The 72,089-nt window shown below is 41.0% G+C and overlaps 3 protein-coding genes across 4 annotated transcripts in view; 1 reads left to right on the top strand and 2 right to left on the bottom strand.

The window, feature by feature from the left end:
• spata2 (spermatogenesis associated 2) overlaps nucleotides 1-698 on the top strand; it is a 9,685-nt gene extending 8,987 nt beyond the window's left edge. For both annotated transcript variants that reach the window (XM_071512137.1, XM_071512144.1), the window contains exon 3: nucleotides 1-698. This exon is cut by the window's left edge and continues 4,579 nt beyond it. The gene's annotated coding sequence lies outside the window, so the exon portion shown is untranslated.
• Nucleotides 699-24,369: 23,671 nt separating this feature from the next.
• Nucleotides 24,370-26,364, bottom strand: LOC139638138 (putative uncharacterized protein DDB_G0271606). Its single transcript, XM_071512178.1, has 3 exons — nucleotides 25,606-26,364; nucleotides 25,396-25,575; nucleotides 24,370-25,347 (listed from the first exon to the last, which is right to left on the bottom strand). Exons 1-3 carry the CDS (start codon nucleotides 26,362-26,364, stop codon nucleotides 24,370-24,372), a joined length of 1,917 nt encoding a protein of 638 aa, XP_071368279.1.
• A 24,153-nt stretch (nucleotides 26,365-50,517) lies between these two features.
• Nucleotides 50,518-62,245, bottom strand: LOC139638127 (opsin-5-like). The gene is made up of 5 exons (XM_071512168.1): nucleotides 62,158-62,245; nucleotides 61,884-62,046; nucleotides 61,132-61,259; nucleotides 51,489-51,823; nucleotides 50,518-51,018 (listed from the first exon to the last, which is right to left on the bottom strand). Exons 1-5 carry the CDS (start codon nucleotides 62,243-62,245, stop codon nucleotides 50,518-50,520), a joined length of 1,215 nt encoding a protein of 404 aa, XP_071368269.1.
• Nucleotides 62,246-72,089: the final 9,844 nt, after the last annotated feature.

Genomic DNA, 72,089 nt, shown 5'->3' with positions numbered 1-72,089 from the left:
ACATCATGGGACATTGATTTAACTCAGTACAATGTCTGTTATACTCATTGTATTTCAATGGACTGACTATTTGTGTGTGTAGGCCACTACAAAGGGCTAAACAGTCTTCAGGGCTGCTGCTAAGTTGGTGGACACTGTTTATCTTTTAATGAACAACTGACTTGTCATGGGAAACGATGATCAATATATATCTGATATGGAGGTCACTTTACATTCATCAGCGGATATGAATTACTGATGGACAAAGAGCTATTTTTATTTTGTGTCATGGAATACATTGAGCCATTTGAACATGATCTGTTTTTCTCACACTAAACACACTCAAGTCATTGTGGAAGTCATTACTCCCTTTCTTTACCTCTTCGTGTGGTTATCTTACCGGTATTAACAGTGGTGGTGTAGTATGTATTTCCCTTCCCCCCCAAGCCATCCCTTATTCCCCTACCCCTTCCTTGGCATGCTCTGTACTAGGCCCAAACCCATACCTCATCTCCCCCCAAACCTAGGTTTACCCTTACCTACTGTTGCCCCTCCCTCCTCCCCCCCTCCACCTTGGCACTGAGGATCATTGCACAATGTCTATGTGAAGGGGTATAGACCTCACTATGAATATGTGGGCATACAGGGGGAGGAAAGGGAAAATAGCCAAAATTGTTAATCGGTGAAAAAATATAAATATATATATATATTGAAACGTAAATGAGATTTTATAAAATAATTTCAAGAATAAAATTCTGAAAAAAATGTGTCCTTTTCTGTGTTGATTTTGTTGATGATGAATGAAATGAAATGAAACTTTGAGTTCAGTATATTCCTTGTGTTTGGCTGTTTTTTAGGCTACATGTCTAGAGTCCGCTTTTGAACTTTTCATTAAAGGTTAGAGTGTAAGCAGCTGAAGGGCAAAGGCCTGAACCAAAGGAAGCATTTAATTTTTTAACCCAAACAAGGCATCTGTTTTTTAACCCTCTTTATCGGGTGAGTTGACTATGAACATATTTTACTTAAAGCCATCGCCTGTTGAAATAGAGAGGTTTACACACATAGCTGGAAGCTGCCCAGTACTACCGCAGTTTTGTATTTTTACCCACCAAACGGCTCCAGAGGAGTGAATTGCTGAGGTAGGGGAGCACCTTACCTATTCACTTCCCCTACCCAGAAGCTCCCAGCTAGTCCAAGGTTTGAATTCACTGTCCTTCTGTTACAAGCCCGCCTCCCTAACCTTCAGTGCCTAATCTCACCAGAACTTGTCTGATAACACCTTTTGAGTGTACAGACTGCCCAGCCCTACATGGACTACCTTTTTCCTTTATGACCAGCAGATGGTGATAACTACCCATATAGAGAGAGACTGAGGCTACATAAAGCAGATCATTGATTTTGAAACCTATAACTTTTTTAACTTAATGGATATGAATCAAATTAGAATTTCACTGAACTAAATGTTCCAGTTGGGTCTACATCAATCTATCCTGTGGTGCTGTATGGGTATGTTGCAAACTAGTGTGTTCTAAAAAAAAAATCAGCTGAACAGCTTTACAGCTCAAACCTCATTTAGCTGTTACTTCAAATCAACATGATAGGCCCCTTACCAATTCCCGGAGGATCATTTCGGAATGGACACCTGCTTACAATAACCTCCCAAATAATAGTTTTGGCTCGGACTCCCTGCGCAAATGAGAACTGGAGCCTGGCAGCTGTCAATAGACTAAATACAAAGCTCCCAAAATCAGATATAATGGTCTGCTTCTGGACCAGCGCCTGGCTTCACAAAAACAGCTGTCAGGTATGGGATAGCTGTAGCTGGGATCATCCACAAGGGGGAGTGGCAGAGATGGACATCAGCAAGGCCTGTGCTGCAGTGAGTGAAATGTTGAGTGTGTGTGTGTGTGTGAGTGCCAGCCTGGCTGCCCAGCGCCCGGCATCATCCTCTCCTGTGGGAGATGTCAGAACTGTGCTGACAAACAGCTTTTACCAGCCTTGAGGGAGCCCGAGACACACTGGGTAAAGAACATTAGCGTTCAGCGGGAGAGGCAGTTAATGACTGACTACACAGTGCTTAGCCTTTTAGTAAATCCAGCATCAGCAGCAGCAGCAGTATCGTCATCTCGGTTAATGGCCCCATTGACGCGGGGCTGCCAGAGAGGCTAATTACAGTCAGTGCAACACACACATGTAGATAACTATCATGCAAGATGTGTATTTTCACAGTACAAAATACATAAAACAATGAAATACCTTTGACACATGTATTCTGTAATTTACTTTGATGCATTAATTACAGCAAATGTATGTTATGCTTTGATGTATCTTGGCCTGTATCTGCCTCCACTTTGCTGGCATTCTTCTCCCAAGTATCACTGCAGAGGAAATGGATGAATGATGGGGAAAATTGCATCTCCAGATTCCAGCAATAGGACTTCTCTGAACCCCGGTCATTTCATTAGCTGGTGGAAGTGAGGACAGGAGGAAGGGGAAGATGAAGAATCACCCCCATCTTATCGGCAACACACGTTTAATGGAATGCATGCATCTGGAGGCATGTCACTCTTATTAGGGCAAAGAACAGGATATATGTTTTGTACTCTGTCACCTTGGTGATTCAACTTCCCACCCACCCGCGCACGCCCACGATCTTATCTAACCCTGCACCTACACTCAATTTTATTCATGTACAGATGCATACACACCTCTCAAGACACAGATCTTACCTAACTATTGTGTGGGTGAGGTGAGCAGTACCTGGCTGGAGGATCAATTAATGGTATAGAAGGAAGCCAAGGACAGTGTGTGTGTGTGTGTGTGTGTGTGTGTGTGTGTGTGTGTGTGTGTGTGTGTGTGTGTGTGTGTGTGTGTGTGTGTTAGAGATGGAATTTAGACCAGGGTAGTGGCTCTCATTATTGGTTAATTACATCTCTAAAGAGGAGCCTGACATTCACTCTCCTTGCCTGTTAACTGAAGGGCTAATCTCTCTCTCGCTCTCTCTCTCTCTCTCTCTCTCTCTCTCTCTCTCTCTCTCCATCTCTCTCTCTCTCTCTCTCTTACTCTCTCTCTCTCTGGTATTGAATTCCTGTACACATAATTAGTTATGTTGGCGTTTGGTCAGCAATTGTGCATTCATTAAATGCATACTGAACATTTCATCCATTTAGTTATTCATTAAGTTAAATGTCACTCATGCTTTGATGGGTTGAGTGCACGAGGGCTGAGCCACTGAATTTATCCTGTGACACACACCTTACTGTATGTCTGGGTCTCAATTGCGTTTAGCAGAAAGCTTCTCCATCTACGTTCTACCTCATGCCCTGCCTTAGTACATGTTAATGTCACAGTGTGTTACATGACTTAAGGTTAACAAGTACGTGAGTGTGCACACATTATTTTCATTCATGTCAAACAGAATATTGGCTATTTCTTTAATTTCCTGAGCTGCAAACGGAAACGGAGTTATGTAACAAGTAATTTAACATATTTTTGTATTTGGTGTCTTGTAATCCTATAAGGGATGGGTCAATTTGACAAGACACAAAAATAAACATTCATTCATACATACATGCAGTCCTCTGCACTCAACTCTCACCCAATTATCTCTTCCTATTCTAGTCCTTTAAAGGCAAATGACAGTGTTTTTTAGGGGCCGGGCAGCCCCTGCTGCCGATCCCTCTTGTATTTGCCAATCTTCTTCTTCTTCTTCTTCTTCTTCTTCTTCTTCTTCTTCTTCTTCTTCTTCTTCTTCCAAGGAAATCTAACTTCCCATGCATGAAAATAAACAAAACTTTGCACATAGGTCCAGTCCCATGCCAAACTTTCTCAACTGGAATTGGGGGCCAATAGTCCTGATGGTGGCGCTACAGCAACCGTCTAAAGTTCTAAACTTTGAAAATTCATTAAAAATCAGCCGTATGTGCTATGGCTTTGCAACTTCAACCTCAATGTAGGCCCGAGTGTGAAACTTTTGTAAACTTCAACCTAGTGCAAATTATGAAGTCCATCACTCTGTTTTTATCAAAAACTGTAAAACTAGCTCCTCCCACATTTTTTGCTCAATTGACACCAAACTTGCTACACTGCATCTTCAGACTGTCCTACACAAACAATCCAGCCAGATTTTTGAATTATCAAAAATTGAGCCCACAGTGCATCAAAATGTTTTACTGTAAACAGCTACTGCAAATTTTCACTAAATGAACATCCAATGTTCATGAAAATAAATGACAAAATTTTCCAGTCATGGTAGATGAAGTGTATTAAATTTCAGAATTTTAACATTTTAATTTTAACTGAATTTTTGACAGTATTTTAAATTCTGCCCTCATGTAAACTATTGCAGTCAATGGAAACAGAGCATCTTTAAACATCAGTTTTTGGCTTATGGAGCAATCAATCTTTGTTAAAATAACTTACAGACATCTCTATGTTGTCTAGATGAAGTACACAAATTCTCAGAATTTTATCTTGAATACTGAATTTTTGACACTAGTTTGAAATCTGCCTTTACATGCATGGACAGCTGTTATCATGCACCCTGGTGGTTGGCTAAGCCATAGGGTGAAGCCACCTCATATTTGCCTGCTTCTCAGGTAGCTCAACTTGATAGGGACTTAGAGACGCATGATTTCAAAGATATTTTAATGATAATTATGGGCCGGACTGTTCTGCTGACAGACTCTCATGTATTTGTCATTTGTCTACCTCCTCCTCTTCTTCCCATTCCTCCTCTTCTTCTTCCTCTTCCTCCTCAAAATGCCCGGCCCCGACTCGCAGCAGCTATAATTTTTTTTTGGTTTTTGCTCATCTTTATCCAATTTCTGCTACTTCCTACATGATTGCCTGAGGCTAAGGTGTGTTGTTAGATTTGTAATTAAAAGTCTCATTACCTTCTGCAGCTCATATGGTCCCATTTATTTTTGAAAGTCCGTCAAGTTGCCTGCTGGTATCCTTGCCAATATAAAGCCATAATCCATCATGGGTAAGTGAGCAGTTTTATACTGTTGGTGGGAAAGAGTTTCCATCTTCTTTTTTTAGGCATTAAGTTTGATAAAGCAGCAGCTTTAATGCATGTAGCAGGAATATTTCTGAACTGATAAACTGTAAAATTGTTGCATGTCCAGTATCAGTACATATTGTTCTGCTAATCAGTGTTCAATGGTGTTGATGCAGCCTTTTACCTAACAGGTTACAACCTGACCTTTGACAAGCAAACCACAAGCTAAACAATGTGATTTGCAAAGAGCTTGCCTCAGATTATATAAAAAGCTATATGTGAGCTATGTGAAATGTCTAATTGATAAATGAATTAATGTGTGATCAAGTAAATGAGCCAAAAACTGAACAGCAAAGATATTTTCCTTCAACCAACTTACCTCTTCTTAGAGAGTTTCATTTGAATAGTGAGACATTTTAACAATTCATTCTCCTTCATTTCTCTCTTGCCTCCCACACACAACCTTGGCACCCTCCTACTGGCAGCATCAATCCACTCTGCTCTTTCCCCCCCGTACAGTGCCTCTTCACTTTCACACCCCTCCCTAAGGTCTTAAGAAGGTCTGACTGCGTGATGATCAGTCCTCTCAAACTCAGCCTTGATATTCCTCTCATCAGCACCTTCCACTACTCCACCCTGTCTTTTTACTTTGTACCCTCACTTTTGTCAGACAGCCTTGGCCATGGCAACAACACAAAAGGTCTATCATGTCACAAGTTGAGTATTGAGAATTAATTTTCTAAAAGAACTTCCGTCTTGTGGTGATGTGATCAACAGCAATGAGTTGTCATGCACAAATGCACAAACACACCCACGCATACACCCAGCTAACTAACTACTACTATAACATGCAAAGAGTACAAACACATAGTCATTACTTCCTCCGAGGCGGTAATGTTTTCACCTGCATCTGTCTGCTTGTCTGTCCGTCCGTCTGTTATCAGGATAACTCAAAAAGTTGGGCACAGATTTGCACAAAACTTGGTATGAAGATCGGTTATGGGCCAAGGAAGAACTGATTAACTTTTCATGTCGATTGGCCAAAAGGGGGGCGTGTTGGTAGGTGTGGTATATCACCAAAAGGTGCATAACTTACTTGCAATGTGTTGTCAGACATGGCGGAGGCTCTACTGAGCACATTTCTAGTTTTTAGTGTCACTTTATGCTCAAACCTGCACTTAATCAAGTGAACAAACACATTTTAAATGTCCATGCCCAACATGACAAAACATACCATGTCTATCAAAAGGGACTGGTGCAGTAGCTGTTGAACAATGCCATATCCAAAACATCAGCTTATTATTCAAGCAATGTCCTACTCTCAATGCAAGCGAAGGACATCTCTCTCCAACCATAGCTGGAATAGAGTCAATACTAAAATGTTAACATGAATAAGTCATTTTTTTTAATTTTATATAGCACCATTCATACATAGAATGTAATTCAAAGGGCTTTACATAAAACTGATTCATTAAAACAATAAATGAATTGAAAACAGTGAATGGGTTAAAACCATTACATTGCATTAAAATAACATTAAAACTTTGAAAGGATTTGACTTTGAAAGGCCACAAAGAACATGTCAGATGCTTCTGAATAAAGGATCCTTGTCCTTGCAAACCCACCTAAGGAACAGAAAAAGAACAACTTTGCAACTTTGTGTGTGTGTGAGTGTGTGATTAGTCATCCCAGTGTCCTGCTGTAGAAATCATAACTAAAACTGAAAATGCTAAGATCTTGAGGCCTGCCTTGATTCAACTTTGGGCTTTTTGCCCAGTCCTGGACACTAGTCTAAAACATCAATTTGCAGGCCCAAAAAGCAAGAGGGCATGTTCACTCTGAGACAGACACATGCATGTATATTTGTATTTATTCACAGTGTTATGGAACATTTGTGTTTGGTAGGCCTCCTGGGAGCTCCCTTTATGGCCCCGGCCCCAGGCCTGTTTGCTTATCATTATCATACCAACAGGACTCATATCATCCTCACAGCAATGCCATCGGCTCGTATTTCTGGACCCTGCTACAGTGTCAATATGCATGGTATGTGTGTCTCTGTATGTGTTTAAAGCTTGCTCTATCTATCTATCTATCTGTCTGACTGCCTGTCTATCTATCTATCTATCTATCTATCTATCTATCTATCTATCTATATATCTATATATCTATATATCTATCTATCTGTCTGTCTGTCTGTCTGTCTATCAGTCTGTCTGTCTGTCTGTGTGTGTGTCTGTCTAACAGGACAAAGAGAGAGTAAGTGAAAGAGTGAGACTTTTTGATTATTTTTTGTGAATAGAACGCCACACTGTGCCACTGTTATGTTATGAAAGTATTGTCATGGTAGTGAATTGTGTGAAGTAAAAGGTGCTCAGCAGTGACCCTGAGAAGGAATTAGTTGTCCGTGTCTTGTACTTAGTCCTTCACTAGGACAGAAAGAAATTGTGTGAATAAAGTGTTAGATTGTACTTCTGTGCTTCTGCAGAAAATATTTTCACCTTTTGTTTGATAGTTTGTTTGCCACACCTCGTTTTTCTGCGAAACACTGTGTAAGTGGTGTTAACCTGACAAAAAAAGCTGGGGTGAGGTCTGCTGTGGGATCGCAGATTGAGGACTTTTTCACCTCGATCTCGCCTCCTTCAACCGACAACAAAACTAACCCTCCTTTGACAAGCTGCCTTTGAACTGCATTCTTGAACAAATGGTGAACTTGCATCACCAAGTGCAAGGCTAACTCTTTGTCAGTATTTCTGTACGCCTGTGGAAGTGAAGATGAGATGATAAAAAAATAAAGGGACAGAATATTAACAAAACATTCTTGCTTAATAGAATTGCTATTATTATTCATATTCATATACTGAGTGTGTGACCATATACAAATTTGATTCAGCTCAGTCCTGGGTCCCCCCCTCTTCTCTCTCTACACTAGATAGTTTGACTCATTATCACTTCAAGCTCAACCTTGAACTGAACTTCTTTTCTGGCAAATCCGGCCCTAACCCTCTGCAAGACCTCTCTACAACAATAATAATAATAACTTTATTTATGTAGCACCTTTAAAAACAGAGTTTACAAAGTGCTTTGACAATCAAAATAAAAGCAGAATATTCAAATGACTTTAAAAACCAATGGAACAGTGGTAAACAGGAATTAAAGTATGATAGGAGGACAGAGGTGGAAAAGACAAGTAAATACTTGGATTACGGTAAAATGAAAACCAAAATAAACAATAAGGATAAAATAAAATGAAAGTAAGATCAAATTAAGATAAAAATTAAGATAGAAAGATAAAAACAAAACATCACATATAAGCACATCTACAAAAATGGGTTTTAAGAAGTGATTTGAAAGAAGTCACTGATTCTGCCAGCCTGAGCTCCTCAGGCCCTGATGGCAAAAGCACGGTCACACGGTCTATCATCACTGACAACATGAGGATGATTACTGCCCAGACTGCCAAGAATCTTGGTGTGACTCTAGACCAAATGTTATGCAAAGCCTCAATCCGATCCTGCAGGTTTTCACTTTAAAACATTTTCCAAATTAGACCCTTCCTCAGCAGGGACCCTCTTCAACTCCTTGTTCAAAGTTGAATCGTCTCCAGTCTGGAGTACAGCAGCTCCCTCCTGGCTGGGCTCCCAAGTCCTCTCTTCAGTCCCCATGACTGCATGCTGTATGATTTAATGTTGCAGTCCACCTTGTGTTCAATCCCCCCAATTTTTACCATGTCACCCTTCTCCTCCCTTCCCTTGGCTCTCCCTCCATTGGCTGCCTGTGGCTGCTTGGATTGAATTCAAAACTCTGCTGTGTACAAGGCAGCTTTTGCCCGCTTGGCTCTCTCTACCCGGCGGCAACCGAGTCATCACTCCACCCAACCTTGACTCTTCTCCCTCCTGGCTCCCCAGCGGTGGAATGACCTCCCTCCAGACAGGACTGCAGTGTAATGCCCTATATTCTGTTGAAAGCTGAAAACTCATCAATGTACAAAAAAGCACATCACGTCCCCCTCTCCCACTTTTCCCCTGGATCACATCCTGCTCCCACATATCTTTATCCTAAATACAATTCGTTCTACCTCTCCTCTCACTCTTATTCCTTTTTCTACCACTTCTCTGTCATCTAGTACTTCCCTTGACCTGCCTCGTCTACTTTTATTTCAGTTAGTGATTTCCTATGTTTCCCAGAATAAATATGATGTCTATGATCACGGCCGTGCCCCTTACTCTCACCTTTACCGGCAAAAAACACACCAGTCATTATTTTCCAAATTTATTTTTGAAACACGATCTTCATTCAGCCAATTGAACTCAAAATTGCTTGTCAGAAGACACCATGTCAGCACAAGTTTGTTATAAATCACCTGGAAAAGGATGATTTGGTGGGTAGACAACACTCCTAATCATTGTTTCAGTGGAAAATGGCCCGCTATTATCTTCTGGCGAGCACTGAATTGCCCAAAGCCCAAATCACTGAGAGAAAACACACATTTGCGCCACTGGGCCAATTTAGTTATTGTCAGGCTGGCACTGAGCAGCGGAGGGCAGAGGGATGTTCCATAACAGAAATGAGTTAATCCAGCCAATTCCACAGACCACATAGACACACACACACACACACACACACATACACACATACATACACACACACACACGCCCACACATGGTCTGGCATTGCTCTGCTGTAGAGCAATTTTGATTTCTACCCCTGATTGTCTCTTAGTTCTCAAAAGCCACATGGTGATTTAACGTGCGCCCAGTGCACAACCAGGGTTACAATACTGATTGATAGAGATGAAAAACATGAATCCAAGATCTGATAGCTGTGTTTATTAAAAACACATTTTACATGAACTCAGTGAGATAATCAGGCGATGCATCAGACCCTCAGCTATGCCAGAAATTATCTAGAGATGGGTGCAGGTTTCTTGTATTTTTTCATGCATTTGGACATTCAAAGAGAAAGTAGAGATTTGAGGGATGCTGGGAGATCTTTTTCATTTTTTGCCTGGGGGGGTTGAGATTGTGGTGGTGAGATTGGGCTCTCACAGCAACTTGTTGGTATTATCAAAAGTGCAGAACATGATGATCCACAGCAATATTTAGTTGCACTACATCATGCCTCTCGACTTGAAACACTTGCAAGCCAAATTGACCAAACATAAATAAGCGGTGAGCCTTATTTGGAGCTGTGGGGAAAGAGTGTGAGCACAAGACATGATGTCACTAATGCCTGATTGGTTATGGAGGTTTAATGATGTCAGAAACCAATCCACATCAGCAGATTAGCATGATGCAAATAAATACTTTGTTTACCCACTATTTAATATGGTCAAATATCAAGTGATGTATCTTTTTTTGGTGTCACATTGCAACCTCTTTCTGTAAACACAAGGCTTTGCATTCAAGAGAAATTAACAGCCTGACTGCAATCAAGAAACCCACTCACACACTAATGGAGGAACAGAGGAACTATTGATCTAGAATGGGAACTAGTGATCCTAGTGGGTGTGAGAGAGAATGTGTGTGAGCGTGTGTGTGTGTGTGTGTATGGGGGGGCGTGTGTCTCTGTGTCTATCCTACTGGTCATATGACAAGTTATGCAGCATCCACCAGGGACAGACAGAGGGCTGTGCAGTTGGACAAAAGAATACGAGAGAAATAGACATAACTGGTATGGAGATGGCAAATATAATTTCAAATTCAATCACAATGCACTTCTGTCTTGTTCAAACAGATATCTAACTTTGGTGAGACTTTTGATTTCCAACCATTTTGCACACTAAGTTTATAATTGAGCTCATAACCCTCTGACTGTTACTGATGCATTTACAAACTGAACATTGCACAATAACAACATTATTAGGTTGCAAGAATAACAAGCTTACATTGTAATTTATAATATTTTCCAACCTCAATCACCCCCAATCACTCTATATTCACATTATTTATCACATCCAATTTGTTATCAATAAACCACTGTTAGGATCAACAATATTCTTATACATTACTTTTCTCCTTTTTTTCTCTTCTTTTGTTTTCTTTTGACTTACACTAATACACATTTGGACTCACGGTATGACTCATTTTCAAAGTCACACTTACTGTTTTACTTAGGCAGAGTGAGAAAAAAAATCCTCCTTGGACTTCATGCCTCGTTGGCCTAATTTCTAATTTAGTTTACCCTGCACCTCCCTCGATTAGAATGAAAAAGAATGGAATATTGCCCTGAGGAGAAACATTTTTCGGAGCATCCACAGAGAACAGATCACTAATGCCTCTGTGGGTCCATAATCTACCATCAGGTCTATCAACCACAAAAACTTCACCACATCAAAGGCCATTTAGGCTACATAACTAAAAAAGGGATCTCAAACATCAAAAGGCAAACATCCTAGCAGATCTTCAGCAGATTTAAATCAGGGGCATAAAATGGGAGTCATTAATAAGGGTTTTGAGTGTTAGTAAAGGAGATCAAGCGTTTACCAAAGTATGCTATTCTTGCATTGAAGTGGTCCGCAGATAAGACCAAGAAGAAACCCAAACAGAATGGCAATTAGCTTGCTGAGCAAAATCTTTCCACTGTGCCATACAGGATGCCTTTTGGCACGAATGCAATGGATGCACTGACTTGTTTGGGGTGATCCACTTTGCAAGGGGCTGCTCCAAACCTTGTATTGTCATTCTCCACAGCTTGCGTTGACTCATCACATTGTGAAATACAATCTGTCTCACTCAGACATAAAATGAAAAAATAAATTACATTTAAATTTACACTGAAACTAAGACTAAAACTTTAACAGTGAGCTGTTTTTAAACTAATTGTGTGCTTTATTTTATTTTTAAGCACATAGTGAACAGTAGGAAAAGCCAGTGTTCATTTCCACAGCATTTTACAATTAAAATAGCCATTCAAATTAGTCAGATTTTTATGTCACTTCAACAGTTCAACCTTAGAATAGAAAAAAATAGCCAAATCTAAATACCCAGGAACTTTACCTGCATCAATATACTGTACCTTCAAACATTGAACGATTTTTTGCTAAACACTGATGTGGGAAAAAAGCAGTTCCAAGCACAGATACTGATGAGATAATTCTTCATGGTGTCGCTATACTAGAATGATTGTTGTCACATCTCACATATTTTTGTGACTGAGAAGGATCCCCCCTATTTTGTTTCTTCATAACCTTACACTGACTCATGTTGCTCTTCTAGTCTCATCTTGTTAGAATGTGTTGTACAGAGAGGAGAGGATTCAGGTATCTCCTTTACTCACCTAAGAAACAGGATCACCTCTCAACCAGGGAGGCCAGTTGGCCGGCTAGCAGGCTTAGTAACAGAGGTGTTGTGCTTAATTCAGATGAAAAGGAACAGAGGATCTGACCTCTTACTGCTGCTGCTGCTCCCCTGGCTAATTGTCTGCCTTGCCGAGTGTCCTGCTCCAAGCCAATATCCGATCTGTTTCCTGGGAATAATCACTGGCCTCACATGCTGTTGTCAATAACCTTATTTTCAGCCCGTCCAGTTCCAATTAGTGTGAATCCTATTGAATGCTTATCATCTATATAACTGCAATGGTGGAGCAAAATATTGTAGCAGGGTAAGAACGTTTCTGTAGCATCACTCAACATAAATCAGTCCTTTCTTCTCTTTGATTTTTCAATTTCATACTTATTTTTAATGTGGCCAATTATCCATTGACAGTTGGAGGAGAAAGGAACAGAGACAAAGAGAGGGAGAAAGAGAGAGGGGGAGGAGGGTTGTCACTTAACTGAGATTTACAACTAGGCTATAGTGCAGAAGAGAGAAAGAAAGAGTGATTGGGCGCATGCACACACACACACACACACACACACACACACACACACACACACACACACATAAAAAACATCACAGCAATAAACTGATAAATTATTACCACACCTTTTCATCTTTTCATCAATTCTTCTATTACAGTATTTCTTGCAACTTTTCAGATTTAGTTTGGTTTAATATCATTCACTGACAGTCAAACAAATCTGCAGCTAACAGCAGTGCTATTAGTACATGTCATTAAAAATTCATCAGCTTTTAGGAGCATGAATCAGACACGATCAAATCAACAGCTGACAGTTTCAGTTGGCATTAGTATGTAAATGCTGCACTCAGGCTAAAACCTCTTTTTTTACTTGTCATGCAACATGGATGTAGAGATTTATGTTAAATACAGTGTGTTGTCTTGAGTTGTCTAAATCAAGCTGCCTCTCCCTCTTTATCTGTCATTACCAGTCAACTCTTTTCAGACTGTCATCAGAGAAAATTAGATGGAAACATGCAAAGGGTTTTGATATTTCCATTTGCCTTAATGTCAAAGAAATGTTTTCACTCCGATGTCCTTCTATTACAAAGAGACCACTTGTTAACCAATCATTTTCCTGAAGAAATAAAGGCCTCTGTCAAAGAAACATTAAAGCAGAATTCTACCAAGGCAGAATTCTACCAAGGCATCAATCACGTAGTCTTGAATGCTTCAATCCATATTTCTGAAGCCAACTCAATCATTAAAGCAAGCAAGCAGACAGGTTTGTGATAAAGAGGCATAACCTGGAGCTGCTCCGTTGATACTGAGCTGGCAAATGGCTCACAGGATGTTTTTTCCCCACTGTGCAGCTGAGGGCATCAACAGGCATATTCAGGTCAGGCAGGCAGGCAGGCAGGCAGTCAGTCAGTCATCAACGCTTTGTGAGATGGCCTCTAGAGGGCGTCTTTGGCTGAAAGATGCAGTGTTTCTCATAGGCTCAACTGTGGTGCACCGCCACAATATTGGCATGGTCGCCACAAAATAAAAAGTTGGTTAATGTGTAGAAATTGATCTAAATCAATCTCTAATACTGCGCCTAATTTGCTTATCACGTCATGTTTGTCATTTGGTGATGCACAGACCAGTAGACCAGCAGCACTGCACTCAATCCGACAGGGTCTCCCATTGTGAAAACCACAATGCAACTTAAAATTCCACAATTTGCTCTAAACTCACATATGTTATGGATTTTGTGAACAGTAGCTTGATACTTTTTAATCGGAAATGTATAACACTGCTCAACACTGAGAAAAGTTAACATGAATGCAGTGCAGAGACGTAGTTGCATATTGGCCTGATCACCAGCTGGATTCCACTGGACACACCGCTCCCACTGTAGGTAAGGACAACTAATTAATCCTAAACAACCATCGTCACAATTAAATTGTCAACCTGTGGGAAACACTGTACTCTCGCCTATAGGCTAAATGCCACACTGACTCCCACACTGAGTCCCATTCTCTGCCGTTTACAAATGTCCACATCTTCTTAATTTAGGTAATGCTATTACCTTGTGGTATTTAAATAACGTTAGTGGAATTAGGTAATTTAACTGATAACTGTGTCATGCTAGCTGAGCATCGCACTGAATTCAATGCTGTTAACGCTGTAAACAAATCAATTTACCCATGTCCCTGTAAAATCCCCCCAGGTGCTCTCAGCTCCCACAAAATCGGTTTAAAATTCACTGTCAGTTCAGCACCTCCAGCATTTTTGTGTTCAGGGCATCATCAGGGGAATTGTTCATTCTCACAAATTAAGACTGAACTTTCAAATACCATGGAAATAATTCTGTTCCAGGGTGGATTTCTCCTTTAATAGTGATGGCTAGTTGTACAATTACATAGGTAAAGTTACTGTCTGCTGATACAGTATGTTTAAAGATGTCAGGCTTCTGTATCAATATACCCATTCAGGACACATTCACACAGTGGTCCTGAGACCTGGTGCACTGAAAAAATGCCTTTTTTCTTTTACCTCAATTGATATGAAGTGAATATGTATCTGCTAGTGCATGAATGAAAGAAAAGATATATGTAATTGTACACTTCTATGTATGGTTTTTGCACAAATATGCACATCAGTCTGCATGACTGCACACATGTGTGTCCTTAACACCCTCATATTCTTGTTGATATCACCTAGTGCAACCCTGACTCTGTCACACTTCGTCACACTCAGAGCTGATTTAACAGTCAGAGCGGCCTGTACAGATTAGAGCAGGCAGAACGTACATGTCTCCCTAGTGTTTCTCTCAGTGGGCTGTCTGACAGCCACTCTTCATCTTTCTGCACATACACAAGCATGTGCACTCACACACACAAACACACACAGAGAGAAATGCATAAAATAATTTACACTGTACTGTACAAATCAACGCGCATACAGTGACACGCTAACACAAACACACAGAACATGCACAGACACACACAGATGCAAACACACGCACACACACACACACACACACACACACACACACACACACATGCACATACACACAAACAGGCAGGCAGTCTCAGCCTACTTTCCCTCATCATTAGGACTGACACATTCATCTCCCTGTCCGTGTTTGATGGACTGTCTGATCAACTCATCGGCACTCATTAACTTCAGCACCACAGTGCTCTCTGCCAGCCTCTTAGACATTGGGCTGTGGGAAATAGAGGAAGGGAACACATTTTCTGGATTATATTACAGTGGAGGATTTGGAAATGGGTTTCACGATGTGCCTAGACTTCAAGCTAATGTGAACCTAATTCTGACATTAAGTGGCTAGCTTTAGAGAGGTATATGAGACACATGGTACTGGTATAATTAAAAGTCAATCTGGTTTTGGCAGGGTGGTAGGTGGCACTCTGCTGGCAGTCTGCATGCATTTGCGTGTTTATGTATCGTTTATGTGTGAGAAGACAGAGTGAGAGAGAGATAGAGAGATTTATGTTTCCCATGGCTCTTGTTCCCTTCGCCCCGGTCCTTAGCCTGGTTCAGGGAATGTGCATCCATGTGTTGTGCATAATGTGTAAAGTCTAGGAGTGTAACATGCCATGTGGCTGAGGTTTTACCAGGGAAATGACTGAGCGCACACACTCATTGTGGTACCGGCACACATACACCCATTCAAATGGTCACTCGCTCAAATCACGAGACAGGAGGCATGGACAGGAAAAATGGTTTTGAGAATATGAACATTGCCTCTGATTATGACAACGGACAGATATACATATAAAAAAGGGGTAATGTTTTATAACTGGTTATATAAGATGTGCGTTATGTAAGCGCAGAGGGAGAGTATGCATGCTACATGTTTGTGCTCCCCTCTGAGGGTATGCCAGAGTGGAAAGCCTTGAAGTGTAAAAGGATCAGTGTGTGTGTGTGTGAACATGAGAACAAGTGTGAGTGTGTGTGTGTGCCTGCGTGTATGTGTCTACGAGGCACAGAGAGAGAGAGAGAGTGGCTCTGGGTCGTTTGACGGGTGACGAGCCGCTGGGAGACACGTGCTGATAAAATGAACAGATGAGAAATGATAAGAAAGCCGAAGTGCAGTGATGCAACGGAGAAGAAATGAATTTGAGGACTATGCTGGAAAATGAGACGGAAGGAGGGAAGTGGGAACGAGGGGGAGAGGAAGATCAATGGGAAGAGTAAGCAGAAGAGATAGAAGGGGTTAGTGATTTATAGAAATGGAGTGAGAAATGGACGTGGATGTGTAGACAGAAAGAGAGGCATGGAGTGATAGTGGAAGAGTGGTTCAGAGACAGAAGGAGCTAAGCAGAGTGACAGAGACGGAGGGAAGGAGGGAGGAAGAGTGGTTGAGGTAGAGAGGCAGACAGGGAAGAAAGAGAGACCTTGTGGCTGTGACTCCAGTTATACTATACACACACTATACTACACACAGACACGCACACACACAATACTGGGTGTATGATGTTTCCCTGCTTGCACGATAAACTTATATATAAAATAAAATAAATAAAAGAAAAATATTATAAATAGTATTCAAAATCCCACAGTGGCTGAAATTTCCCTCACAGTCTCTAAGATCCAATTCAGTCCACAGCAACCATCAAGGAGATAAAATGGGCCCAAGTTCAAGATAAAGTATTAAGTGGGATTAAGTTCAGTCCGTCCAGGTGGTTCCACTCCACTTCACCTTGCAGCCCGGCAGGAGACGCTGGGAACAACGACTAGCAAATACCAAATATATGGTCACTGGGAAGTTCACTCAAGCGTGCCAACTGTGCTTTCTAACTCTCCTTCACTGAGCATGATGATTGTAGACCCATCAATATGGAAGCGGTCTGGTGTCTCCCCACATCTTGTCTCCCTCTGGTCTGGTCACGCAGGCACTGGTAGGGCGTCATAGACACACAGGAAACTGCAAAGAACAAGGAATCTTAAGTGCCACAGAGACCAATCAACATCAGCCTACATTCATGCCAAAAGCGTTATTAGTTACTTCCCTTCATCCCAGGGCGAGTGCACCCATCAATCATTCTTCCTACATGGCATTGAGTCAATGGACAGGGGTGTCACTGCTGCTCGGGACAAAATGTTTGGGATGATGTGACTGCAGTTTTAATCGCCAGGTGAATTACATCTGATTTTATAGAGCAGTGGCAATGTGCAATGTCCAACACTAACAACATCCAATCTTTCAAAACCAGTTCATACAAAGTCAAAGTTAAAATATCTTGGTGCACATGACAAATAAACAAAGCATTCAAATTAGGCACAGCAAACAAAATTCATATAAAATTAAAACTGCAAGCAGTGATGAGCGGGCCCTCGCCTCTGTGTGCAAGTCAGGGTGTGCTGCAGCCGCGGCGTCGTTACCGGACACCGCCCGGTAGACGTTTCCCACACCATGAAAATTCCATGTAAATCATGTGGTGATTGTCACGCAAGGCTTACTTCCTGTCGCCAGTAGGTGGCGCAATGCCTATGACTCCCAATTGGCCTGTAGATGTCCTCAGACCTGGACTCTTGTCCAGCATGTGAAATCTGGTGCAGATCGGACAATGTACGCTCAAGTTCACACAACTTCCTGTTGCCAGTAGGTGGCGCTATGACTATAACCGAATATCGGCATGTAGATGTGTTCAGGTCGGGACTCTCATCCAACGTGTGAAGTTTGGGCCAGATTTGACCATGTACAGGCCAGTTACAACCCACTTCCTGTTTCGTGTCCCCAGTAGGTGGCGCAATGCCTATGACTCCTAATTGGCCTGTAGATGTCCTCAGGCCTGGACTCTTGTCCAGCATGTGAAATCTGGTGCAGATCGGACGATGTAAACTCAAGTTAACGCAGCTTCCTGTTTCACGGCGAAACATCGAAATTCGCCGCACCGCCATGGCAACGCCGTTCGACGAAAGCTCCCGATCTTCACCACGAAGCGTCATCAAGGTCCTACGGCTTTTCTGACCACATTTGAGGTGGATCTGGTCAACCCGCTAGGAGCAGTACACCACAGTATAAAACATGGCATTTCCTGTCGCCAGTAGGTGGCGCTATGACTATAACCGAATATCGGCATGTAGATGTGTTCAGGTCGGGACTCTTATCCAACGTGTGAAGTTTGGGCCAGATTTGACCATGTACAGGCCAGTTAAAAGCCACTTCCTGTTTCGTGGCGAAACATGGAAATTTGACGCCATGTCATGCCCACGCCGTGTGACGAAAACTCACAGTTCTCACAACTTTTCATCGTCCAGGTCATTTATACACGCTGACCAAGTTTGACATGGAGCTGATCAACCGTCTAGGAGGAGTTTGTTAAAGTACGACCCCTGCAAATGGCCAAAAATGCCCAAAAATGTCACAATCAATTCAAAATGGCCGACTTCCTGTTGGTTTTAGGCGCATGGTACCACAGACTTTTTTTTAAGTCTGGACATGATACACGTGCCTACCAAGTTTCGTAAGTCTAGGACAAACGTATGGCGAGGGATACTCCGTTGAAATTTTGTAGGGGGCGCTATTGAGCCGTTTTGCCACGCCCATGAGCAAGACCCAGCACGGCTCATAGTGTCCTAGGCAGGCTATAGAGAAGGTCACTTTCATATCACCTCAATTCTACACTTATCCTACTTCCAATCAGCTACACAAACTTTACTTACACAGTGTTCAGTGGTTGTGAAAAGAGGAAAAGCGGGGCTGGGGGTCAGGGGTGGGATGTTTCCATCTTCCCTTGCACTCAAATCACCATATCATGGCTCTTGTTATTGATCATAACAATTGGCATCACATCAATGTTTGAAATGCCCATTGTCTTCAACAGAGAATGCATTGATCCCATTCACGGCTGTGAGAGTCCCATCTGAAATACAGAACATTTGTACCACAGAGCAGAGTGTTTCTCAGTGTTTAAGACGAGCATTTTGCTTCTCTATCCGCCTGGCTGATTCCCAGCCCGACGACTGTGGTATCCTTTGTGGATAAATGCTGGATTTACATCATCTCCCTGTCCTTGACCATATACTGTAATTCCTGTGAAGGAATGCAATATTTTGGAGGTTGGACAGCAGAGACATTGGTGTTGGTGGATAAGCGTATCAGTTCAGTTAGGGCAGAACGCTCTTAAATAGTGCTACAAATGGCCCAGCGGATTATCCAGTGAATAGAGAAATGGCAGAGAGAAAATAACACGGTGCACTAATAGATAAAGGTTGGCAAGAATATCTGAGATATCAGACCATGGAAGAAGCATGGTTGGGTATATTTATGCTTGTTGTCGGGGAAATATGGGATTCTCTACATGTTATATATATATATATATATATATATATATATATATATATATATATATATATATATATATATATATATATATATATATATATATATATATATATATATATATATATATATATATAATATATATATATATATATATATATATATATATATATATATATATATATATATATATATATATATACTCTTGCTCCTTGCAACATATACATATGACACAATTCTCCTGTCTCGTAAAGAATTTGGATATCCTTTGTATGGATATCATTTGTATATCCAAATACATTACAAGTCAGTATTGTAGTGAGCTTAACTTGTGACTGAAATGGTTTTTATGAAAGAATTTGGGATTGGACAGTGTCACCAGTAAATCCAAGGCTGACCTAGGATCAGACTGTCCTTGCATGCATCACCAAGGTGGAAATAGCAGAATGAATCCAATGCCAGTGTGTAGATGCCTTTCTTCTCATTCTAATCGCAGTTTCCATGCACGTATTCTACTTAAGCGTGACAATATCATAGTGACAACAAAGATAACTTAAACAATACATTTTCTGATGGGACTCTGGATGAAACTGATCACCAGCCACTGAAAATGCCAATAATGCCTGTATGAACCATTAACCACAATTCTGATCCCCATAACTCGCCCCTCCCCATGTGTCTCTCACCCATCCCCTCTCTCTTCCCTCACATGTAGTCCACCCATGTCTCATGTGTGGGTGTGAGCGCTAAGATGAAAGTGAGGATGGATGTGTCCAGTCAAGGGTACGGAAAGGTCCAGATAAGCAGTGGCTAGATGAGTGAGTGGAGAGATTAGGGCCAGGAGCCACTTCACCATGAGACTGACTCACCAGCCCCTGGAGGCTGGCTGTATAGCGGCCCGGGGTGGAGACCAATCCCTGGACAGGAGATAAGCTCTGGGCTGTATGACACCCCGAAGCCTTCGCCTTATCACCACACCTTGGCAGGGTAATGGAGGGGTAGTTGTCTCCGGAATGCGAGAAGGAAAGCAGATGGCATCCGTTGAGCTTTGGAGAAACATCCCTCTGGCCTCCTTGATCATGAACAACTGATTTTACAGCATACTAATTTGCCTAATTTGGTATCAGGGAAAGTACTTAAAAGTATATACAGTACATCATCAGGGGACAGAGAGACGAGGAGAGATGTAGGGTGTGGTGATGAATGGAGATGAGGGTACCAGAGGAGATGAAGACAGGAATAGAGAATGGGAAGTTTTGTAGGTTTACTTTAATTATCTTTAACATGCATGTACCGAATGCAAAATGTCCGTCTCAAACAGCTGGGCAAACATTCGCTGAAAACAAAAGACAGGCCCATAGGTGTTATAAAATCAAAAGCAGGTCACTTAGGAATTTAGGAGGACTGGAGGTTATGAAAGAAGATGGGGGGGGGGGAGTGCATGGTGAATGTAGATGGAGAGAAAAAAGAGAAGGACAGAGAAAAACAGACATTGTGTTGTCACGATAAAAGAAGGGATGTGGAAGTAACATGATGTGTAGGAGGACGCAGGGTGAGAAAAGGTCTCCATACACACACACACACACACACAAACACACACACACACACACACACACACACATACACACACATAGGATAGGTTATGTAAAAGTGATTCATTCACGTACGTACACGCTCACTTATAGGTATTAGTTCATTTGTATAAGAGCATCATTTGGCAAAATGGCTGCTGTCTCGTCTCAGCTGCCTGATCAATCTGTGCAACATGATTCTGCATTAACCTCTCATCTGAAGTCTCTGGGTACAGATCCAAAACAAATGGCAACAGACAGAAGAGCTTTCTGTAGATGGTGTGTGAACAGGAAAAAAATAGCCCATAATGCAGCTCAGCTCATCTAGTATCAGAGCTGCAGTTGGAGGGCTGTTATATATCACAAAAACACACACACACACACACACACACACACACACACACACACACACACACACACACACACACACACACACGATAAAGACACAGAGACATTCCAACACACATACCAACATAATACAGACACAAAGACACAGACACACACACACACACATAGAGTAGGGAGGCTCAACTCTTTTATTAAATATTGGTCTTTCATTTATTGTGTCAAACTGCTGTCCAATCTCAGGTTGTTTGCAGGGATGGGGGGCATGTGCTCAGACAAAAAAAGTAATTACACTACTCGTTTTTTTTTGTGTTACACCCTAAAACGAATGCGTTCTGTGCGATGGCGCTTGGAGAGACTGGATGTCATAACAATGGTGGATAGGTGTTTCTAGGCTGGACACATTTTGCATTTCAAAGCAAGATTCTTGTCCTTACGTGCAACAAATTCAAAGTGAGTATGTCCATCCATCAAAAGTTACCGTCCCTTTCTCCTCTGCCATTTTCTCGTCTCTTTCTTGTGTTGTTGTCTCGTCTGTCTTGAATGCATCCTCTGTGCTTTCTCGAACGAAAGAAAGGGACAGGCTAAAAATATTTAGAATATAATAATTCAGATGGAATGGTATGTGAAAAATATCTGTAACAGGTAATGACTTATTTGTTAGATCAGTAACTGTAATGTGATCACTGAAAGTGGAGTGACACAGTGACTCAGTGGTTAGTACTGTTGCCTCACAGCAAGAAGGTCATGGGTTTGAATCTCGCCCTGGGCCTTTCTGTGTGGAGTTTGCATGTTCTCCCCGTGTTTTTCGTGGGTTTCCTCCGTGTGCTCCAGCTTCCTCCCACAGTCCAAAGACATGCAGCTCAGGCATGAGTGTGTTTGTGTAGTATGGTATATGATGTATGCAATCTAGTAAAATGATGTATATGATGTATAGTATGTATGTAACCTATATGACATAGTATAGGATGTATATGTAGTATGTATACATGTATATGATGTAGTTAGTATGTATATGACATGTACTGTATATGATGCTATGTAAAGCCCTTTTGAGACATGCTTGTGATAAAGGGCTATATAAATAAACAAGACTAGACAATAATGGCCTTGCTACAGGAAAAATTAATGTGATTACAGTAACGCGCTCCTTTGTAAGGCGTTAACCCCCAACACTGGTGGTAACCTAGTGTAGGAAGATCAGAAGTATGAATCACAACCTGAATACTAAGAGATGAGAGTCACCTATGGCTAGACACAGTGGTGGAAAAAGTACTCAAATCCTTTACTCAAGTAAAAGTATCAAAAGCATAATGGAAAAATACTCTCGTAAAAGTAGAAGTTCTGCATTCAAAAGTTGACTTCAGTAAAAGTATAGAAGTATTAGCAGTAAAATGTACTTAAGTATGAAAAGTAAAAGTACTCATTCTTTCAGAGTGTTAAATTGATGCGTTAACCTGTAAGAAGTATTTTAATGTTCTAGGTCAAACTGCTCCATATACTGTTGGGGAGTTTAAACTCTAACAATGCAACATATTTTATGAGCTTATTCTATGTTTTGCATGTAAAGTAAGTAGTAACTACAGCTGTCAGATAAATGTAGTGGAGGAAAAAGTACAATATTTCCCTCTGAAATGTCTCATAAAATGGAAAAACTCCTGAAGTACAGTACTTATGGAAATGTATTTAGTTACTTTCCGCCTCTGCCTAATTGTAAATTGCTGAGTGCCTAGAATGTAAAATGTAAGTAATAATAATTTATGATAGGCTATTCAATCTTCGCCTGCAGTGAATTTTCAATTTCATTTTTTGGTAATGAAATCAGACCGCTGATAGTTGATGAAAGTGTATTTCAAGTTCAGCCTTTGTAGTCTATTTTTCTTTTGGATTTGAATAATGATGAATGGACTGAACTGATAGAAAAAGCCTTTGTATGACAATGAACTTCCTGAATACAGTAGCAGGAGAACAACCAATCACAGAAGAGACAGTGGCTCTGCCACGGAACTGGTGGAACGAAAAGTTGGTGAATTGCGGAAGTGAAAAGTTGCATTGCTTTGGCTGCTGCCAGAGAGGAAGAAAAAACTTGGAATGAAGGCTAATGCAAATTAAGCTGACATTTCTATAAGGCAAGAGTATTCATCATCATCACCACCATCTTCTTCTTCTTCTTCTTCCTCCTATTCATGATTACAACGGGCCATTTAATGATACATGATCATTCTGGGATCGCAGGGATATTTTGTAATATTTATTGTGGTTCTGACCCTTTGCCTCAATATTTAGTTGCTTATAATGTTGGCAATTTAAAAATTTAAGTTTCCTCCCTGTTTTTTCTCATTATTTTATATTGGTTGTGATTAAAGGCTGTGTCAGAGTCACGTTTTCAAACTTCACCCCCACTACTGCAAAGTTAATATACCCATCTATATCAAACTTCAGCAATATATTAAGACTTCTTTTAGAGCTACATTATATGAGTAAATTATTTTGGACTAAAATGTCAACTGGAACGTTAAAATTCCAATGTCACAATGTGACTCCAGGTTGAGATAAATGTAGAGTATGTAGAACATGGAAGCTCCACCATTTCTGAGTTTGATCATTTAGGAGAGAGAGAAGAGATGGCTCTGTTTTAACAGCATTTAAATAGCAAAACCACACAAACAAACAACAATAGTCTAGTTACACATACACATTTGACTGTAGTGGAACTTACAAATCTCTACATAAATAAAACTATACAGGCAGCACATTATTTTAGATATCGTTGTTGATATCGTTTACTGAGAAGAAGAAGAATGCAAGACAAAGGGTTTGTGGGAATTTGGGGGATGTAAGGGGGGGTGGAAATGGATGGAGGGGGGTTGGGTGTGTGAGCACAGGTGTTAATGTGCTCACATTGAAGAATTGGAGGATTTGTTAGAGTCTGAGTTGAAAGTTGACTCCATCTTGTCCTCCTTGTTCTTCTTGTTTTTCTCCTTACGCTTTGGAGTAAGGGCATCAGCGATTCTACGCAGCAAGCTACGCTTCTTTTTCTTCTTCTCCAAAAGTTCATTGAGGTCCCTCTCCAGAACAGCAAGCTTATCCACCATGAAGGCTTTTCTCTTTGCCCATCCTCGCTCTTTCTCCTCCAGGGCCTGCTCGTTGTCAATTTTGACCCTGAGGAGACCGGCCCTCTCCTCCTGCTGCTGGAGGAGGCAGCTCTCTAGCTTCTGCTCAGTATGCTTCAGAGCAGCCGTGATTCTTGTGTCAGCCTGGGCCTGTGCCTGAGCCAGTTCCTGGGCCTGGGCCTGGACCTGGACCTGGGCCTTTTCCTGGACCTGTTCTTGGGCCTTTTCCTGGGCCTGGGCCTGGGCCTGGACTTGGGCCTGTTCCTGGGCATGGACCTGGGCCTGGACCTGGACCTGGGCCTTTTCCTTGGCCTTTTCCTGGACCTGGGCCTGGACCTGGGCCTGGGCCTGGACCTGGGCCTGGACCTGTGCCTGTTTCTGGGCCTTTTCCTTGGCCTTTTCGTGGGCCTGTTCCTGGGCCTTTTCCTGGGCCTGTTCCTGGGCCTCGACTTGGGCCTTTTCCTGGGCATGGGCCTGGACCTGTGCCTTTTCCTGGGCCTGTTCCGGAGCCTTTTCCTGGGCCTGTTCCTGGTCCTGGGCCTTTTCCTGGACCTGTTCCTGGGCCTGGACTTGGGCCTGTTCCTGGGCATAGACCTGGGCCTCGACCTGGACCTGGGTCTCGACCTGGACGTGGGCCTTTTCCTGGGCATGGAACTGGACATGGGCCTGGACCTGGACCTGTGCCTTTTCCTGGGGCTGTTTCTGGGCCTTTTCCTTGGCCTTTTCCTGGGCCTGTTTCTGGGCCTTTTCCTTGGCCTTTTCCTGGGCCTGTTCCTGGGCCTGTTCCTGGGCCTGTTCCTGGGCCTCGACTTGGGCCTTTTCCTGGGCCTGTTTCTGGGCCTTTTCCTGGGCCTGGGCCTGGACCTTTTCCATGGCCTGTTCCTGGGCCTTTTGCTGGGCCTTTTCCTGGGCATGGACCTGGGCCGGGACTTGTTCCTGGGCCTCGACTTGGGCCTTTTCCTGGGCCTGGACCTGTTCCTGGGCCTTTTCCTGGGCATGGATCTGGGCCTGGACCTGAACCTGTGCCTTTTCCTGGGCATGGACATGGGCCTGGACCTGGATCTGTTCCTGGGCCTTTTCCTGGGTCTTTTCCTGGGCATAGACCTGGGCCTGGACCTGGAGCTGTTCCTGGGCCTCTACTTGGGCCTTTTCCTGGGCCTGAGCCTGTACTTGGGCCTGCTCGGCCAAGCCCAGGAACATGAACTGGAGCTGGGTCTGGGCAGAAGAGTCCAGGTCCAGAATCTCCTTAAGATATTCATCTGCCTCCCTCATAGTCTGGTATTGCTGGCTGGTCCATTTCCTCTGGGTCTGTTGCTGCTTCTCGGCAGAAGAGTCCAGGCCCAGAGCCAGCTTAAAATATGCTTCCGCCTCTATCATCATCAGATGCTCCTGGCTGCTCCATTTCCTCTGGACCTGTTCCTGGACCTGGACCTGTTCGGCCAGGCCCAGGAACATGAACTGGACCTGGGTGTGGTCAGAAGAGTCAAGGTCCAGAATCTTCCTGACATATTCATCTGCGTCCCTCATCGTCTTATAGTCCTGCCTGCTCAATTTTGTCTGGGTCTGGGTCTGGGTCTGTTCCTCAGTCTGGACAGAAGAGTCCAGGCACAGAACCAGCTTCAACTGTTTTTCTGCCTCTATCAGCTGCAGATGTTCCTCGCTGCTGGAGACTGGGTCCAGGAGCCCAGTCTTCCTCTCCACAGGGAATTCCAGGTAGTTCTGCCGCGCACTGCTGTGGGCGGGGCTTACCTGGGCATCCGTGTTGTGTTGGATTTCCATGTATTTATTTCTCTTGTCTCTCTTTCTCTCTCTTTTTGCCTTGTGTGTCGCCTCCATCGCGCCAAAAAGTGAAATGCCTCTGTGCTCTGTGCACTTGGAATTATAACCTCACACTGCATTCACTGCCCTCGTTGTGACACCACAATGTATGAAGTTAGTAAGATTCCAAGTTCCCCTTCATTGACAGCACTGTCAAAGATTCTGTGTATTTTGATTTGATTTTTTTGTGTCTAGCTTCAGAATAAAAAGTGTATTTTCTGGGTTTAATTACAAGTGTAATGTGATTTAAGATCATTCCAGTTAGTGAGTATTTTTGTTCTTGTTGAGAACCACTCCACTATGTCATCTACACAGAGGTGGTAGAAGTACACAAATTCCTTACTCAAGCAAAAGTGCAAATACTCATCTAACAAGACTAGGTCAAAACCTAGTATATGGCTGGACCGTGTATGAGTGTGCCACGTGCCACGGCCGACCAATGGTGTATCTAACTCCGCTGTAGACTGCTAATACAGAATAATAGTCCATACATCCATACTGATCGTTCCAGCGCATCCCGTCTCTCTCTCCACCACTGTCGTCTCCACCGCTTTCGTCTCCATCGCGCCCACGGCCCGCATTGATCCTGCCGATCCAAGTGCCAGGCGGTGCCGAAAACGCTGTTCGCTGGACACCAGGGGTGCATCGTCGTCGGGACCGAATCTCGGCCGGATCATCGGGAACAAATCGGCGCCCAGCTAGTGGCACTGGCCGGAACTGTGGCCCCGGGAAACTTCGGGAAGGTCGGAAATAAGCCCTCGGCATGATGAAACCTCCATGCTTGTTTGTGTCTCTCTCTCCCCCAACAGAACAGAGGGCTGTCAGGTGGACTGAGCTCACGCATATGCATCGACATAAACGGTGATATGATATAATTGTATAGATTCTACTTTAGCTTCAGCTTACATGCATGATATTGGTCAGCCTGCTTACTGTGTGGGAGAAAGGGGCTCCTGATCTCAGCGGAGAAACTAGACGGCGGAGAAAACAAAACTTAAATTTCTGGCTCTGTGATCCTATGATGTGCCACGTGCCACGGCCGACCAATGGTGTAACTTGATCACTCAGTCAGTCAGTCACTCAGTCAGTGACAGACATTCACTGTTTGGAACAATGAATGAACAGAGATTCTGTGAAATCATCTGACATTTTTTCATAATGATAACAGCAATGTATCATTAATACATTCATTCGTTTTAACACACACTTTACTGTTTAATATTTGTTAATCTGTTTCCCATAGCATCACACTAACTAGCATACAGAACTTTAAGTTGTTGCTGTCATGCTATCCCACATTTACCATACGATACTACTGCAGTTTGCACTTGTGTGTATGTATGTTCGTTTGTATGCATGTGCTTTGCTCTCCAAAAGCTTTTTGAAGGAGCAAAAGAAAAAGTATATTTATTCTGACAAAGTGATTCTGACAAGTTTTTCTGTTCCTTGAGGATTGAAGAGAAACAAAGTCTGAAAACACCAGATCAGCCCCTCAAAAAACAAGACAGACAGGGACTGAATAGGTTCTGTCAGGTGGGATAGTAACTTGTTGGAATAATTTTCTACATTGAAAGTAAGTTTGTACTCCCTGTGTTCAGGCTGTCACAGGCTGTTATATCTTTACCACTATTCACTTCTTTTGATTATAAGACACCAAATATTATGATTACATTATGAGTCGTGGCATACAACAATGCCTTACAAGTAATGATCTCATATATTGTATCATATTGTTATTATTGTAAAGTGACATCAAATTGTTTCTTAACACCATGTTTCAAATTGTTTTCTTAACACCATACAATAGTCATAACACCGAACAATATGCATTTCCATTATGAACTGTAAATGTCTTGTTAGGATGGCATACTTCTTCACAAAGTCATCATATCACTTAAATTAAAGTGACATCAAATATCACAATATGCATCTATTTTTATAATGAGTTTTAAAATAAATAACTGCTTCCATGACAATGTATTGTACAGACAGGATTTTGTATCAGGTTACAAGAGCTCTTTTATTTGCTGTATTCATTCAAATTATACTGTATAAGCCATAGACTGTAAAAAAAAGATGGACGTAGTAAGTGTGATGTCACCCATAGGTTTCTGAAGGGCTGTTTTGAAGCCAAAAGTTGGTGTGTACGAGTGCCGCCATGTTGACATTTTTTGGAGCCGGAGCAGCCAGAGCAAAGCCGGGGGTTTCCCACAGCGCCGCCTGCTATTGGTCCGTAATCCGCGACCTGTCGATCACTGGACAGGCGACCTATCAATCACTCGGAAAACGACCCCGTTTTATAACCGGTATATCCCGTTAATGATGCAATTATTTTGAAAATCACCATATGGACACATATTAGAAGAAGTAAAATTAGCTACTGAGACCATAATCTGTTGTCGAAAAAATTTATTGACTTCATATTTTGAGTGAGAAGTTGGGCTGTGGTCCCATTGACTTGAATGGAGTTGGGCGGGATTTCGAGTCTTTTTGGAGCCGACCCTAGTGGACATTAGAGGAACTGCAGCTTTCAGCCACTTCCTTATTGGCTTCAAAATTCACCCGTGGTTTTGGCCGCTTGGTATAAGCTCAACTGACAGATGAGAACATTTATCCTTCCAATGTTAGCAATTACATGCATATAATGTTGATGGTACCTTGATTTAATATTGGAGGTTTCACACAATCACAATTATTTCCTTTGTTCCCTTGGTGCCTCTATATGGCTAGACAAGGCCTATGGAGGCCACCCACTGCGTATGTGGTCTAGCCTAATAATAACATCGGAAGTGTTATGCTAAAAAAAATGAATTAAATCAAAATCAAATAATACACAAAAAATAAAGCACTACTCTCTGCAAGAGGAAATTAGTATTTAATCAAATTTTCTTTGTAACAGTCCTCTGATTGCCTATATGTGTGTTTGTGAAGATGCGTGTGTGTGGGTGTGACTTTGCGCGTTTGTTATGAATGGAAAGATTATGATGTCTACAGTAACCAAGTTTGAAGAAATATGGGCTCACCTGACGACCTCCTCAATTACCAGCAGTGCATTGTGGGATGTGGATCACCGCAAGGACACCAAAGGGCAATTAGAAAAGCAAACAGAAAATGGACATCCTCTACTCTCATTACGCACTCCATCACTCACTCTTTCATCTTCATTTGACCTTTGGCTCAGTCACTCTCTTGCTCTACTGTTCTCTCCTCTGATTGCCTTTCACTTATTCTGAATAGACAGTAGGCTGGAGAGGAAAACACACACACACACACACACACACACACACACACACATTCATGCAGTGAAAAAATATTTGCAATTCCCTAAAGACAGACTGAATTTGCAGTATCAATAAAACTATCCCTTCTCCCTGGCAGGTCTGTCACAAATAGCCATCCTTGGTTCTCTGTCTTGTCATCCTGTAAAATGGCTGGGGCGTCTCATGAGTAATCTTTTAATTTCAGTGCGCATAGAGGTTAATGACTGGCAGATGTTGTTAAGCTCCTTCGAAAGAGAGTGAGACAGAGAGGGAGAGAGAGAGAGAGAAAGTGAAGAGAATGAGACAGATGCAAGCAGGCAAACAAAAGCAGACAGAGCGAAAGGTTCTGAATGGGTAACATTATGAAGCACAAAGGTCAGTGACCCAACAGATCAGTGTTCATCTCAAGTGTGTGATCTTCTGCCAAGCTTAAAAAGATAGTCAATTTGTACACACTAGCCTCAGTTATTTTTTCTCATGGATCAGTTGCAGCACTTGCCTTGTCTAATCAGAGATGAAAATGTGCTGCCTCTATAAGAGTTTTGTTTATTTGTGTGTTAATGTGTAATGCTTTTTGCAATGCACATTGCTTTGAGGAATTATGGTATGCATTGTTTAGGCCAGGCAGAGTCCCAAGTACCCACGCATTATACCAGGATGTCGCTAAGTGATTTTCTAACTAACTACTAACAGGTGGAGTTTTTAAAGTCAGCGTAGTTTCACTCACTCTCTTGACCATGAATTATTTTACAAGACTGCTGGTCAGTCTAGCTTCTACAGTTTCTTATCCTGTCTGCGTGGCTAACAGCACAGTGTTAGCTAAAAAGTTGTATTTCCTGATTAAATCTCTTGCAGTCTCTACTTTAAATGTAGCATGTCCTTGCGGTGTAACATAAACAATGTAAATTTCTGTGATCATTTCTCAACCTTTATTTCAGTTTAGAATGTAAAATAGTTATGACTTAATTACATGATCCAGAAGTACATGTGTACACTGATTATATTCTAAAGTTTGCATTCAAGAGCAATTTTCCTCTCCCAACAACCAATTTGTCCCCAACAAAATTTCCAAATCAAATTTAGGCCCTTAGTTCAGCCATTCTTTACACCAAGGCACCCATTAAATCCAATAAGCCCAAATTTAAAGCCATCTTGGCTCTGTAAACAAACTCTGCCAATCAGAAGAAAATACAGAAAAGCTGAAGGCAAATGGAAGAAACTTCAAATCCCCAATAAGATCTTAAGACCTAAGATGGCAATACCAAAGGACAGTCAAGGATGTCAGCCCAGTGTTTTTTTTTTGCCAGCCTTATCATAAAGAACTGTCACAGATCAAGACTTCTATTTAAAGTCATAGGGCCTGATTTACTATGATCCCAAATAAAACTGTTTACTGTTTACCACATAGTATGTGTGGTAAATTCTCCCATTGAGGGTGATCAACTAAGAATAATTGCGTGGATGACGACAGGTACAAACACTCATATTTACTCAAGGTTTTTACGTAATTTAAATGCTTTCAATCCTGGAGAGCTTGAATGAAAAATGGAATAATTAAAAGTTATATTTAAATTCCTTTTTAAAATCATTTTCAAATAAGTTTTAATTTTCTTTTGTTTGTTTGTGGTTTTGTGTGTGTGGATACTTGATACTGTGTGAGGACGCTCTCTTCTGTCTTTTGGTGTTCATCACAAAGCCCTTTGAGCCTTCGCTTGCTACCATTTTTTCACAACCCTATAAATTTATAAATGTATAAATTCAGTAATGAAATTAAATTGACACATTTCATGAACATTGTATTACGTTTTTAGTTTTATTAAATGCATCATTTAAATGTTAATTTAATAAATCACTTTATAAAATGTATATATTAATCAATAATAATTAACCACTAAACTAATTTAATAAGGCTGGCACATTAGAGCCTCCATGTTGCATCACTCCTATGGGTGATGGGTCGTGGCTGTAAATCATCCCTTAGTTCTTTCAAGAGCTCTAAAATCCAATTGCTTGAGAGTCGATATGTTTGTATTATTTAGGCTTTTTCCATTTCAAACATATTTACATGGTTGGAAAACTCCACAAATTCTCTGATTTTGCCACAGCTGACGTCTCCTTCTTGCTATCAGAGCTGCCATCTCTGAATGGATGTCTGATTAATACCTGCTCTCCCTGCGTATTATATTACACACACAATTACCCTTCCTGCAATTTCAGTCTTAGTCAATCACATCAGATGTGCAAATTAATCCATTTGCATACTCTCCTCCCAATATTTTTCACACTCTGCTAGAAATGCCCAATGTTACGTATTCATCAAGACAAACCCACAAAAAAGGACAGGGCTTGTTTCTCATTTGAGTGACGCAATCGTCTGATCAGCTTTACTGCTTTTTTGCCAGTAACAGTTTTGTGTGCGTTTTTACACACACAACCCTTTAGTAGATAATGCCCATAGACTTTATTTGTATCTTTCCCTGCCAAAGTGTCAATCACACTCCAGAGAAATGTGAGGAGTTATTGGCATTTTGTTGTTGTTGCTTGTTGGTTGTCATTAGGCTCAGAATTACCTGTTACCACAAGCTGACTCAGCCACAAATCCTGCTGAGTTTAGCTGTTTTGTTCCGACTTCGGTCAAGGTCCTGGTGGAGACCATTTCCCAAATGAGGTCCTCCTCTTGTTCCCGAGACATTATTCTGTCAAGGCTGCTCAAAGAAATCCTTGACAGTGTTGCGCCCAACATTTTATCTGTTATCAATAGTTCACTGACAGCTTCCCTTTCCCCCTCTAAGCTTTGTTAAAAAGGGTGATTAGGTCACTGTTTGACATTTATTTCTGCTGTTCATAGTATTCCTGTTCCATTATTGGCTGATGGACCAACAGGGAAAACCCCTTAAATACTGCAGCCCTCCCTTCAACAGCCCTTTTTTACATCCCACTGCAGAACAGCACATTTTACACACAGTTTGGGGTGTAGTTCAGTTTAGTATTGTGCGAATCATAAACAAAGAAAGTCGTTTTTATCCATCCTGCATTGTTAGTATATGTTTTTGGTTTATTTGTGTTTTTTTCATTGTGTAATTATTTTCTTTAGGTCCCCTTTGTCTCCTCTGTTCTGAAACCATGCCATGCTCAACGGTCTTTCACCTCAGATATATCACCTTCTGTGCCTTTACAACACCCCTAGGTGCCTTTCATCTTCTGATCTGGGGCTCCTGGTCATTCCATGGTCTTTTCGTTTAAACCTCAAGAACTGGACTCTAATGCCATCCATAAATGAACCATATATCCCACAGTGCGCTTAAAGTATTCTGATGGAAAGGCCACCTCACACCCTAAAATCCCTTTGAGTCAAATTAAGATCTAGGTAAGGGACCTGGTCTCAGCTTGGCTTTGACAGCTGGTTAGTGGTAGACTAAACAACACTGCCATGTCCCATCATGCGCACATGAAGACCGGCAGGCAGCAGAGAAAACAAGGAAGTGTGTGAGCAATGGCAAAAAGTATCAAATGGACTATTATAACTGAAATGTGTGATAATTGCTCAAACACAGCTATTTAAAGATGTGTAACTGCAGTGTGAGTGCTGCTGTGCTTCGTTCTTTTAATGTGTTTTAGGTGCTTTTTGGGTTCAACTGTTTGAGTTTCCCTTGGCCCCATTAGAATGTATTGACTCCTTTCTTCTGTACTCAGTGGGTTCCTTGGTACCTTATTTTGCATTTTGAAGAACTGTTCATACACTGCACATACGCCTACTGTTCATTAACCCGGCGTGTAAGAGCAATAGAGAGTCTGGTCAGAACTTATTCATATCCAATCATGCAAAGATTTATTCCAGAGAATTCCACCCAAATAATACAAATGGCAACCACTCTTGATTATCCAAAGATGAGTTCAAGATGTATGTGTGGTTCTAACAGAGAGAAAAAAGCACAATGAGTACATCCATGTAGTTTTGGCACAATGCTGATAAGGCTAATGGCTAGGCTAATGGCTAACTGGCCAAATTTAACTAAATGAACTACATGGCAGCAATGTCAAGGTCAAAAGAGACTAATTGCTAAGGCTAATGCTAACGCTAACATGCTATGCTAATTAGCCTCTACATAATATGTTCACCCAGAGCATATATTCAATATCAAAGGGATAAACAGAACATAACACATTCTTCGAAACATCAACAGTTTTAACTTACATTTAGTTGCACGCACACAACATCAAACTCCATCAAATCACAAGCCAATGGGCATATATCCACTCCTGAAGATGAAGGAGAGCAAAAAATGAGCAACAAATTAACTAAAGTTCAAAGTCCCGAACATTGAGTGCACTGATAGGCCAGAGAAATGGGGTGATGAATGACTGACACTTTCCCAGCAAAAGAGGTTCAACCAATTAAGCGTTAATTAGTTAATTAGTAGGGGGGGCTAGACTGCTGGAAAACAGCTGGCCTTTTGTACACCTACACTGGCTTTATAATGATTACGATAATGATTATTGATGGTACTTAAGACCGTGCTTTCACACATTATAGTTATATTGGATGAATAAAAAGTGATGCTACATCAATTACACAGATTATAATTTTTCACTCATAATTGACTCTGAATCTTTCACAAAATAATAGAAACACATCACCTCTGGCAAGTTTCAGCGCCAAAGTCAACAAAAAAGAAGTTTGCTTTAACTTAATTCCCTTTTCAAAATGCTTTGATGAACCTCCATCCTATTTAATACAAACAACAGATAATCTAAGATTTTAATGCAGTTGGTACCACATAGACAATATATGACTCTTTGACTAGACTGTGACTGGCTTTGCTGTTTGGAGGCGGAACGCAGCCTGTGAGAAAACGTCACAGACATTTGTAAGAGCAAAAAAGTTTAGGGCAATTTACGTAGTATTACTAGTGCTATTATAACACTATAATTTCTAGAACAGACTGAAAAATGTGCTAGCAATTAATTGACCAAATGTAAACAAGACAATATGACAAACATAAAAAAATACATAAATAAATTCACCTGTGTACGATAGTCTTATGGATCTCTTTTTTTTTTTTAGAATGTGTTTATCATGGCAAACACAACTGTGTACACTGAGTTAATGATTAAAGATGAGTTAGCTTCATTAAATTGCACAATGAGTTCTTACAGTGCAGGTTCAAACTCTATATTATAAGATTTAATTACTGACTTCAGCCAAATAATAGACCCTTAAACTTTACTGGATTGTGCCAACTGAAACATACCAGTAAATAAATTTGCTGTTTTAGAACTTTCACCGCAAGTCAGGTTTTTGGTGTTGTAAATTAAGTAATATCCACTTGGCTAGGCAGGAAGGAAAAAGTGTAATTAAATATAATTATATATTTAATTACAATTATTATTTATTATAATCAGTGAAACAGCTCCATGTTTTTGTGCACGAGTCAATGAAGAATTACACAATGAATAATTAATTGAATGAATAATGAATAATTGAATCAATTTAAGTTTCCTAGAAGAAGGCAGGCTAGATAATGATGGAGTTAGGCAGCAGAAAAACAATTTCTGCATGTTTGTGTGTATATGTGAGTGATACCACATTGGCTCAATTGCTCTCCTGCTGGTAAAAAAAACAAAAAAAAACAGTTTAAGAAAATCATTTAGGTAGACTACTTTTTAGTAGTCTACCTAAATGATACTAAAAATGAATTGAAGTATTTTGGTGACAAGGGCAAGCGAGGGAAAGCAGCATGCTTCAGGAGACTTAAACAGATTAAATGAAATGATGCAGAGGACACAAGGGGCTATTTCACAATTCAGAGTTTCATTTTATGCCATATGGAGATGTAAGTCTATCTTTGTTAAGATTTATCCAGTGCTGGATGGTAACTCATTACTCAGTAACTTGTTATAATATTACTTTTCCCAGTAATGATTAATGTAACATATTACTATTTCAGTTTCACCAAATAAAGTTATTACTTTTGTTATTAGTCCCCCCAAATTTAAGATTGATGTCAAAGCATCCAAAAACTATATCCCGCCCCCATCGCCTGATTTGTTTTTGTCAAAATTAGTCATTGTCCTCTCAGCTGATGTGGGGACACACTGAGATAGCTTAGATGAGAAATGGCACAACAATTCACTTTCTCTGGTATTCCCACTGCTTTCATTTTATCAAGCGAATAATGACAAGAACATTGGACTTTAACGCTGTGTGGTTGCCCTAATCATTCATACAGAGGTGCACAGGAGAGCTAGTTGAGTTCTGAAAGGTCGGAGAGGAAATAAACGGGACTGGTCTGATAACATGGAGACACTGTGCATCAGAGTGTTCTTCTTGAGGGGGCTCAGGTCTTTCAACGAATGCAACAGACTACTAAAATGTGCTACCAATCAGTGGTGGCCAGTGCGCTGTTCATTGCAAGGCTGGAAATGCAGGATTAACCAAAGAGGGTGCTTAAGAGTTCTTCTTTTTAATATGATATGAAAAGATGTGTTTTTATGTGTGTTATGTTCTTACTTGCCCTCTCTTTCCTGCAGTGCCTTCCCCGACTGCCTGAGGCATTATTCCTCAACTCTGCCTGTGTCACTGTCTCTCTCTGTCTGTCTGTGACGCAGATACTGTCTCATATCCACCATTTTCTCTTTTTTTCTCTCTCTCTCCTTGTCTGTTCTTACATGGCTGATTTAATATGTTACTTCCTTCATCCCCTGGATAACTTTGGGAACATAACAGTTGGTCTCTTGATGGGCAACCTATCCCGTTAGGCCAAAATCTGACTTCCAGCTGTGTTTTGTCCCCTTGCTCTTCATTGCACTCGCTGTTGAACTTCTGCCCTTTCTTCTCACTGGTCCTCCACCCTCCATCCCCCCAACACCACCACCTCAACCCAGCTACAAAATCATTTACAGCTTTAAGCTGCTGATTACATGAAACAGGCATGTCATGTGATTTTCAAGATGCAAGAAACAAAAAACAAAATTAAGAAAACAAATTTGGCAAGTCTGACCACATGACCATGTTTTTATGTAAGGAAAAGACCGGCCTTTGTTCTACATTTTATGCAAGTGAAGGCATCATGTCTGATTTGGTGTACTCAGGCCATGACTGGACTGGCTTTGTGTACAGGCCAGCTGGCTGTCTAATGTCTAATTGATTGAAGATTCCCTCACAGCTTTTCATGCTTTTGGAGCAAAGAGAATGTCCTCTTTCAGGCCCGGGAGGTGCGTCTTGAGATCTCATAGCCACCCTGAAATGTCAAGTGATCAATAGTGTTAATCAGCGTGAACACGGGTTTCCTAAATGATATCCAGCAGAATATGATGTAAGAATCAGCAGTTTATATAAGGTAATAGAACATAAAAATATCTAAAATCCCCTCATTTAACCCAAGGCCAATCCCTGACTTAAATGTGGCATCTTGACTCTAAAATGTCATCATGAATGAATAAGTGAAGCTCTTTTGTGAAAAAACCATCTTCATAGAAAGCTGTTTTCCCCAAGTCTGACATAAAAAAAATGTGGTGTGTATATCATCAGTTCAGATTTCAGTCCAGTTGAGCCAGGCACAACTGAATTAAATGTTAGAGGCATGTGGTGAGGAATGCCATTCTTGACACCCTGTTCACCCCCTTAAAGGGCAGTTTGAGCTGAGTGCCTAATATCAAGCACCACAGGCTCATCCCCAAAACAATTAGAATGCTTAAGCCAGACATGAAGATGATGTAGCATCTTATGTCTGTACAAGAATTTTGTATTTTGCCTCTCTGCCACTCTTGATGATATGTTGTTCAAATAGGGGACAATTTAATTTGGCATGAACCTCTTTAGTTATCGATGTTTACAAATATTGATTATAGGCTGCTGTCCTAGACCATATAGAAAAGCCTGTAAATTATTAACACCCTCTAACAGACGCATGCACGCACGCACACACACACACACACACACACACACACACACACACACACACACACATACACAGACACACACACAGTCACTGAGGCATTAACAGTTCAATCGGTTCAATCATGTCATGCTGTTTTCCTGTTTCCACAACTTATTCAACCTTTTCCAGCTGAGACGTAAAACCTATATTTTGACACTCACAGATTGATTTGATTTAAACATGGAGTTTGAGAGACATTTTCAAATTTCTAGCCACATTTTCTTTATGTCAGACTTGGGGAAAACAGCTTTCTGTGAAGATGGTCTTTTCACAAAAGAGCTTCACTTATTGATTTATGATGACATTTTAGAGTCAAGATGCCACATTTAAGTCAGGGTTTGGCCTTGGGTTAAATGAGGGGATTTTAGATATTTTTATGTTCTATTACCTTATATAAGCTGCTGATTCTTACGTGATATTCTGCTGGATATCTTTTAAGAAACCCGTGTTCACGCTGATTAACACTATTGATCACTTGACATTTGCTATGGGATCTCAAGACGCACCTCCCGGTCCTGAAAGAGGACATTCTCTTTGCTCCAAAAGCATGAAAAGCTGTGAGGAAATCTTCAATCAATGAATTAGACAGCCAGCTGGCCTGTACACAAAGCCAGTCCAGTCATGGCCCGAGTACACCACATCAGACATGATGGCTTCACTTGCATAAAATGTAGAACAAAGGCCGGTCTTTTCCTTACATAAAAACATGGTCATGTGGTCAGACTTGTCAAATTTGTTTTCTTAATTTTGTTTTTGTTTCTTGCATCTTGAAAATCACATGACATGCCTGTTTCATGTAATAAGCAGTGTTGGGCAAGTTACTGAAAATTATTAATTAGTTACAGTTACTAGTTACTTCTCTCAAAAGGTAATTGAATTACTTTACCCATTACTGCATAATAAAAGTAATTAGTTACTAGGGAAAGTAACTTTTGCGTTACTTTTAAATGTCTGCTTCAATTGTCTTATTAATGCACACATAGCTATGTGGGACAACTGTCAAATTTGATCTATCATTGTACCTGCATGGGATACTTGAACATTCGCTTATTGGGGAGGCTTATACTCAAGGTCATTGATTGGTATTAGCCTATATTTGTGTTGTTATTTACACACACACACACACACACACACACACACACACCCCTATCTTCTCGTTATAGTGCAGGCTACAATTCTCAGTCCAGTGTGTATTTGTTATTACAGGGTGCAGCAACCATTTAGGCGAGCATACACTGTGGAGTGATACACACACGCACACACACACACACACACACACACACACACCTTTTCTGACATTGCAACCCTTTTATAACAACATGGATGGGAAACTGAAGCAGGGTCGGAGATGCCGGTCCAAGTGGGAGAGGGTGCGGAGGTTGCGGGAGGCAGGGAGCAGAGACGCCCGCAGCCCCGACCCCAACTCCTCCTGCTCCGACAGGGAGGGACACAGTCCGGGGGGGGATGCCACCTCCCTGCCCGGCAAAAAGGCTCCGCACACCGCAGCCGCCGCCAGAGCCCCGCGTCCCCCCCGGAGGAAGAGACACGAGTCCAGCTCTCAGGAGGAGGATATCATTGATGGATTTGCTATCACAGTATCGCAGTAAGTAGTGGAATTACAGTAATGCATTACTTTGTACTTTGTAACGCATTATTCCCAACACTGGTAATAAGCATCTTAAAGCTGTAAATGATTTTGTAGCTGGGTTGAGGTGGTGGTGTTGGGGGGATGGAGGGTGGAGGACCAGTGAGAAGAAAGGGCAGAAGTTCAACAGCGAGTACAATGAAGAGCAAGGGGACAAAACACAGCTGGAAGTCAGATTTTGGCCAAACGGGATAGGTTGCCCATCAAGAGACCAACAAATCAGCCATGTAAGAACAGACAAGAAGAGAGAGAGAAAAAAAGAGAAAATGGTGGATATGAGACAGTATCTGCGTCACAGACAGACAGAGAGAGACAGAGTGACACAGGCAGAGTTGAGGAATAATGCCTCAGGCAGTTGGGGAAGGCACTGCAGGAAAAAGAGGGCAAGTAAGAACATAACACACATAAAAACATATCTTTTCATATCATATTAAAAAGAAGAACACTGACAACATAAAACACAATTTATTTTTATGAATAATCTGAAACTGCTATCACTTAACATCCATGGCAAAATTCAGCACATCATCACGTTTTATCATTAAACAATTGGCCATCGACTGACAACACACTGCCTCAAGCTGGAAAGTTGCATATTGTCGCTTTAATGGACGATTGTTGCAGCAATTCTTGCATTCTTTTGTTATTTTCTCCTTTCTATTATTTAACAGAGAGTGTTTCTCTTTCTTTTAAGCACTTTTTCACTTTCTTTTACCACTTTTCTACAATACTGCTAGACTATACAGTATGTTGTTCTGCGCTTGGGAACAGCTTATCACCCTGAGGCTGCGTCCGAAGAATCTACCGACCGAATTGCTAGCACATCGGAGAGGGAAGAGAGTGGCTGTGAGGGAGAGAGAGAAAGGAGATTTAAACCCTACTTTCAGTCTGTTGCCATGGGGAATGTGAGATCACTGATGGCAAACAAGAAATATATGCTCTCCACCTTGGTCATGACTCAGCGGGAATATCGACAGCGTGGCTTTATATGCTCCCTGCAGACACCTTTGGGTGCATATCAGCAATAAACGGGACTGGTCTGATAACATGGAGACACTGTGCATCAGAGTGTTCTTCTTGAGGGGACTCAGGTCTTTCAACGAATGCAACAGACTACTAAACATGTGCTACCAATCAGTGGTGGCCAGTGCGCTGTTCATTGCAAGGCCGGAAATGCAGGATTAACCAAAGAGGGTGCTTAAGAGTTCTGGCCAGCTAGAGGCAGCAGCAGAGGAAAGGATTAAGACTAAACTCAACTCCACCTTAGACAAAACCTCCCACATCGTTCTGTTCTGATAATTAGAGTGTAACTGAGAACACACAATAATAAATATGCACATTGTCACCTTCCTGTACATATGATACCTCCAGTTTTTAACAAGGAGACAGCTAGTATACACACATCCAAATCAGCACATTGTGTACATGTTATCTACGTCTGTCAGTTGAATATAAGAGTTCTACACACATCTACATGCCTATACACTTTCTTAAATGGTCTTTTCTAATTCTGTTAATGTGAATACGATGCACATTTGCATATATACTGTAAATTAATATATTTATTTTCTTCATATTGTCATATATTTGTCATTTGTTATATATTACATATTATACTGTGTATTGATGTTTACATTTTTCCACTTATTTTGCACTTATTTCATACTGCATGTCATTCTGCATTTTCATAGCACAAATATTCTATATATATATATTTTTTTTTGTTCTTTGCCATATCCAATTACAATTTGCTGCTGCAATGATCCAAATTTCCCAAGTTTCATGTTATGTTATACTGTATATGTGAGATACTGTTTCGGTTAGGCCTACAATGGCGTTACACAGTATGTCTTCCAGGATAATTCCCATTCATCCCACCATTTCACTTCAAAGCATATGTCAGGCACATTTAGAAAAGACAAATTAAAAACTAGAAAAATCCATAGATACCGTTAAAGCCAAGATAAATCATACATAATGATGAGTTCAATGCATTTCAAATGAGGGTTGGTATTATAATGCAACAGTACATACAGTCCTCAAGGCATTTAACATGTTTTACATCCAAAGAAGAAATGCCCTAAAATCCTGTTTTGTAAAATTGAGGTCACGTACGGTGCAACTAGCTGTTTGCTTGGTGCTTTCGTGTTGGTGGCAGTATGGTTTGGGACCTAAAGGGGATTGTAGGGAAATTGCGAAATTGTTTTCGGTAATAAAAGGTGTTAAGATCCCCCCTGCTCTTGGAGGACGATGTTTAGAGGGCTGAATGAAAGAATATATACGAATATATTCTCTTTGCTTTCAAGAGTGAATCCTCTCCAGGATACAGCAGAATTATAGTATTGGTCTTCTTTCCAATATCTCATGCCAATGTTATTATTTTGTCTCTTTTTGCCCAAACCTAACCGACAAGAAAATTTATTATCGCTATAACTTCAACAATGGTTGGCTTCATGATGTTCCCACCGTATCTGTATGTTTATGTCTGGTAATCTGTATTGTGCTGTGGGTGGTGCAGCCGGCAGTATTTGAATTCTATACTGCTGGCAGAGTATGGAGTTAGATTAATATCCTGTGTTAGTGGGATGACACATTTATGTATGGGAGATTGGATTCTAATATTAAAAGATTAATTTATTTATGTTGGAAATGAAGTGCAATTTGTTGCAATATACACAGGCTGCGGGAGTGAGGACAAGCACATAGCCATTATAAATGAATTTTTTGTTTTCAGTGAATCTACCCATGTGCAAAGAAAGCCTGTTCGAGGCCCCCGACAGATACAACACATTCTCATGTTATGAGAAGGGAAAGTGGAACAAGGAGAAGAAAAGGAAATAAAAAGGAAGGAAGAAGTCACATAAAATATTGAAGCAAGAGAAGTGAGACCAGGCATAATCTGTGAAAACTCAGAAAAATATCCTGCTAGCAGTGATTTATTAATCAAGGGTGATATTACTCAGTTAGATTTTTGTATCGTCATGATTCATTCCCCAACATGTCTGTTATGACTAAAAATTTCACTTTGTTGGATTATTAGTTGGACATGCAAGAAATGTTTGAAAAAAAGAAATGGTTGAAACTTGCTTGTGTATGATTATACCCATATGTTCCATGACCTATAGACTGTGGCTGATATACAGTACAGTAGCTCTCAAAAGTGATCATTTGTTAAATAACTTTACTACAAATTTGATTATTGATTTGATCAATTATTGTTATCATAATTTGCTACATAGGATGTCTCATCATTCACATACACACATATACACCTGTGAAAGTATGAGTATTGTATAGTATAGTATGAAAGTATTCCAAAAACAGAAAAATCTAGTTCGCAAAACTATTCATCCTCTTTACTCCCATGGACTAGGTATTGCCTCAGTGGCAAGAACAATTAAATTTTCTTCATCTTAAGGTAATAGTAAGACATTTCAAATACTGTTTCTTGTCAATATTGCTCTAATTTTACCTTTTTTATCTGGTAACACTTTATTTGGATAGTCCAATGACGATACTCAACTAACTATTAGGTGACAAAAAGTAGATGTTCAACAAAGTGCCACTTGCCTATTAGGTGCATCCCCACAGACTATGTAATCCTAACCCTAAATAACCCTAACCCTAAACCCTAACCCTGACCTGACCCTATTTCTAACATTAACCCCAACCCTAACCCCAACATTGAATGTCTATAGGCTACTTTTCACACTATTATAAGTAGCCTATCACTTGAAACTCAGTAGACTTTTAGTGACACATTATAGTCACTTGATAGGAAGTTGACTGTCAACATTGGACTATCCAAATAAATACTTCAATATAGAACATGAAGAATGAGAAATATAGTGTGTGTTATGAAATGTTTTTGCCAGCGGGACAATATATTCAAAGTGAGTAAACAGGGTGAATAATTTTGCAAACTAGATTTTTCTGTGATTGGAATTTTATACTTTCCCATACATTTCTTGAATTTCTCTCAACATTGATGGACAAGAGCACTTTGCATGGATATTAGACCAAACATCCCAAATAAACTATTTGAAACTAATATTGTAGTCAAAAAAACATGCAAAAGTCAACAGAGGTGAATGCTTTATAGCCACTGTGCTATAATGAATGCTACATAGGCATTCATGCATGTTTGCACACAACAATGTGAGATAATTAGCTGAACCATCTTTGTTTACTAAAGAAGCTTAACCCCTTGCTCCATTTCTGTCAACATCTGTATTAATCAGTGTTAATCAGTGGAGTCTCCTCTCTCAACCTGGCAATGATGAAACAGCACTTATGTCAGCTGACTATCATCAAACACCACAAAAACACAAGGTTTTCAAGCCTCGGTTTGGTGTTATTTGGTAAACACTGAAAGGGAAACTGAAACCCAAATACGAAAGGGAACAGAGACTCTCATAATGCGGCTATTTATTGACATTGAGACACTCAGAATGAAGCATTTGGAAGCATGTAGTGTTTGTAACTTTGTCCTTTTGCACACCTGTCAGGTATTCAGAACTTTCCTTGAAGTTGTAAAAAGTTTTTCTTTGGTGTGTCTACATACTCTATGATGTCACTCTTTTATCTCAAGTTGTAGTACATCCACAAACCCTAGAAAGGACGCTATAGGGATGAGGCTGTGGGAAGCCTCGTCCCTATCCTCCTATCACTTTCATATGATACTGAGAGAACAGTTATGGGATGGATTCTTTAAACCACATGTTCACAGAGCTGACTGGATACTTGCAATTACAACTATTAGTCAGCAAAATCTCACTTATAAATTGGAGCACATAGCATATGGCTCCTAAAACTACTATTAAGGACATTTACACCCTAATATAGTAATGGATTTATGCTTAGCTGATGCAGTACTCTCTGGTTCCCCAAATACCTCCCCGTCTTTTAATGCTCCTCTATTCCAGGTCTGGCAGAGTGTGGGTATTTGGGCAGATGGTGTTCAGGAGGGACATCTTGCGAAGGTGAGGCAGCCAGATCGTGTCCATCTGTTTTCATACAGTGCGAGTGCTCCCAGCTACATGTAAAATCTCCGGGTTTAATGCAATAGGCCAGGTGTGCAAGGACAAAGTGAGAGGAGAAAGTGTAGAACAGGCAGAAACAGCAGCAGCAGATACGTCGGCTCCGTATGGGTCCAGTGGAGTGAAGTGGGGAAAAACAAAGAAAAACAAGTTTGTCCTTCTCACTTGGTTCAAAGTCAGAGACACGGCACTGAAATGCATTGGGCAAAGATTAAAATCGATGATATCATGTAGGGTTTATATCACGCCGAGGCCCATTATCTAATAGTAATGGTTTAGCTTCTCATACGAGATTATTGATTCCATCATTTATTCATTCACATCCAGTAAATGAAAAATACAAGTTTCTTTTCCCCATTTATATTTCCATTTTATGTTACCGATTTCCCAGATTTCTCCTCACGCTCAACATTACCCTAATTGACACGATACACACGGACACATGCACATGAAAGAAAAGCCCAGTGACCTAGGTGTTGCAGAAGTAGGCAGTGTTGAGTGAAGCGAGGTTAGTGAGACTCTAAGCTTTCTGCAGCAACAGGGAACACTCATGAATCTTAATCAATAGTCTCTGGCTTGTTTGGGAGACGCAGAACACTGTGACGAAACCAATTAGAGCTACAATCCATGCCGGCCTGCTAAGAGGACACAGCAAGAGGCCGTGTTCGTGTGGCATGTGTGTGTGTGTGTGTGTGTGTATGTGTGTGTTCCTGTCCAGTCTTGCCTATCCATGGGCAACAAATTGAGAATTATGTGACTATTTGTTTGTGGTCTGTTAAATGCATCATAGCACTTTTCTGTTCAGCTCATTCTAATTGGTTAACTGCGCTGTGGAATATCTTCTTAAAGCAATATTCCACTTAGTTTTAACATGCAGGTTATTCAGCACTTGACCGCCATGAAAACCAGAATATAAACTAATCACTAAGATCGGATGCAGCTGGGATTTTCATTCTGGTTTTCATGCTCAAGTGCCAGATAACCTCCATGTTAAAACTAAGTGGAATATTGCTTTAAGCTTGCGGCCTAACAGGAGTTTGTCCATGATCTGCTTATAAAGAATAAAAGCAATAACAGAAAGTCAACATGAAGGCAGTTGAATACTCAGTTATGTAATCCTGAATTGTTTTTATTTGTCATTCCATTATACCCCAGAACAAAGGATATGCCCTTGGATAGATGCATTTAATACATTTCTTACAATCCTCAACATTTTTTGTTACAAATAAAATTTTATTTTTGATGTAAACATGTTTTCACAGTGCATCAGAAACTTCACTGACAACAATGATAATTAGGATTTCAATAATAATTATAATGTAGTAACAATAACATTTTAAAACCTATATATATAGAGAGAGATTTTTGTCCATATACAAACATATATGTACAACACATCACATTCAGCCTTGTTTGTGTCTTAGAAATTGGGGGAGAGGGGCCACAAAACTTCTCCTGATGTGTGTGTGTGTGTGTGTGTGCGTGTGTGTGTGTGTGTGTGTGTGTGTGTGCGTGTGTACACCATAGGGGGAATAGAGCATCATCCTGTAGTACAAACTCAAACAGCAAATCTCCTGAGTACAGACTCTTTGCTTTTCAGAGGATAAACAAAAGGGAAATATGGATTCCATACAAACGTAAAATCTTTTGTTGTCGTGCTGCAGCGGAAAGATTCAAATTCTGGTTCCATCCTCAATCTCAGTCAACTATAATTGCAGCGGATTAGTGCTGATGTATAGACAGCAGTGGATATAGGATTTATCACATCATGCAGACCCAGCTTGCTTACAGCATAGTGTGTGTGCATCATAAACCATTACAACCATATGGAATTTCTGCTGATTCAGTCTTGTCTCAAATGGGATTGTTTCCTTGCTACTTCTCCACAGATAAGAATCAGTGGGTCAACAGATTTAAGACGAGCTCACTGAAAGGAAATGTTGATACCATGCCTCATGCTGGGGGTAAAACAGATTTTTTTCGACGCGAGGGCAAAAGATGAATTACATCCAGCCGAGGCCGCAGTCATGTCTGTCTGTTTAATGCACTTTTTTTCTGACAGCATCAGCACTTTAATTTCTCAGTAATTAAGCTTGCTTTAGTAAACTGCTTATCCAAGCAGCCATAAACATTTCTTGTAATTTGATTCCTTGTTAAATAAATATATCTCCAATTCAGATTCATCTATGATCCATCACAGGCTGCGAGCCACAGATACACGCTGCAGTAAGTCTGTGGGAAGGGGAAATGGTCACCTTCACAGGAATTGCATATTAGAGCTTGTTAAATTGTAAGTTCCCAGCTGGCTCTGCCACTATGGGATATGTTAAAAATGCAACGCACAACACTCCCACTGGTTGGAAATTGGGGCTTAATAATGTCTAACAGGAGGTGTTGCCATAATATACTGAACTTTTACAATAATTACATTTTTAGTGATTGCATTTAGAAAGAGATTGAAAGAACCTTTGACTTTATGAGAAACTATGGGGGATCAAAGCAATTTTGATTAAAGACCTCTTGGCCAATGATCACTTAAGCTCAATAAAGGGGAAGTCTCACTTTCTCCCACACAGTTAAGTAACAAATTAGTGGGAAATGGATTCTGTGAGGTAGGACACAAAATCAGTATGATATTTTGCACTGGAGCTGCATAATAAGTCGCCAATATGTGTCAAATGAAGCCCATCACCCCCATTTCAGGACACTGCATGGGGTTTCTCCATCCCCAAGCTGCACATTTAGGCTGACATTTATGTCAATATATGAGTTTAATTTGACATCTGTACATACACATATCTACATACATGCAAACCAACGGCTATGTGAAATCCCTGACGTCTGATATATAAATGCGCGTGGTTTGAATGGGATGAACCAGTAGAGAGAGAGAGAGAGGACCCTGGTGGGAATGGCTAGTGATATAGAAGGTACACCTTGGTACTGTGCAGTATATGTTCCTTGAGTTGAACAGAATAGAAAAAAGAGACATCAGAATAAGAAATTCACAGTTATGTTTCCTGGTTTGTACATCCATCTTCCTCCAAGAGTCTTGGACAAACAAAGCCCATTCAACACAGGACTGGAAGCCAAGCCTCTGATATGTAGTAGAGGGTTTTTTTTTAAATGCTAACCTGCATGTTGGTACAAAAATACCGGTTTCCAAGACAACAACATTTTGGTTTGGAGTGGAAGATGACTGTAACCTTTGGTACCAACATGACACAATAGGACATTCTTAACTCCATTGTGTTTCACTAATCCTTCATCTAGACCAACATCTTGTTCTCATATCCTGTGGCCAACATGAATCCAGCAACATCTTTTACACATTAGCTAAGTTTAATTCCCTGATATTGATATATGTGCACCATCTCTACTGTTACCAGGGAAAGAATTGTACCATACAGAGTTAGTAATATTCACCCGAAGTTCATCCTGGAGGTGAGAGAGCGATGAGCAGTAGTGAGCTGCTACCCTGTGGACCCATGTAAGTAATTATAGAGCAGAGAAAAGATGAAGATGAGACAGAGTTTTGTTCCTAATCAATATGAGGATCAAGTCCTGATGTTATCTAAATGTCAGTGAAAAGGCCTGTGTCTTTTGCAAACTGTGCTTCTTTTCACACCATCTGCTCTGAAATCGTGGTACAAGGATGATTTAGTATTGATATTTTCTGGAGGCAGTCGCTCCCATGGGCAGAAGGGTGATTCGAGGAGCACAGCCAGCTGCAGAGCGCATCACATGTGCTGGTGTGGTTGTATTGCATGACTTAAAGCGAATTATTCAGTGACAAATTGAAAGTGTTGCACTTTAGCTATTGTGTGGGGATGAGATGGCAGATGCTTTGATGCTGTGGCATTCTTTGAAAACTGCATTAAGAAATTGGAAAGCACAATTTTTCTTCTTTAGAACTGAGTCAGGCAGCGCTAATAAAAGGAATCATGAAATGGCATGCTATTGAAAAGAGTCATGAAAGTCGACCATGACATGCTCTTTAGCAGATCTAATTAATCTTGTCCACGGCAGGTCTTTTTGCACTTACATTTGATGACCTATGCTGCCGGAGGACAAATGGAAAACTGCTTGTTGGACAAACACTGCAGTTAAGCTCAACTATGCTCGCTAGGCATTTTTCATCAGAACAATGTTGGCAGGTGCTGAGGCAAAGCCTTGTGTCTCTCATGTTACAAATCCTTGCTATTGAGCAGCAAGCCCTCTCTGTTCAGTCTGAAGAGGAGTACTAAAGGCAAAGGGAGGCCAGCCATGCATAGACGAAAAAGTTAATTTCTCCTCCTTCCACTCAATGGCTTGAGGCACATCTTTAGTATGCCTATTTTACTAATGTTTTATTATTTGTGAGTCAGACCCAAAAGAAGATGTTGATATACTGTATGCTTCTCTCAGTATCTGCACACTTGCACTTCTGCCTATGAAAGCACATTTTAGCATGCACACTAAGAGGCACATTAGAAAACACACACACACACACATATGCAAATAAACCCACGTAATCTCTCTCTCTCTCTCTCTCGCTCTCTCTCTCAATCACTCTCACACACACAAACTCTCTCACACACACACACACAAACACACACACAGCTTTTTACTAAAGGTTGTCTGAGGGCTTTTAGTTTTTAGCAAGTGATAGCTGCTTGGTTGCACCCCTTCAGTTTCCTGGACATATAAGAAGCCATTATGTGAAATCAACTTCACTCTGCAGTTCGGCACCTTTGTCCACCAGGTTTACAGGAGCCATCTATCTTTTTCAGCAATGCCTGTAGATTAATTGTAAAACATGGGTAAAAGCAGCCAAACAACCAGGGATTTCTTGTTCTGGGTAAATATTTGTTTGCTATTGGAGTAATAATTAAGATGACCTTTCACGCACAGCTGGTAATTACCCGAACGAATTGGCATATTCATCCTGTAATTGTTTATTGCCTTTTGTCTGGGTTTCATGTCAGAGCAAAAAGCAAAGCTCCTCTGGGTTTTTACAGGACGATTTCTCATTAGACCTTGGAGGTCAAAACATTGTCTGTCCCAATGTAAATAACTGGAAATACTGTGAAAAATGTATTGTGTGTTTTGTACAATTTAAGTTTTGTCATTATCATCACGTTATAATCTTTAAAAATACACAGTACTTTCTGGGCCATTGTATGATGGCTCCGCAAACATCAATCAAATTTTCTCATGTGGTTATTAATATTCAATAGTTTTGTGTTGAGGGCTCCATATATATTGTCTCCATCTACAATAGAGCTTAATCAGTGTTTTGCATGGGGCTCTACTAAGTCCTGACGACAGCCACTAGAACATCTGTTCTAATTGTTCAGCCATGGCTTCTGCCCTGGACACAGCTGATTGGCCAAGATTGACATTGACATGTCACTGAACTGCGATCAATACAACAAACCAATGGGTTAATTGTAGGAAGTCCATGTTCTCTTTTCCACTCACAAAACCAAATCCCTTTGATACTTCCTCAATGCTCTTGGGCGTCAAGCTGCTCTGCTCATCTTGTTTTTGACTCCCCAGTAGGTTGTTATATGTAGCAACTGATTTCCTTTACCTTGTCAGTTAAACTAATTGTGGTTTTGAATCCCTGACTTTTCCACAGCAGCGAGGAGTCAGGACTCATTTCTATATTAATAACGGCGCTACTGTGGCCCTCAAATTCGGGAAATGCACAAATACCTATCAAACAATATTTCCCTATATAAAAGAGTGGAAGTTTCAATATATGCTCCTGCTTCTAATCCATCTTGAACTGATCTGTGCACTGCATCAGGACTCCATGGATTCTCAGTCTCATAAGCTTCATCTGGATCAATCAGAGTCATGAGGCAGTTATCAGCTCTTGTTAATTTGACCTGATGAAATACTGATGTCCACTTCTGTGGTTGCGTGTTGGCTGTCTGGCTTACTTAGGTTTACACTCCTATATTGGCTTTTAACTTTGTGGTCATATGTTGTTGTTTTTTTGGCAGTATCACATGTTTGAGGCATAAGACAACCTCTCCCATCAAAGGGAGAAGTCTGTTTGACCTCCAAAGTGATCAATTTGTTTTTCCTTCAATCAATCTTGTCCTTCTGTCTTCAATTAAATTTTTCCTTTTTTCCCTCACTTGCAATTAGTCTGTCTGTCTTTCAACCTTCTCCCTCACTGTCTCTTTCACCGTTCCCTCTTTGTCTCTCACTTTCACACCGGCTGTGTTTGCGTCTCTCTAGAGGAAGTCGCTCTGCACCTCATTGGAGAGCTGACTGACAGCCACTTCGCTATGTGTTGATCCTGCAAGTATTCTGGCAGTCTGCTGGGGGGTGTAGTCTTGGCAGTGTGATCCAGTACCAGAGCCTGTCTCGGGGCAGGGACAGTGCCTGCAGGTCCCGTGGTTGTCCGGCAGCCCGTTAGACAGCCTTGTCGAGTTGCACTCCTCTTTGCGCTGAGACTGCGTGCAGCTTCCCTTCTGGGTGGAGCCGTGCTGACACAGACAGGCACAGAGTGTCCTTCTGCACTGGGCCATGTCCCGACACAGGGACTTGCGGAAGTTGGGCTTGAAGACCAGATAGATGATGGGGTTGTAAAGGGTGGAGGACTTGGCAAAGATGGCCGCCAGGGCAAATGCCATGGGCGGCACATCCTTTGGGTTACCAAACGCTGCCCACATGGACACAATGGCATACGGACTCCATGCTGTGAGGAAACCGATGCACACTGCCACAGAGAGCTGAGGAGAGAAACAGGTGCAGACACAACACACATAAACTCAGCATATAAACATACTGTATATTTACTTAGGCATACACTACCAGTGAAAAATGAGGACACACCTGATTGAATGTATTATGTTTTTCATTATCTTAAAGCCATTTTGAATTAAATGCTTGGAAATGTGTTTCACGGTTAGTTTTGATTTGTTTAACACTGTTTTGGAATTTTGTTTTTTCTATCTTGTCTTGCCTCGGTTATATATACTTTTGATGTAAGTTTGTGTAAGGTATGTCTTGTCTTATAACTATGTTGTTTAAAGAGAATAAACATACTGTTTAAAAAAACAAAACAAAACACTGTTTTGGTCGCTGCATAATTGCATTTGTGTTATTTCATAGTTTTAATGTCTTTACTATTATTCTAAAATGTGGAAAATAGTAAACATAACGGAAAATGTGGTCTTAAAAAGTGAGTAAGTGCATTTACCTTAATGATGAGTGCATGTGCATTGGTGATCTTGTTCTGTGGGGACATGTGCTGCTGCACGGCCTGGCGGGACCCCCGGACTGTCAGCAGAATGAAGGTGTAGGACAGGAAGATGACAGTGCAGGGCACAATGTAGCAGAAGAAGAAGAGGCAGACGATGTAGCTCAAAGCTGCGGTGCTGTGGCTGGGTGCGTGCCAGTTGATACAGCATGCTGTGCCGTAGGGCTCCGACCCGTACTCGCCCCAGCCCGACAGCGGACCCACAGCGAACACCGCGGCATAGCACCAGACCCCTGCAACCAGCAGGCAGGCATGGTAGTACGAGAACTTGTTACCTGAGGAACAGGGCGACAGGGAGACAGAGGCACGGGAAGGAGAGTTGGGGAGAGATTACTGACAGATGAGGACATAGAGGAAGGATACAGAAACAACAGAATAGCAACAATATGCCGCTGAAGCATATTGAGTCTGGTTACCTGATGCTGATAATGGGGAATGAGGGAGGAGGAAGAAGAGGAGGAGGAGAGGAGGAAGAAGTGGAGAGATATAGTCCAATATAAGAGATTAATGGCATAATTGGAAATTTTCAGTGAGAGGGATAGGCGACTGGGAAAAGAAGATTAAATTGCAATCTGCAGGTAATCATCCTCACTGTGAGTGTGGTTGGCTACACTGAACCATGCATCACCGCGCCTCCTAGAACGAGCCTATAGCAGGAATGCATCAAGCCTAGGATGGAAATAGTGATAAATTCACATGATCCTCCATTCCTGCCCATGTAAATATAGATGTAACCTCGGGCATGTTCAGACAGAGGTTAAGCTCTTGTGCCCCATAGGGACACACAAGTAAAGTTAGCAGCATGTTCATAATGCCAGGAACCCAAACATAAATATCATGCATTGTGAAAGTAGATTAGCAGCTCAGCAGCTTTACTGTGAAGCCATGTTGTCTAAGGAAAGAATTCAGGAAACTATTACACAACACTGACTCCTTACTCTCCATAGTCCAGGCACCATGCACATGTGACCCCATATTTTTTTTTACCATTGCCTTTTCTCAGTGTGTTGTGCTGTTAATTTCCCTCACATAGGGAACTGCCTTGGTCATTGCACTTATGAAACGTCTCTTAAGTAATATCAAAGTGTGTGTGGCACAATATTTGCAGAATATTTCCAAATATTTTGTGATTTGTTGATATGAGTAATCATGTATCTGGAGCCTCTGCACATCAAATGGTGGAATCACAAACAAATAATCATCTCCAACACCTTTCACCTCCCATGCAATTATCGAAAATAATGATCAAAATTCAAAGGTTCTTTTTAATGTTATTACCCATACCAATTTACCCCATGTTGAATACTCTTCAGGGAAATGTGAAGAAATTTTAAGCCTCCTTGTAAACAAAATTGCCAATATCAGAATGCAGATCACTGAAGCCACTATAGTTGTATTTGTCTCCATACAGAGTCCTACCTCAGCAGAATCATTTTATACTGTCGCTGCAGACTGATTAATCAAGACCATAGCCAAGATTAAACTCTGTAGGTGCACCTTTGATAATCTGCCATTCCAAAATCCTGCTGCCAGACTCCTGACAGGAACAAAGAGAAGACAACCTCAATTCATTGGCTGTATGCAGTGTTGCCAACTCTCTTCCGAGGAAAGTTGACTGCTCAAAAAGTCGCTGGAAGCCGCCACATTAATGACGTAATCAGGAGAGAGGATTGCATAATAAATTAAAAAATCCAATAATTTTTATGTCCAGGCTTTTGCTTTGATTTGCAGGGCCATTGCCGAGAAACACTTCATTCTCCATTCAATGTCACCCTCCTCTCTCTGTCACTATTATGATAAAATGAACCTTTACTTTGAAGTTGACTGATACTTGTATAAAGACCTGTGGTTCAAGGGCCTCAACATGCTCATCAAAGTGGTGAGAAATCTGTGTGTATTGTCCATGCCACTGCCCCGCAAGGTCATATCCTTTTCACTGTGAAAAAAAACCCAACTCACAATATCACCATTAAAATTACATAGTGCTATCACCATAGTACATATAGTCCTTTTTTAATCTTAATTAATAATTAAGATTAAGATTAAAATTTAATTTAATTTTGAAATTATACATCCCCCTTGGTATTTCCATAAGGTTTTTGCAGTGCTACGTACCCAAATACATATTGAAATTGTTATTCTCAAAATAATCAATTTCCACGCTTTTATTTTGAAGGCAAAATTGCTGAACCGCATGTTACACCCGGGCCACACCGCCTGCATGAGCGGCGCGTGTGCGTCGCGGAACCTGTTGCTTTTAATTTCGGCGCCGCAGTGCGTCTCAGGTGGGTCTCATCCAGAGATTCGGCGTCTCGCCTATTTTTTCAGCGTGATGCACGCGGTTGTCAGCAAAAATAGACAGGGAAAATGATCTGTTGGTAGTCATACTGACATCATACCAGCAACATTACACCTTTCAATACAGTTTCAATGTCTATATCTGTAGAATATGTCACAGACATGAAAAAAAAAAAAATCTGTTTCCGTTTCAAATTAAAAGCCTTCTAGCGTTTCTGTGGACAGAATCCCTTCATTTGTTAACACAAGGCGTCTATTGTTAAATATTTGCAGGACCGTGTTGTAGAAAATTCAGTGACTTGCACGGCTAAATTAGTGGAGTACCGGCTTTTAATTGTGGAAATACGGTAGTCATAGCAGAAACCCCACGTAGGCTATAGGCAGTGTTTTTCCGGTGCTCGCTCGCGCTCGCTCTCTCTCTCTCTCTCTATCTCTCTCTCTCTCTATCTCTCTATCTCTCTCACTCTCTCTCTCTCTGAACGAGGGTAAACAAAAACCACGCGACTGCTTCCTTGGTACAACTCTTGACTTTTCGGACCGCTCATCAACATATAAATTACATTTATAATGACATGAAATTAAACATTCTATGGCCACTATCAAAGGCAAACTCAATGTAGAAAGATAGGCAGCGCCGCAGCAGCGCCGCAGCAGCAACGCTCTCTGTGTGGACACCACAGGCGTGCGAGCCGCAGCAGTTCAGCGAGGTAGCCGTCACACACCGCTCACGCAGGCGGTGTGGCCTGGGCGTGAGTTGATGCTAAACCTGACTCATTTTGTCAGTCATGGACGTAAGGTACCGAACATTACTATGCTTCAAAACTGCCATGATAAGTTTTGATTTTGATTTTTGTGCTTGTGCCTTTTTTAAGAATAGGTGTGTATCTTTTTTAAATGATAGATATCTCAAAACTCCTTAAGTGTACTGCTGCATTTAAGACCCGCTTCCATTCACAGTTGCATGTTAAGCAGTGGAACATTGGCTTGTCATTTTCTATCACCCATGGTCCAGGTCTTCATGGAAAACACTGAGACAAGCCTCAGTACCGCTAACCTCCTAATTGATTTAGAGCAGGGTGCCTTCGCTGTGGAATCAGTGGGTAGGAGGACACAGATAGCCTTATCTATAGTGCCACACAGCCTTGGGAGAGAGAGATACAGAGAGAGAGAGAGAGAGAGAGAGAGCTCAGCTAGATGTTAGCCCCTCTATTTAAAAGTTCAAGTTGAAGGTGTGGGGTGGTGAACAAACCTTGTGGCACGCTCTGAAGTGAGAGTGGAGTCTGGGGACAGAGTGGGCTGGATAGTGATTACGGACGGCTGTTATCAGATGTGAAGCGTCCCTTCAGTGATCAAACTCTCCAGCTATCCCAGCGGCATTTGAAGGATCCAACTGGAGCTTATCGGATGAAAACAATTTATTTTCGTGGTCGATGCAAAGCGACGAGCCCTGTTAAATGGGTCTGTCTGTTACAAGTAACAAAGTTAAAACAGTATACAGCATGTTGGACATCATTTCCTGGAATCCTTTATCTTATAAAAGATTGTTATTGTTTCAGAACATTCATAAGCCATGTTCAATAGGAAATATAGACTGGTTGTGCCAGATTTTTGTTTCTTTAACAAAGAAACTGGTCTTAAATTCAATTGTAGGTAGCATTAAAAAGTCTTAAATTTGTCGTTGCAGATACTGTGTTTGAAGTGAAGGGCTTATCATCACACAAAACGTAAATCTTCCGGCTTGGTTTCCTGTTTTTTAGGCTACAGCTTAGTCACCACTGAAAGTTTCGTTTTTGTACTTTGCATTTTGCTCTGTATGATCATGATTTCGCTTTTGGCTGCAACCTGAAGTTTTCCTGTGTTTTTGAGAGCATCTGTGGAAATTTTTCCTAGAATTGCCTTCAAAAGAATCTGTGGATTCTCTGATTTGGCCAGCACAGAGCTTTCACACCCATCAATGCACCTAGACGCATGTTTTTAACACATATCCTGCACCTAAAGCAGTACTGGGGGTTGTATATCACAGGTACGCTCTTTCACACTGAAAATCTACCTAGGTCTGGCCTAACTTTTTTCTTACACTTAGCCTATGCCAGGCAACACAGAGGTGTTGACCCCAAAACAGCTGTTCTTGTTATTTGGAGAACTGGACTCCATTTCTAACAAATGCGTGCCCTCCAATTTGAAGCACCCAAATATGTGTGTATATACAGTATATATGCAAGATGTAATTGATATATTACATCCGGTGCAGGTAAAATGATAACAAGCAATGTACAATGTATGATGTACTATGCACATGGCATTGGCTGTATCGAGTATACACATTCAGATTCAGTTTAGCAATCATTTTGGTTGATATCCAAGAGAGAAAACTGGTCAGTCATGAATCAGTATCAAATGGAAATGCTGACTTTTACTTTTTATCCCCAGCTAGACCACTTCACTCACCATACTGTAAGCACCGTGTGATATACTGTCCTATATTGTAAGGCATGTGGGCTTTGACTGTGATTGAGGGCTACTTCAGGTCACTGGTGCCTGAAAACCCCACAATTCTCACAGCCAATACCACTTAGCATGAAGAGAAATAGCCCTCATTGATTCTCTAGTCCTCTTTTACTGTAATTCCCAGCTCCCCTCTGCTATACATAACCCCATCTCCTTCCTGCCATTACCCTCCTATTTAGTGAACCTCAGGGGAAAGGTATTTTTTACCCACAGAGAGCCTCATACTGAGGAAACGTCAAGTCTCTGGTTCCCCGATGGGCTTCGATCAAGCGTTCCAGGGATTCACAAGTTCATCAGCAGATCATCAGCGGCGGTAGACGAAGAAGCGAACGGGAAGCACTAGATCTTTGTTCTGTTGTTAGATCACCAACTCGGGGCTAATTTGTCTGTCAGCAAATGTTCGATTGAGAATACTAATACGCAGGTGATGTACAGGAGCCGTGACAAAAAAACAATAAAGGAGCACTCAGTTATCCAGAATAAATCTGATCCAGCTCTCCACAGTCCCATCTCCTCTTTCACTTTATGGCTCTATCAGGATGCTCTCAGAAAGAGGTGACAGCATGACAAATGTCTACATCATTAAAAATTACATCAAGTTTTTTTTCAAAGCACTTCAACAATGCAGTGTAAATTATATTTGTTTGTGTATGCCTCTTCAACAGGTATGAGACACATATCCAGTTATAGGACTCTCACTCTAACCACCAGGCCACACCAACATCCTGGAACTTTACACTTTAAAGATGGTTTAGGATGATTTTTCTGAAAGCTCCTGCTTCATTCATGCGTTTTGTATATACTGCATATATATATGTGTGTGACATGCACACCTGTACACACACACACACACACACACACATACATGTGTACATGCTTGTGTGTGCTCTTCAGTCCTTGTGGAGACCACAACTGATTAACATTCAAAATTTTGCTATCATAGACACTAAAACCTAAGCTTTACCGTAACCCGACATTTGGCCCTAACCTTAATTATCTGTCTGTCTGTCTGCCTGCCTGTCTGTCTGTCTGTCTGTCTGTCGGTCTATCGGTCTGTCTGTCTGTCTGTCTGTCGGTCTGTCTGTCTGTAGACACATTCTTGTGAACACAGTAACTCAAGAACAATACATGACAGAAACTTCATACTTATACCACAATCTACATATATTTGCATATAAATAAAGAAAAACTGACTTTCTTAAAACGGCTATAACTCCTTAATGCTTTAAGATACAGACTTCATAATAATGCCGCCCATGTGTAATGTGAAGACAATTATGTTGACATAGAAATATGTGCTACTTAATGCATTCATAACCTTAATTAATGATGTCATTAGCATAACTGGTTATGTCTAATATGTCAAGGTATGTGTGGTGGGACATTAGGCAGCTCAGGTGCCTTTTGCTAATAAGAGGCAGCACTTTCCATGTTTTCTTTTCTTTTGTCCTCACAACAGTAGGCATACATGAAAACACACACACACACACACACACAAACACACACACACACACACACACACACACACACACACATACACACACATGCACATCCAATCCTATTCAATTAAACCCAAGATTATTGTCTTCTGTAATAATCTGACACCGCAGCTGGAGACCAAAGCTTGTGTCAGCATCTCACAAGTTTTATCCCGCTCTTTTATCCTGCTGTCTCTCCAGAGCTGTCCTGCTCTCCACTCTCTGCAAAACCAATCCTCTGAGATGTCTGTGCGGTTTCTCCACATAGTTCTTACACTCCGATGCTTGTTTGTTTGCTCTCCTTTTTTCACTCTTTATACAGTATGTGTGTTTGTGAGAGAGTGTGTGTCTGTGTGTGAACGGCTAGAGGGACTGTCTGCACGGGAGTCTAAGCTTGTTTGGGAACAAGAGGACAGCATGGTTCAGTGGTGTGTCTGTAAGCTGTGTGTATTTGTACCGGGCTCCTTGTGGCTGAGTCTCGTAAAAACATAATTATTTGCGCTCATCTGCATTTCAAACAGTATTATTTGTGAGACTTGAAGTCTCTGGGGGTTTTGTGTTCTCTATTATAGACTCTCTTTCTCTAGCTCTTCAAAAATACAGCCTTTTCTTCAATTACCTGCACCTATTAGCGGCAATTGTTCAGCCCACTGGAGCCTGGAACATAGACTTCAATTCAGAAGCTGCTAGCTGGTTCACTAAATCTTTAAGGCCCCATGAAATTGGATAGCCCTCCAGATGTAAACATAATTAAGTTATATGCATTTTCTGTAAACTGCTCTCAATTCATAATTATCACACCTGAGATGTTTCTAAATTAATTATGACTTTGCTAAGTGATGCTCTGACAAATGACCACTTTTTCCACTGTGGGACAAAAAAAACTAAAAACACTGTAAAGATGATTTAATGAGCAAATTTAGCATTAATTAATTAATTAATTAATTAATCTTGGAGAAAAAAAAAAAATCTGATTCCTAGGCATAACTGATATGAAATCATTCTCGTGTAAAATGTATATAGACTTATGACTCATGGGAGTGTCAGCATCAAATCAATATTTTGATAATTTGCTTCTTATGAGTGTATGGCAAAAATGATAGGCCCTGTATTTTGTGTCTGCAGTCAGCTGTGAGTTTTGCGTGCGGATTTGGCTTAGACACGAGCAATCATGTTAATAAATCCATTTTGGCCTCAGTGGCTGAAAGATTAATTATGCTCATTAGTGCTGTACTGCTTGGAAGGGTTGCAGTCATACAAACACATACAAGACACATTCATACAGGGACGCACATGCAAAAACGCCAATGTAATGCGTTGTATACACACACACACACACACACACACACACATATACACAACAGCTCTGAATTCTACAAAATGAAAACATGAAACTTTCCTTCTTTCCCTTATGTCTGACATTTTCTGTTCCTCCCTCAGTTTCTGTCACGCAAAGAAGTATTTTAGAGCTATGAGGGAGCAGTATCTCACCTCAGGACCTAAATTAATTTGTCTCTGATTTTAGGATATAGACATGCCATGGCCCCTCGTGCTGTCTGGCAATGCCCTGGGTTACAATGGCCTCGAGGGGCAGTGCCATCAATTAAGAAAAATTTCGGGAGTAAGTCTGGTAGAGAAAGAGAGAGACAGAGAATGAGAGAAAGCTAAATCTCAGCATTAAATAATTTTAATCTAAAATTTAAAGCAGTCTTAATTGCCCATAATTAGCTAATTCCCTTCTCTAATATCAAAAATGCATTTGCACAATCAAATAGATATTTTAATTAGTTCCGTGCATTTGCACCCACATTAAGGACAGTTTAGAGCAGTGATTTTCAACATGGGGTCCGGGGACCACCAGGGGTCCTTGAGGGGGTTCCAGGGGGTCCCCAGAAAATTGATGAAGTGTTAAACTTCAACATTACTTCATTTACACAAAGATAACACAATTATAGAATGTAGAAGAATTACTATTTTGATCATAGTTTCACTATTTCACTGTTGAGATAGTCATGGAATTCTGGACAAAATCGTAAGTAACAATAAAAATATTTGGGTCCGAGAGACACTCTCTCATCAAATAAGGATCTGTGGCCCTAATGTGTTGCAAATTAGGGGTCCTTGATATGAAAAAGGTTGAGAATCACCGGTTTAGAGTATCCTATCCACCAAACCTGCATGTCTTTGGAATGTGGAGCAAACCCACACAAATACAAGGAGGACACGCAAACCCCACAGGTCCCCCAGATCGAACACAGGTCCCTCTGGCTGCGAGACAATAGTGCTGACCACTGAGCAGCCATGCAGCCTAATTGATAATGCATGAGGTTGCACACTGATTTAATATGCTACACAATAAATACAGATTTTTCTTGTCCTTAGTTAAGTGTATTGCCTGTCCTTGTGTCATCCTTGTTTTATTACTCTGGAATAAACCGGAGAAAAGTTGTCCTTAAGAACTACTGGAGAATAATAAGAACAGAAGTATAAACATTCACCTAGACTGCAGCACTGTGACCTGTTCCCATAGTTCCCATAGATCCAATTTGGTTTGTTTGGCCAATGTTTTTTGAGTAAACATATTGCTCAACAGGGAGGTTTTTCATGCTGTAAGCACCATCAAAACTGCCAGCAAAGTGCTGCAAGGCAATCATGCAAGTCCAATAATTAGTTGGTTTATGAATTTTTGCAAACATAACACCCTGGCACGGAATACATGAATATGTTATATCAAAAGACCTTTTAAATATCTCCTGATTTACATACCCTCCTCTTTAAAGAGGTTAGAGGTTAAAAATGCAGGCATGTACATTAACATTACTGCGCATGGCCACTTAGCCAAAGTGAGATGGAGAATAAAGCATTTCACTCTGAAAGCAGCCCTTGAGTTGCTGGCCTCATTACTTTAATTTTCTTCCCTTCAGATTCAAGGTTTGGCCTCAGTGAATTCTCAGAGATACAAGAGAGTAAAATCTGTTTCTGCCCAACTGGCATCCTTTGATCCTTTGAGAAACAATGAGTTGAACAAATCCACATGGGTGAAGCAGGCCTTCTGATTACTCAGTGATTCATTTTCTCCAGTTCATCTGAATACTTCCCTCTGTTTATATATGGAAATACTGTAATGATGGTAGTTTCTTACTGTATAATGAAGCTATGAGGAAAAGCAAATTGTGTTTGTGTGTGTCTTTGTGTGTTTGTGTGTGTGTGTGTGTGTGTGTGTGTGTTTGTGTGTGGAGGGTGGGGGTGGGGGTGGGTGGGTGGGGTGGGGGGGTGGGGGTGGGGGATGGGTGTCTTACCATAGTTGGGGCAGCAGACCTTGAGCCAGCAGACGGAGGAGAGCACCGTGAGGTTGGTCAGACTGCATAGGCCAAACAGAACACCACAGAACGCATAGACAGTACAGGTTGTCTGATTAAACAGCCACCTAGAGAGAAGAGAGAGCAGGAGAGAGAGAGAGGGGAGCATCAGTCATTTCATTCATCATAGATTGACATCATGATCTCTGGTTAGGATTTCTCTGCCTGGTGAATCTGTCAGTGAATTACACAATTGGCACCCAACAGATGAAACAGGGAAGGAATTGTCTGACCTTCCCATTACCTTCTTCCCTCTGCTTGGGCCACATCCAAGCACACTGAGCAGTAATGCACCTTGACACCATCACAGCAATCCTTACTGCGGCTTATCAATCACATACGCTCGGGGGATCAGAGGAGCGAGGAGGCAAGGGATAATGGACGAAGCAGGACAGAAGAGAGAGAGATTACCATGCGTTACCACATTTCATTAATCGATCTTAATGTTCAATATCTCCCCGTTTTTATAGCCTCTTTGATGAAGACATCACACGTCATCGGTCATCCCTCAGGAGGGGAGTGTTGTGTTTCTCTGTAGATCAGCAGCAGACGTAATTTCCTCGAATTCTTGTTTGTCTCCCTCTTCTAGTAAAAGATAACTCTAAAGGCAGGGTAGCGCTATTCTCCACTGAACTACAACAAATGTGGAGACGGTAGAAAGGAGAGGAGAGGAGAGGAGAATGCTCGCTCACCTGTGAGTGAAGGCTGAAGGGATGGCCAACGGGAAGAGGGTGATGGTCATGCTGAGGTCACTGATGGCCAGGTTAACCACAAAGAACTCCGCTGGCTTCAGGGAGGACTTCTTTCTATAGGCCACAAACAGCAGGATCCCGTTCCCCAGCACAGACAGAACACCTGGCAGAGACAAGAGCAAGAAAACAACAGGATAGAGAGTTGCAGAGAGATGTAGAAGTGTTGTTGTATTTGAATACATATTCCTAAAGGAAGCAAAAAACAAACACTTACCAAAAATGGTATAGACAGTCCCCATGAGAAAGTCATTCTCTTTGGATATTCTGGACAAGAGCAAAAATGTTTCAGAGGCATTTCCCATCTAGAAGCAGACAGCGGAAAGAGAGCAGAAGGAGAGAGAGAGGGACTTGTTAACTTGCGTTTTCGCCCTCTGGCAATTAAAAAAAAAAACTTCCTCAGATTTACGTCTCTGGATGCTTCGGATAGGACAAAACACACAGTGACTCATGGATCAGACCACAGCTATTATTGCAATGCCCTAAAACCATAAGTTACAATAATAAATACAGTTTAGTTCCACTGAAACTGTATTCAAAGCTTTCCATTGTTCAGTTCTGTGTTAAACTACTATGTTTACTATAGAACCTACAGTATGTCTTCATGCCTATATCATTAATTACCAGTTAAAACTATCCAATATATAATTTGCCACATTAAACAAATCAAAAATTAAACACAATATGCATGTTTTATCCAAAAATGCATAACAACTTGTGTCACCACGCAGTAGCGGGACATATTAGCTTCAGACTCAACCACTTTCTCATCAGAGGGATTTTTGGAGTGGGTTTGAAGCTCTGTTTAACGCCCCATCTTTCTCTGTCTAATTCCTTCCCCCCTCTTCCCTTCAAGTGATAACACAACAAACCATGAAACAAGGACAGGGGATTCACTTATGTCTGCAGCTCTTTCTCTTTTTCAATTTGTAAACTTACATACAGAGTCGAGCAGAGAAGAAGAGGCTCTTTCCATTTACAAATTGACTATCCTCCTCACACTGTGGAAAATTGGACATGGGAGTAAGAGCAGAGAAAATCACGGTTTCATCCTGTTTCACACCTTAAATCAATTTTTCCTAGAAGTCAAGTTATCTGCATATGTATGACATGCCAATACAGTATACAACATGGCCATGGCAGGTTTTTTAAGTAATTTATGGGTGGAGATAATTTAAAAATATATATATATTCATAGGCTGTCTATTTACCCAATGACTACAAACTGCCTCTATATATACTATATATTAAAAAAGCCAACAAAAGGCAGGTATGAGACATGTTAAATCACCTGGGGTTAAGAGTGAAGCTGCTTTTGGGTAAATCCCTCTTACCATATACTCAGGAGATTATCTTCAAAGAGAACCAAGGCAAAGAAATTCTTTTAATGTTATTCTCTGTGGTCTTCCTGTTAGAATTTATGAGGCTTCTGTGAACGTAGCACACTTTGTAAGCAGATGCAGCCCGTACATGTGCATGCACGAGTCCAAGTGCATGTGCACATGCATATGTGTGTGCCGTGCATGCATGTAAGCACTCACGCGTGTGTGTGTGGGATTCAGATGTGCCAAGTGCACCTATTATATGCAGTCACTGAGCGTCTGTTGCGAGGAGGAGGTGTGATAATAAGCAATAAGCGTGTTCGATGCAAGTGGAGCGTAGTCGAGAACTGGGCTGAATTTGCTGCAAGGCTTTATGCTGTTTAATGACTCCACATATTTTTATCTAGAGTGAACATCACAGTGGGACTATCGATTAGCTTTCCCTAAACTGTAACGAATGAGAAAACCACTGAGCTGCAGTAGTTCTCACCCCTGCACCCTTTCACAGCCAATGACAATCTGCTGTATCTTTGGGCATGCTTTGCATTATAGAAAAATGTATTTAGGAAACTGCATTGCATTCTATATTTACTCCTACTGTATGCTGATATGGTGATGAAGGGTCATGTCCTGGATGCCTCTTTCATAATACCATCTTTCTGGTCCTATATGTATATATGTGATTAATGATACTGATCTCCTTCCATACAGTGACCCCATCTGATATGAGCATCATGTTATTACATCTGTTGGACCATCATGTCACAGTTCTTAGCTTGCAGCAAGACATTAGTCAAGTGTAGCTTATGGTAGTTTTTGTTTGATTCAACAAATAATTGCAAGAGTGGATCTGGAGAGGAGAGAAGGGAAGAGAAGATTGCTGTGTTTTCTGAAAACCTCATAACTCCAATTTTGATGATTTTCTTTTAAGTTTCATGGTAACTTCAATTCTCTAACCTCTTGGGCGTGTGGAACCCCTTAAAAACCAATTGCACTAGCTCAAAAATGCATGGTGGTCAATCTGAAAACAAGGCTGTTCCCTCTTTGTTCTTGGAAAGTTGGCATTTGGGAGATACAAGGTTACGATGATAGTGTCGTTCTGTCTGTCTGTCTGTCTACCTGTCTGCGTCTCTGATTCTTCACATTCTTGCCCATTTCCCGTTCTACTCTCTGCTCCCCTCTCAGCAAAGTCAGAGGTACAAGGGGCAAGACAGATGAACTGTCTGTCAGAGAGGATGAAGGCAAGGGAAAGAAACTGAGAATGACAGAGAGATGGAAGAGGAGAGGGAGAGGAGGGAGGAACCCTTGCTCCCTCCTTTCACCTTGAGAGAGCAAAGAGTGTAATAAAGAGTGAAAGAAAGTTATGAAGTGGCTGTCAGCCTATAGATGAATGTGGAACTGGGGCTAATCATTATAAATGACAACTTAATCCTTGCTGCCATACAGCTGGAACTGACAGTCCACACACACACACACACACACACACACTTATACTCAGAGGGAGGGAGAGAGAGAGAGAGAGAGAGAGAGAGAGAGAGAGAGAGAAGAAAGAGAGAGAACAAAATTGTCAAGGATAGAAAGAGAGAGGCGAGGTGGATGCTTTTGTCAACGAATGCAAGGCTGGAAAGAATCAGTGAGGAGAAGGGAAGGAGGAGAGAAATCCTGTTACCCAAAATGTCAGAGGCACAGGATATTTTGGGTGAGTCAGTGGAAATTTGATTGGGTGGCAGCTTATGTCAGACACAATGAGGCTCCTCACTTTGCCTCGGCAATGAGAACCGAACAACGACGGAGATTACCAGTTAGAAGAAAGGGACAAAGTGGGTATGTCACAATTCAGTGACACTGAAACATCCGCCCCGCTGTGCGCACACACACACAAACACACACAGAAACGCACACACATCATTGCAATAGCCTTGCCAAATGCAAAGTGGTTTAGAGAGTGGGATACAGCAGAGTAGAGAGTATATTTTCTCCTGAATAAGTTTGGGAAAGCGATTACTGTAGTTATATTTACACAGTCACTGATCTCTCGAGCCTCTATTCTGCAGTACCTGCCTCTCCCTTAAAGACTAAAACAGCTCCAACCCATCTTCATCCTTATCCTCCTCTACTATGCCAAAAGCAGCCCTCCTTTTCTCCCATCCTCCTCTCCCATCAGAGGCACAGAATGTTTTGGCTGCATGGCAGTAGTCAAAATTACAGAGACACATAACAGCAACGGAATAGCACTGGCAAACACCCACATCCACATTCACAGTCTCCAACTGCTTCATGTCACTCACTTCACTTACTGATCAGTATGCCAATCCTCCCTCTCCGCAACATAAGAGCTGACCTGAGTTCAGGACTTGGATCTCCCACGCTGTAGCATATGGTCCATATTAACCTGTGATCCGACCTATGAAATCCCACCCAAGACCAGAGACTACTGAGAATACTGAGCTTCATTATACTGAAATGGATTTGAAGGAGAATATCAATTACTTTACTTTTAATTACTAGTTTTTCGCTCATCAATATCATTTCTGCTCTACATCAGATCTAATCTGACAGTTCTTCAATGCTCTATGCCATGAGATATGTGATTAAGTGGTTTGATGCTGTTCAGCTTGTTCATTTCGAAACTTCATCACTTATCCTTCTCAATCTGAACCCATAATCAGTCACTGCAAGCTGTTTTTTTCATTTTGTTTGGATAAATTGGTTATAGCTTCCTTATTTCTCAGAAGCAGCAACTTTAACAATTACAAGCATCAAGTTACCAGATAAGTAGCAAATGACTCACTGCACTCAGGAGGAACAGTGTATGGAAGTTTCCATTATAACCTGGGATGTAGTGAGTAAACTCAATTTAACCACTTTTTTTATGTGTGGAATACTGTTTAGTCTCCTTTTCAGGTGGACATAAAGCTTTATTATATAAATTCATAGTTCTTAAAAGTAAGTAACTCACATTTGATATTAAGAATGCTATGAATTTATATAATAAAGATTTATGTCCGTTTGAAAAGGAGAGTAAACAGTATTCTACTTATCTGGTAACTTGATGCTTGTTAAAGTTGCTGCCTCTGAGAAATAAGGAATATCAAATGTGAGCTGTATCAGGATAGGGTCTTTCAAGAAAAAAACAATTCCAAGTTAATGCTTTTCTGAGAATTGAATTGATTCTTATTGATGGTTGTTTGCCTTATGATGATCACTGACTGGAAGTCCTAGTTTACCCACCGTTTTATCACCACATCAGGGATTAGAACTGCTGTAAACTTTTATTTCATGTATAATTTTCATTAGCAGGCTACTAGAGATCGTGTAAACACTGTTATTTACAACCTCTGTGTATGATTTTGGGACCTAGAGGTGTAAGATGGGAAACAACAGAAACTAGAGGAATTGAGACTTGATGTAGACCGGATGTATACTAGATATGTGTAGCATTATTAGCATTTGTGTTTTGTGTGTGTTTGAAGACTGCATATGCACACACGCACACACACACACACACACATATACCTCCGCGTTCCAGTGTGCCTCCCTGAGTGAGAGTGAGCCAATGCATTCATTCAGAACGGCACTTACTGAGCCATTACAAGTCTTGTTAGATTCATGAATAATGAGTCAAAATCCCACTACAGGGACCTAAACTGTGCATGAAATATTACCCAACCCCTCGAGGAGAGAACACACACATTATCCTCCAAACCACCCAGGCCACAACTTATTTTGAGGTGGAACTGTAATTAAGAAAGAAAAAAAAAATCTCTCTCTCTCTCTCTTTGTAACTCTCTTTCTGTCTGTGTCTATGTCTGTCTCTTTCTCTCTCTGTTTTCACACAAAGTGAAAGGCGGAAGTAGAAATCAAGCAAATGAAAGCCAATGGCAATTAGTAAGTATGATTATGCAAACAGGACATGAGTGATTATCATGTTTCCCCCAGAGATACAGATGAGAAAGATACGAGGAAGACTGGGACTCAATCCTTTTCTCCTCTCTACCCCCATCGCTCTCTCTCACCCGGTTCTATCCATTCTCCCATTTATATTCTACCCATCTCTCCTCCAATCCTCTTTCTCCATCCCTCAATCCACCCCAACCCTTTTCCCCACTTCCGCCATCCGACAGTCTCTATCGTTCATCCTCTCCCTATATTTTCCCTAAGCCTATTCATTCATCAAATCCCCCCTCTCAATCTTTTTTCTCTCTCTTACAACTTCCTCTTCTCCCTGGTATACCTCTGCTTCTTTTACAAAAACACAGCACACAGTTTTGCCTCCCTCAGAGAGTTGCGTCACAACTTATTTGCCTCTCCTGGATGAGGCCAATTATCAAGATTCACACACAGATGGTAAAACCAAACAAATGCTGCGGAGACACTGCTTTGAGCTTGTTCAGCGTCTCGAACTTTGTCTGTGTGTGTGGGAGTGTGTTTAATGGTAACTAAGACATTTGGAGCCATGTGTTAATATGAGCATAAGTGACAGTCAAAACCATCACCCTGAAAATCTGTTTTTCAAACTCAAGTAATGAAAGATTATACTTCATATTCAGGGAGTGGAAAAAGTTCTTTCATTCATTATTCCTGTTAACAGATTTGTAAAGCTTCTCTCTTCTGTAAGAGACTAGTAGACAATCAGAAACATTATCTTTTACACTTTTACACTAACAATATATTTAAATTGTTCCAGGCGTAGATTTGTATCTTTTTCTTAGATTATAACATGAACTATCGACCTCTCTCAGTCCCTGAAAAGACGGTTCATCCCATTTTACTTAATTCTTTGGTTTCTTAAATCGCACCAGTGGGATTTAAAGTCTGCAGTGCTGCTTCTTGTAACAAGCGTAATTTTAATGCTAGTACAGTGCTGTATAACTCAAAGGAAAATGTACATTTTCTGTTAATCACATTCTTTCTTACCAACAAGGAATGCACTATTATATGCAGCAAAGAAAGACACAATTATAAAAAAGGGATATTTAATAACACACAAAAGCATCCCGCTGTACATATACCTCAAATTAAAGTGGAGAACAGGCAGATTTAGAAGTACTTTACATAGCAACGATTTATGGTGAAGAAAAGGGCAAAGGCTCTAGTTTTGAAGTGAGCAAAGGTAGAAATTTTACCTTTCTGAACAAAACTACATTTTATGCTTTATGTCTTATTGAACCGCACTAAACAAGACACAGATACATGCATCAGAGGCTCCTCTTTCCAGTAGAGAACTATCTACTTTCTTTTCAAATTACTTGAGAGCTCAGATGGGTCCTGGAAAGATGATCTGACAATTTTGTGCCTCATCACAAGTTCCCTTGGCCACTTAACACCGCTATGATTGACAAAGCTCATGTATTTCACCTGAAGAAAGAATAGACCTTACTCTTTCTTTAGCTCTTGAATGCCTGTGCAGCAACATCACGTCTTACCTCAGAAGCTGAACAGATTGACAAGCCAAAATGGGCCATAAATTATTGAAGACATGGCATGAATAGGATGTCACTGCAAGATTCAGATCCTTTTCACCCAGCATGCACAGGAAGATGGAGGTGCTTGATAGGGATTGTATAATATGCTGTGTCATGTATGTGACTTTGAGGACTCCGCCTGGCTGCATGCGACTTTAACTCACTTCTAGCCAGATGGAGGCTGTTGTTCCCTCTTCCTCTCTATCTCCCCTCCATTTATCCCCCTTCCCAATGCTCCCGTCAATCTTCCAGTCATCCATCCCTTCGGTCAACTGCTCTCCCATAACAGAACCCTACGCACAAACATAATCCAAACATTTACACACGTTAATGCAAATTACATGTGGCGAGGTTGCCTCTAGCGTTCCCCACCTCCCCCGTCCCTCCATCATTTATCCCTCCATCTGTTCACCTCTTCGCCTCTGACAGGAATGGCTCTCAAACAGCACATTGCTCAAACATTGACATTCTCTCTTCATGCTCTTAGTTTGTCTTTCATATCACAGGGCACATCAATCCCCTGCATCCCCTCTTTCCTCACTGTCCCATCTGTTTACCTACTATCTCTTTAGTCACACAGCTGAAAACACAATAGACGTTTCTACATATCGGAAGCGATTCGTCTTGTGACGACCAGTTTGATGTAGATTTGTGTGTGTCAAAGCAATCAGGTTGGGCAAAACACTTGGAGCAACCAGCAAACTTGTTTGATGGTTTACTCTCATTCCTTGTATTTACTTTACATTCACTCTCTTTTTACTCTTTCTCTCTTTCTCATTCTCCATTGCCCAGTTGGAGCATTAAGAAGAAGCATATATATACAGTACATATGAATCGTTCTGTCTAATAAATATCAAACACCCGAACCTGAATTTTATTACGTACTGAAAGAAGTACAAAGAGAGCATACAACTGAGAAACAAATATGTAATGTATCACAGATGAAGAGAACTGTGGCAGGGATTGAGAAAGTGTGTGTGTGTGTGTGTGTGTGTGTGTCATGGCGGCTGGAGCATGGCAGCAGGTGAAGGCTTGAGCGCAGTATTCTAAGATCTAAACACACACCCATAACTGCCGTTGTAAATGTAGTCTTGTGCAAAATGATATTGTGGAGAATACTGTGTGTATGCAACAATGTGGTTGCCAATTAGGCATTATGTAACTGACTGACTCAATATCTGACTGCATTAATAGTGTTTATGTCCTTTGTATGCTTGTATTTATGCAAATGAATGGTAGCAGATAAGAGAATAACAAACATGTTGACAGACATCCACAAATCAGAATCAGAATCAGAGCAGCTCTTGAAATTGCATGTCCCAAAAATTTAATACATCCACATTTCACTATTTCTGCATACATGAATATAAAATAGCCTATGTATACTCCAGCAAAACAGGTAAAGGAAATACAGGCTGATTGCACCCTCTCTAGAATTTGTCAAGAAGCAAATGTGCATAAATCAAGCCTTGTAGAGCAAGGACTTTTCGTGTCTTCATGTCAGTCACTGGGTGTGAATGTGTTTTATATTTATTTATACATTTACACATTCATAGGCACAAATCTGAAGTTGGATGTTCACCATTATCCTACAGAACCGGTACCTGCGCTGTCTGCGCTACACTTGATATACGTTCATGTGTCGGCATTGATCGGCACTTTCATAGTTATTTCTTTGATGTAAGCATGTCTAAACACCTGCCTTTAAAAATAGCCTAACCTATGGCTCAGTAACAGAATTGTCAAATATACTTGAGAATGCCAAGACCCTAAATAAAGTTTCCAGTGTCTTCATTTGATCACAATATTACCCGTGGAAGTGCAAACCCAATGTAGAACCATTTTTGTTTTGGCTTATCCCTGTGGTAATTATGAAAACAGATTTATTTAGCAGGTTGTTTTTTGCCAGTTTCAGATAAATAAGACTTATCTGCTTATAGCTTACTAGAAATTGTAGGCCAATGGGCTCGGCCTATTTTTGTTCTCTAGCCTTAAGTGGGTGTGGAATACTATTTCAAAAATGTAACCATTGTTTGGGATTATTCCAAAGATTGTTGAGGCCAAAAAGGGTGGACAAAGAAGTATGAAGGACTTGAGTCCAATCAGACAAAACTCATGTATCCCTCTAGATCATCGTCGCTCCGCCTTCTGGTGAGCCTCGTCAGGTCGAGGCTCTCCATCTGTACACGCAAAGCGCTGTCCATGGTGCTGAATCTTGTCGTATCTGGACACAAACTTCTGAAATGTGCCTTTTTCTGGCATTTGGTGCTCCACATTTTGGAAATGATCTATTTCATATTTGCTGCAAGGCAGTGGATATTTTTTGGTTGACTGCCTTTCCTCTTGGTGGAGCAGCAGTCTGCACGTTGCAAGAGGATATACCTGACATTGTATTTGAGAATTTATGTGCCTTAAGTGGGTCACTCTAAAGCAGTCAGTGCTTTAGATTGAAATTCTCCCTAGGGTCATGGAAGATGATCGGAAAATATTGTGAATTAATAGCTTAATGCCAGCTAGATGAAAAAGACCGGCTCTGTAGGGATTCTTCTTCATGCTTTTTCAGAATGTTTTTTTAGGCTAGGCTACTTTACAGGTCAATCTAAAGAAATCATTGAATAGAGTAATTAGCCCCTGGGTCTTCGCACTGGTGTCATTATATGTACATTGTACAAGTATGTATATTATAGCCTAATGTGGGCTACTTTTGGACATTTTTCATTGGGGCATTGACATTATAGCCTGAAACACCAGTGCATGTCAAGTCTACAGCCTTTCTTACAAATGTGATTTGGCATGATCAGAGAAGACATACAAGTAAAAAGTAAATGAGTGTAAGGGGCTTGTTTCTTTGTCCCAAGCATAGGGAAAGGGTGCTTTCATCGTCCCCAAACACAGTGGGGATTCCCACTTCCTCACCTCATGTAGAGGAGAGGGTAAAATAAAGGAAAATGATGTCATAGACACCAATAATTTCAGAGAGAAATATATATATTATAGCCTACTGTCTACAATGTGCTATATTGATGCTCATAAGCTCAGGACATAATTAAGTCAAGTCAAGTCAAAGTTTATTATAGCCCAATATCACAAAATATGTCTCAAAGGGCTGTACATTAAGTTGGGTTAATGCCCTACAGTGATTCTATTTATTCTGTGGGAAATTGTTTTGAGGTTCCTTCAATCACTACAATGGATTCAGGCACTAATTTGCTTCAAAATGTAATAGGAAAAGGCTTATTCTGAACCCGTAAATATTTGAAGGCAATGCTGTGATTCTTCCCTGATGGATGTGGAATTACAGTGCCTAGTCTTGGCATGAGATGCATAATTTTCACTGACAGGTTAGGCTACATTTAGTTAGA

The sequence above is a fragment of the Centroberyx affinis genome, unplaced genomic scaffold, assembly GCF_046629955.1.
Source record: "Centroberyx affinis isolate AG114_WGS23_722 - 3 ecotype Tasmania unplaced genomic scaffold, CSIRO-AGI_Caff_v1 ptg000275l_1, whole genome shotgun sequence".
NCBI classification, from domain to species: domain Eukaryota; kingdom Metazoa; phylum Chordata; class Actinopteri; order Beryciformes; family Berycidae; genus Centroberyx; species Centroberyx affinis.
Note: the sequence above shows the minus strand (reverse complement) of the source record. Positions and strands in the feature narration are given on the sequence as shown.

Coding starts and splice junctions, on each gene's coding strand:
- LOC139638127 (XM_071512168.1), bottom strand. CDS start 62,245: ATGGGAAATGCCTCTGAAACATTTTTGCTCTTGTCCAGAATATCCAAA. Junction 51,824..61,131: donor GGTCTGCTGCCCCAACTATG/GTAAGACACCCA, acceptor CCTGTTCCTCAG/GTAACAAGTTCTCGTACTAC. Junction 51,019..51,488: donor CACATGCACTCATCATTAAG/GTAAATGCACTT, acceptor TTCTCTCCTCAG/CTCTCTGTGGCAGTGTGCAT.
- LOC139638138 (XM_071512178.1), bottom strand. CDS start 26,364: ATGGAAATCCAACACAACACGGATGCCCAGGTAAGCCCCGCCCACAGC. Junction 25,576..25,605: donor ATGCCCAGGAAAAGGCACAG/GTTCAGGTCCAG, acceptor ATCCATGCCCAG/GAAAAGGCCCAGGAACAGGT. Junction 25,348..25,395: donor AGGCCCAGGAAAAGGCCCAA/GTCGAGGCCCAG, acceptor GAACAGGCCCAG/GAAAAGGCCAAGGAAAAGGC.